We start from the raw sequence: 72,089 nt of genomic DNA, 5'->3' as shown, positions 1-72,089 counted from the left end.
GCTTAGGTTGAGGGAAGCAGCAGCAGGTAACAGGAGAGCTACCGCCACTTTTGTTTTAGATCACTCCTAAGCAAAAAATAACCCTCTCCTCGCAATCACAGCAATTGTACGCCAGAAGCATACAAAAGAATAAACTAGGTGGCATGCTTTATATGGTTCAGACATGCACATGACACTAAACTGAGGTAGTTATTTTCTAGTGGGGAGATGGGGATTCCCTCTTTTCTACTTTATCACGAGCAAGCCATGGGAGAACGTAAGCAGCAGAGGGCAAGACGCTGGCCATCAGAGATTCTCAGGGGATTTTCTGCTCTGGCTCCCCTAGCCTAGCACCATTTACTATCACTGTAAAATTATGCAGCTGGCCCTAAATCAGCGTAGATCCATGCAACCCAGAGGCACTGATGGTGCAATTCTGAGTTCCTGCAAGAGGGAACTTGTGGGCCTCACATACAGAATATGAGGCAATTTAGTTGTCTTTATGGTTCTTGCCTATAACCCTCTGCATTCAACAATCAGGAGGAAAAAATCCCTCCCCTCCACACTCCCAGCGGGCTGATGCAGGTCACACATGAATGAAGGCAGCTATTTCACACTTGGCTTGCAGAGGGCACAGTGTATATGTCTGGGGAGCAAAGAGAGGAGGGAGCAGAGAAAGGAGGAGGAGGAGGAAGGAAAACAGTGCAATGGCACCTGAATCTGTCCTTGAATCATTTACAACACTGGCTGGATCCAAATGCAATTCACTGAAGAGGCTTTGTTTCATTTTGTTTGTTTGTTTGCTCTTATATTTATAACTTGTCAAAGAAATATTGGAGCTTTTATTACTTTTTGAGGGTTTTTTGAGTTCTTAAGTCATCTTTTGTCCTCTCTTTTTGGTTCAGTGTAGTTTGAGATTGCCCAGATTAACTCCCAGTCCTAGGAAATCCCACAGGATGCCCTCCTAACACCTTTAAAGTTTTGAGGTCTCTCATTAGATACACTGGAAAGGAACAAACTAGATTCATTTAGTGATGACCACCTGAGGCACACCTGGCAAATCAAACCCAGTGTAGAGTTTGAAGAGGTGGACCTACTTCAGCTCATGCATGCTATGCAGATCTCTAGGCCAGTAAAAGCCTAAAATTTATTCCAAGATAAATTCTCAGTGGGGTTGTGATGAGGATAATTGTTCATGACTCTCAGTAAGCCCGATTATAAGCCATGACACTTGCTTACATGAAACCAGAGATGCAAAGCTGGCTGAGTGAAAACTGCCTGTTAGAGGTATTATATTTAGATACCTAGATATTTAGATTTGCAGCTCAGGTTCTTAAAACTTTCCAGAAAGAAACAGAAACACTGTTCAAGTGTTCCTGAGGGAACAAGTTTTGAATGAAATAATCTAAAAATATTTTCCACTATCACTTTTTTTTTAATTTGGAGAGGTGGGAGAACATTCTTAAAAAGTGAGCAAAGGCAGAAAATGGATGCAGATCCATAGTTTTATTACTTTTCTGCTTTGTGCTCAAATGCAGGATTTAGTATGAGCATACTCAGTCTTAGAGAAAGGTTCCCTGGGGATACAGAGCTCCTGAATGCAGCTGTTTAAGTAGGTTATGGTCACTGTCCTGAGAATTGGTCACAGAATGGTTTCTCTCACACTTTGGCACAGAAAAAATAGCTTGGGGTGGTAAAGTTATTGGCATGTATTTGGTATGGGTGGTACAAGGAATGCTGACAGGATCCATCTTACCCTCCTTGCAGAGGCTGGTAACTCTGCTTATCTCAGGCACACCCTAACTGGGACATGTATCTGTCCCTGCAATGCTGTACTTACAGCTTAATGTATCAAAGCCAGCTCACATTAATTTTAATTCCTGTGACTATGCCAAGCTGTAAATTGAGGTGGTTCATGAATCATTCATCTGGGAAGGCAGCTTCCAGAAGACAAGCAAGGCAGACGGTTGTGACAGCTGAACCTCCCCAGCTATCCCAGGTCCAACTTACCCCTCTGGGCCAGTATTCTTATTTACTCTGCCTACTGCAGTCCTGCAAAGAGAAATATTACTGGTACCTGCAGCCTGTTCAGCTTTCCTCCTCCCAGGAGCTACTCAAGAGCTCTCAGCTCAGCCATATTTGTCCCTAACCAGCTCCAGATGAAATAAAAAAGGAAAGCCGAACAGCTTCATCTGTAGCTTGCTGGTAAGAAAGCCCTGTTTGGACTGCAAGGGAGGAGACCTTGTCTCAGGTCCTCAGGCAGTAATTCAGAGAGACAGGGCACAGGCAGCTGAGTTTTCCCTGGGAAACCTAGCCAGAGTGGTATCAGAAAGAGATCATCCCAGAAGCTGGTGGGGATGGTGTCATCCCTCACTTCCTCAGTCAAAGAGCAGTGTGCAGAAGAACTAGAACACTTTTGGAGGCAGGGGAAAACTTGGGTTAAAGATGGAATGTTGTTGCCTCATTATCATGTTGTGTGGCTCACAAGCTAGCTCCTTGGCTCTGCAAAAGAGCAGTCCTGGTCTGCCTTGTAAAGATTTTAATTTAAAGAAATCCCCCTTGAGAAGTCATACCTCCTCATTTCTCTGTTTCCCAAATACAAGGCTCTCCGTCTCCCTCTGAGAGGAGGGCAGCTTCTCCCCGGGCTGCAATGCACAGTGCATGACAATTCAGGCAGGGCTCTTGGGGAGCCCTCCTACTCGCCGGGTAACTCAGCCCTTGCCTATCTCCTAATCCCTGAGAGGTAAAGCACAGACACCCACACAGCTACAGCTCTGGGAAATGCTTTCACCATCAGGGGTCCAAGTACTCATCAGTGGTATCAGGATCCAGCTCTCTGGTCTGAAGCTCAGTAGCTCAGGGTTGTCCTTGGTCTCTCATTCAAGCAAAATGTGAGGCATAGGTAGATACACAAGGAGTCCCCAAAACTGAGTGCCCGACTTCTGAATGCTAATTCGGAATCAGCTCTGTGCTGTAACAGGGGTCTTTAAAATCAGTTAACTGAAAAGCTGAGGAAAGCCTCTGAATTTACTTAATTTGCATTGTATCAGTTTTGTAAATAGCTCAGAAAGGATATAGCCAGAAATGTTTCTAAATAGCACTGGCTTTGCATAGTAATGAACAAGAAGTGAAGGAAAGGAGAAAACAATGTTCTACAGTTGTGTTATATCTCCTGCAGTTCAACCAAACAACTCCCTGGTTTGAGCTCATGAACATTTACTGTGCATATTTTTTATGGGCTTTGGGTAACTTTTCTCAGGCAAAGGATTTTATTTTCAGCACATATGGACTTCCAAATATAGTGAAACCAATTTGCTTTGAAAAGCAATATATCTGCTAAAGGGCAACTTTATTTTCCTTTAGGTAATGCACATCTTTTATGCACAGCAGAATCCTGAAATACTAAGCCCACCAATTGGGGGCAGGGAGGCACAGCATACTAAAACTAGTTAAAAACTCAGTGACATATTTTAAAATCTCAGGTGATCCTGACCTCAAACATTTTACTGCAGCTATTCCCAACTATTCAAGCTCCTGCCAGCACTTAAGCAAGAATGAGCAATCACTATTTTACTAGCTGTATGTCTATTAAACAAACAAAAAAAATGCTTATACATTTAAAGAATCATTTGTAGACATTTCACTGAGAAAACATTTGATGGTGATTAAAGACAAGCATATCTGCCAAGAGGTCTGCTTATTAAAACAGTGAGGCCTCTTCTGCCACACCTTGTGCACTCCCCCATCCATCCCTGCCTGCCCCAGACTTCAAGCTCTGCCCTCATGAAGATCTGAAGCTTGTATTTTTCTCTTGCTGCCATAATTCTGGGAGCTAAAGCCAAGACCTGAAGTGCAGAGACATCTGGGGTCCAGGTGCCATGCCCTGAGGACACCAGGAGCCAAAAACCTACAGTCTGAGAGGGAAGTTGCCAAGAGTTTGCCAGTGGAAATTACTAGCAGTGAGATCTTGCTGGCAGAGCACGATACCTAAATCTAAGTGTGGTATTTTAAGTGACAAGATGTGAACTACACGCCTAAACTCTGACTGTTAACTACTGGGAAGCCAGGTTCAAGTTCAGCTCCCAAGCCTCACCTTCTGGTACCATTTGAGACACCAAAGGGCAGCCAAGGAAACCATACAGGGCTGGCTGATGTCATGTGGAGCTTAGGGAAGACCTCAGCCTCCTGGAGGGAGGCAGGACATAGCACCACAATAATGCTGCATTTAAGCAACTGAACCTTGTCCTTTTCAGAATCAAGGGTGTTCACCTACCACAGATGGCTTGGTCAGTAGTTCTCCTGGCTCAATTAACTATATTGACAGTATGGTCCACTGACCTTAATGGCAGCATGGCCACCATGTTCTTATGTAGACAGCTACACTTTGTTGTGTTAAATTGGAACTGAATCTCATCCTAAGCATAGTAACACATCCAAATTCCTACTCACCTCTGGAGTGTAGGTGCCTCCATCCACATGGGAACAGAGTGGATCATCTCTAGAGAACGTAGGTAGACAACTGAATGAGGTCCAGTCTCCTTGAACAGCTGATGGGGCTGGTAAAGGTGCTTTTCTCCTCCAAAGCAGTTGCCATGTGCACAGCCAAGCACAGAAAGGTCATGGGACAAGAAGATCCTTACTGTAGATGAGTGTGGTAAGCACTCCCATGGGAAAAAGGATCTGGTTCCTAATCCTGAACTGTGAGGCTTGGGGTGTTTTTGAATTTGGTTGGTTTGTTCATTTAGAAGAGAAGTGGGGTAGTTGTGAACTGCAAAAATGTATCATCACTCCCTATTATTGGAAGCAGTGTCTGAATTTTTCTCCCTAAGTGACTCAGTAAATCCCAGGGCTAGAGATCTCAAGTCCCATTTGCCTGCTCTCATGCTGTGTCATTGGTATCCCTAGCTTCATTGTGCTGCAAAGGAGAAAGAAGTTTTGAAGGCTACTCCTTTCCTGGCCTCACTGCAACCTGGTCTCATGAGTCTCACAGTTACAGTGAGGAGGAAAATCTGCATGGGTCTTTGCTGTGAAAGCATGCCCATTTGAAGAGACTATCAGGATAGGGAAGACGTCTATTTGATGGTGAAGGGATTCCCCAAGCAAGAACTATCAGCAGTGCCTTAGTCTAACTGAAGACATAATATCCACTGTTATAAATACAGCACAGCATGCAAACAGGGCCCATTGGAATAATATTGCACCAAAATAATATCCTGTGGGGATATTCAAATATTTAAATTATTATATTCTGAGAACCTCTCTATAGGATCTGGAAAAGCTCCTTCTCCAAACAGTGCATCATTCTAGGCCAGAAATACAGCTTTTATAGCTGTGTCAAGTGCTGACAGAAATAGCACCCACAGCCTCCACAGTGGCTCCATGTCAGGACAGGTCCACCTGTATTGCTTCCAGTAGATTAAAAAGCTGTTAAATTTCAGCAACAGCTCTTGTCTTCCACAGCATTTGGACCTGTCCTCATTTTGGGAGAAAATGTATTTTATTATGACTCAATGGCTTCCACAATAAATCAAGTTCTATATTTTAACAAGAGGCTCAGAGTAAGTTAAGTATCAATGGATTAATGTAGTATCATGGATAATGATTTCTAGCTAACATGTGCATTTGTAATTTTATTGCATATTTTAATAAACAGTCGTCCAATTAATTTGTGAAGACGGTGTGTATTCTGAATGCGTACTTTCTGCCTTCCCTTCCCTACCCCACTTCAAAAAGCATTATCTGCTGCTGTTGTGTGGTGGTGAGCTCCTCTGCACAGGGAAGCAAGCGCTCCCCAGTTATCACAGGCTGGCATTCAGCAGCTTCGCTGATGTTTAGATAATGTCAGCCTGAAAAGGTGGCAGGCAGCATCTTGTCCAGCTTTCCCTGTGGTAAGGAAAGATAAGCATCTCCAGCTGTCAAAAACCTTCTCCTTCCTTCTGTATGCAAAACCTACGTCCCATTCGCGGCAGCTGAGAATGAGAGATATGCCCTTGGTTTAACATGCTTTGCAGTTAATCCTCTCCAAAGTGTATTTTAAAGCCAACTGCAGTAACTCAGTATATTAAGGGATTTGGTCAGTGACCATATTTTAATGACCATCAGATTGATGGTGTCCCTCTTTATTTTGTAATTCTCTTGTGACACTTATGTATGCATTGCATGTACAAGCAAAGAAGAAAGAGGGATTTTAATAAATCCAAGGGCCTGAGAGGAATGCAACCCTGGCCAGGAGTAAAATGAGCACCATTTCATCAATTTTTGTACCATTACCTATCTCAGTTTGCAGAAACAAGCTGCTTATAATTGTAAAAAAGATGCTGATGTGTGATGGTTAATATTTTAAGCACTTTACTATAAACAGCACATGATAATATAAGCTGGAGCTATTGTACTTGCCCTAGACAGTGGCCTGACACAATGTGATGATATGTGGTGTTGCAAACCTAGCAAGAAAAACCCCAGGCATAGGTACTATAAGATAAATTATTTTGATACTACAAGAAAACATTTTTAAACCTAGTTTGTGTGATTGCACTGGGTGTGCCTGTGTCTGCTTCTGAAACCTGTTGACTCAGTAGCCAATTTCAACCAACTGTAATGGGCTTCCAAGGATATCCTACTCTCGCCAGCTCTGTGAACACTGGGTGTCCAAGCAGACTTGAGAGACTTGTTTAATACCCTGACAAGGGAGGAGATGGAGATAAAAAAGAAGAGAAAACTGAAAAGGGAAAAGGTGAAAAAGTTGTCATCTTACTAGACTTCAGCTCACTTGCTGCTAGGCACAGACCTTGGCATATTTACTGCTTGCCTTGTCTTGCCCCGACACCTGGCACCTCGTAGCCCAGCCTGCACGCAGCAGCTAAAAAGCAGCAGCTGGGCTCTAAACCCTGCCAAACACAGTTATACTTAACAGCATGAACACACCTGCACCTACCACTCTGGGATTCCCTGTGCTCCACTCTGGTGCGTGGGCCTCCATGGGCTGGGGGAGAAACAAATCCACAGAAAATCAAGGAGCTGGAAGAAAGTTCATCTGACTACCCCATTTAAGAGCTGATTACTTTTAGTCACTACAATAGCTTGCCACTCATGTACCCTGAGTATTTCAGTGCAATCAGGCTGCCACCAACAGGACTCTGAGTAGGTCTCACCCCTGCCTCTCCCCAACCCTATGTTCCTGTTTGTCAGTGAGAAGGCTATAAATCCCTTGGAGCAGAGGATTGGATGGATCCAGATCTCCCACCCCCTGGTGGAGAGCTTTATTTAATTGCTGAATTATTACACAGCAGGACAAGCACCTGCTGCATTTCTGAAAGAAAAGCTGCACAACTATAGGGTAAGTTTTGCATCCTTCTTGGAGGCAGGCATTTAACATCAACTAAAAAACACTAAGGGGCAAGTTTTAATATCCACTGTCATTCATGTTCTTTACAGACTACCTTTGGTAGCTCTACTCCTGGCACTTTAGGTCCCATGGATCCTTTCTGTCAAACTTAACCCATCCAGCACACTGCACAAAGGACACATGCGCCACACTTGGATAACAGGAATTCCTCCAGCAAGTAGTGCCTGGCACTCACTGCTCCATGCTAACACAGTCCTGCTCATGAGGTAGCGATTCTGCAGTTGAAGAACAGCTCTCCCAGGCCTGCAGGTGGGAAGACACTTCTGGAAGTGGTCAAGTTCAACCCCTTGCACTCTGGATGTGTCTCACCAGGGCTGAGTCACCTCAGGCCAAAAGGGCCTGCTGGTGACACTCTGCCTAACACAGCCCAGGGTGCTGTTGGCCTTCTTCGTGGGTAGGGCACATTGCTGGCCTATGTCCATCCCGGTGTCCACCAGGATGCCCTTACCCTTCTCTTCAAAGCTGCTTCCAAATCAGTCAGCCCCTGGCATGTATTGGTGCCTGGCGTTGTTCCTTCCCAGGTGCAGGACTTGGCCCTTCCCCCTTTTGAAGTGCATGAGGTTCCTGTCAGGCCATTTTTCCAGCCTGTGAAGGTCTCTGTGGATGGCAGCACAACCCTCTGATGTGTCAGCCACTCCTACCAGTTTTGCACTGTCTGCCAAGTCCTACGCTCTCCTATAGCCAAGGTGCAGCTGTGGACTGATGCTATGCCTCAGTGGGAGCTAATTGCATTGCTTCAGCACTTCCAGCTGAAGTTGAGCCTGCCGTTTGGGGTGGTGTGGGCACTGACAGGCCAAGGCAGGCATTTAGTCTATTTATTTACTACTTTAAAAATACAGTTACAGTTCTAGACAATTTACAAATGAATACCCAAGGTCTGAAATGCCTCAGGTGTGCAAGCATGAAGATCGTGCCCTGAGCCTTTTTTATGTAGCCCACCTTAAACTGTTAATATCGGCTATGCAGCTACTTGTCTGAAACTGCATTTCAGCTGAACTGACTGCTGTGAAGGACCTGACCAGTATTTTGTTGTGAGACATGATAGATACAGCAGAAACCGCATTTATAGCAGAAACCACATTTCTACCTCCAACACAAATGCTTGCCTCCCCCATCCTTATGTTTGCTCAGGCCCAACAATAAGTCATCTGTCTTACATTGCTTTTTCTACTGGTAGCCGCCAAAAGTCAATATGAAATAAGAACAAAGTGGAAAAACCTCAGAATTCTAGAGAGAATTCTAGACTTGTGGTGCTAGAAATATGAGTGTATTTTAAGACATCTACATTTGGCTAGCAAATATATGCAACCACAAAGGAAGGTAAATGAAAATATAGTTATTTTGTTGGCATTGTGACTGTCCATTTCACCTTTCCACAAGCAATAACAGGTTTTAAAATGTTATTTACCTGAACACATAGGATTTCAAATATACTTTAACTGGAGGCAGAATAAACAGAAATAATGGCAGTTAAACAAAATTGCAAATATGTCTGGGGAGAAAGGTAGGGAGGATGCTGGATCTATAATCACACCTCTGTCAGCCTGGCTGCTCACAGCGCGGATGGCAGGACAGTGCTCTCTAGGTATAATGGAGAGCTATAAATAGCTGCATCGTTATATAACTCAGTGGCAGTCTCATTCCCTTTCTAAATATAGGCTGTGCAGCAGAGGACAGGCTGGCGATGTGTTGCTACTGATACCGATTAATAGCATGACTCACACTGCTCGGCTAATAAAAATGAAATGTGTGCCTTGGAGGTACCGCACCAGATAGGGTATATTTATAGGAGAAAAAGAAAACCAAGCCATATTAGATTTGGTTTTGTAACTGGTGGAGGAGAAACTGAAATCTAAGCGATTTCATAGTGCAGGGCAATATTACATTATGTTTCTCTAGTCATAATGATTTCAAAGAAATGTGAAGCTGTCATTAATGAAACGTTTAATGTTTTGTGTTCTGTTCATAAAAAATTGTTTATTGCCTTTGAGTAATTACAGCAAACTCATTTGGGAGGTTATAATAATCTCACATTTCCTAGGTTAACCTGGCTAGCATGCATGGGATGGGAGTTCAAAGGCGCGTCATGTTCACTAAGGGTACATATGCAGAGCTCCCACTATCAACCAGGGCTGCATGTGCAGGAGGGAGGGACAGTTTTCTGTGATGTATAAATACTCTCTGTGTAAAGAGCTTTGAGATCAATGCAGCATATTGTATCTAACATGCACTTTGGCCTTCAAACTTTAATTATCATAAATAGTGAGGCATGTATACACTTGTTCAGTCATACTGTCTGTACGCTCCCTCACACCCAGTCTGCACAATTGATATTGCCATTTCACACACAAGGATTTTACATCCACCTTTCTGTATTTCCAGTTAGGACACTGTCTCTGGTGAAGAAACCCTTGCTGATGTCTCTAGTTCATTACTTGGGGAAGGTGAATGTCTAAGCTGTGAATTTAACTTTGATGGAAAGTACTGCAGGTGAGTCCCTTCTAGCTCAGGATGCTGGTCTTTGCTTCTCAGGAGTGAGAGACTGCCTTCTGCAGTGAAAGGCAGCATCATTTTGTATCACTGTCTTCATCAATTTGTCTAGACTTTCATGTCTTTAGAAATGGTTTGGTTGTCTTCCAGGGGCCTTCTTGTGCAGTAAAGCAGCTCTCAACAGGAGAAAAGGTCCTGAATTGATGTAACATCTGTTACTAGACAGAAATTGCTTGAGGAATTGAAGAAACCCTCTCCAGCCTTTGCATCAGCCAGGGATGCAGTGAGAGGAGCTCAGTTCAGGACCCTCATTTCTCTGGAGCAGCTCCTGTTGCTGCAGCAAGGGCTTTCACACTTCCCTCGCACAGAAAGAGTGACTGCATGTGCGTGCCTCACTGCGGGTAGGGGAGCAGTGCCCCAAAGCCACCCTGCTCCCCGGCACAGTGCAGATGCAGCTTAGGGGCAACCCTTTGCCCTCCCCCTTTATCAGTATCTGGGCTGGAGAATAATTTCTGAAAACATCTGGCTAATGTTATTTACCAGGATGACTGTCTTTCTTTTGTCTAGCTCAGTATAAGACAGAAGCAAAACACCACCAACCCCTGCTACAGCAGGTACCCAAATGCTTCAGCCATTGCAGCCCCAGGGATGGTGAACTTGTCACCCAGGAGATGTCTGTTGGAGCAGCTGGGAAATTAGAGATCCCTGTGGACTTGAATGCGGTCAGGAAAGGTCCTGATGTGAAATAAGGGTGCTCGCCTCAGCAGCTCAGACATCCCTGCACCACCTTGCCGTGAGCCCCCTGGCTTCCCCACCTCCCCATCCACTGAGCAGCTGCAAAGCTCTGGCCCTTCCCTGTACCTGTGGGGAGAGACACTGCAGTCTTGGCTTTGCTTAGCCTCTAGCATGAATGTAACTCTGAGATGTTCAGTGCTTTCACACTCGTCTTCCCTGAATTAGTCTGTGTAGTACTTCACACCATTCTTTGATTTCACCTCATGAGTTAAGCTGCTCACCAAATGAGCAGACCCCCTTGGTACCTGACGCCAAGAAAGACATCAGGTCTGGCTAATGCACCAGTTTGGGATATCTCTGCACTCTGACACAGACATACCCCAGCCCAGACCCTTCTCGGTGTCCTTGGGTAAGTGAGGTAGTTCTTGCTCACCACTGAAACAAAGGTTGCTGTTGTGTGAGGCTGAGGTTTTGTAGGTGTGGAGCCACAAAAGCATTGAATGATGCAAGCTGAAAATTGAGCCTTGACTTCCTTCTCTGATGTATATTATCCACTACCTCTTCATGCTCCTGCCTTAAGGTTCAACAGAAAATTGACTATTTCCTTACAGCACCTCATGGTATTTTGATGAAGAAAATCTTGTTAGGGTAGCAAGCACCAGAGAAATGTTATGATCTTTTTTGCACAACTTCTCTGACTTTTCCTGGTCTCTTGTTTCAAGCAAGGTAGGTGTTCAATTTGCACCTCCAACACCTACAGTGTCAGTAATTCCTAATTTAAATGATTTAGCTGAGTTTCCTACCAAATAATAACATTTTTCCTTCTTTTCTCTCAGGGCGTAGAGCATTGCTCCAACTGCTTCCCTTTGACAGATTTATGGTAATAAAAAAAATAAAATAAAACCCCTTACTTTTGCTTTCAAATACAAATCTTTTGTGACAGATTAGACATGGAGGGATAACCTACCCGGCCGGAGGAGTCAGGTATTTATCTGCAGGAGTGCACAGCAATATTCAGCAGAGACTTGGTACCAGCAGCTTGATCTTGGTCATGTGAATAACCTTAAAACCTTTAAAACCCAGGAAAATGCTACAAAGATGCTCAGAGTGAACTTGCACAGAACTGACAAGCCTTATCCATCATGAAGGTTTCTGCACTGAAAGCCTCCCCTCTGCTACACAGCTCTTGCAGTCCCCACCACTTCAAAGTGCCCACGCTCAGCTGAGGCTTTGCAAAAGGTACCAACTGCCACATGCACCATGGATGACTCAGATCACCAAAGCACAACTCTTGAGGGCTTCCAAGCCCAACAACTAGTATGAACCTGAAAGCTACTATATGATGAGGAACATCCAGACCCAAAAAGGAAAGCTAGGCACTGAGAGTACCATTCTGATGAAAAGACACAGAATCATGGGATCATTTAGGTTGGAAAAGACATTTAAGATCATCAAGTCCAACCATTAGCCTAGCAAAGCCAAATCCACTACTAAGCCATGTCCCTAATTGCCACATCTACATGTCTGGCCACATCCACATATCTTTTAAATACCTCCAGGGATGGTGACTCCACCACTTCACTGAGCAGCCTGTTCCAATGCTTGACAAGCTTGTAGGTGAAGAAATCTTTCCTAATATCCAATCTATACCTCCCTTGGTGCAACTTGAGGCCATTTCCTCTTGTTCTATTGCATTTTACTTGGGAGAAGAGACCAAGCCCTACCTCACTACAACCTCCTTTCACATAGTTGTAGAGGGCTATAAAGTCTCCCCTCAGCCTTCTTTTCTCCAGGAAAAAAAACCCACCAGTTCCCTCAACTGCTCCTCCCAAGACTTGTGCTCCAGACCCTTCACCAACTTTGTTGCCCTTCTCTGGACACACTCCAACACCTCAATGTCTTTCTTGTAATGAGGGGCCCAAAACTGAACACAATATCCGAGGTGCAGCCTCACCAGTCCTGAGTACAGGGAGACAATCTGCCTCCGCACCTTCTCAGTGAAGCCACTGTGGCTAGTTTACAGTCTCTTCCCTGATTAATTATTTTAGAATGAGTAACAAATCATTAAAACCCAGGCCTTCTATTGATAATTTGTAAATGGGAGCAATGGTTCAATTCTTGGAATTGATCACTCATTACAGCCACTTACCCACGACTACACAAAAGATGACATTTGTTACTTGCATCATGTAGGTTAAAACTGCATCTAGGAAGAAAATATGCCTCCCTGTGGCATGCTGCTAAGGTAACTCATCTTTTACAAAACAGCTGCAGGACAAAAGGAAAAGAAGGAATATACTTCCTAAAAATAATATACTTGTGCCCCTGTGGAGAACAGAAAGGGCTACCTTTATTAGCTGCAAGAAAAAAAGTATAAGGTGAAGGACAGCATGGTGTTTCAAACCTTATAAGCAGGGACTTGAATTTGCTGAATCTTCAAATTTAATACACAAATAACTAGGACAAAAATGAAAAGATCTACAAAGCTAAAAAACATTTCTGACTTAATAAAAGCTAATTTTCTAAAGCTGGGAAATGAATATCCACCCTGCCCATCCCTCTCTCCTGTTGAAAGAACTGCAGAGGCCCTGCCTGTGTCCACATATGTCTGCAGGACCCCTTCAGGTGTGAAAGCCTCTCCCATCCACTCCACTGCTTTCAGCAAGACACACCATAAGATTGCCTGATCCAGAGAAGCCTAAAGCATGGAGGGGTTTAAGATGATGACCTGACAGACAATGCAATCAGACTATCCTTTCCTGTGGCACAAATCCCTGACAGTGTATCTGTTTGAGCAATGGAGTAGGAAAGCATGGAAGAAAAGCAGCCAGGGAAAACAGACAGCAGAGCTGGTTGTGAAGATGTCTGAAGGGCTCTGGAAGATTGCAGGCAATGTGACTCTTCCAAAAACACATTACCTGTGTAATGTAAGCAGGTCAAAGTGTTTTCACAAGCTCACCATCCTGCACCGTCACTCATGCTGCTGTGATGGCAACATCCCGCTCAGGGCCATTGCATCTCCCTGCATCTCCCTGCTCATGCCTCTCACCACTTCCCACCTGCCGCCTCCACATCCCTGCAGAGGGACAGGCTGCACTGATGCTTGCTCTTCATTACCCCCAATTCACACTTATTCATTTCTGCTTTCTGCCTTCTTCTTTGAATGTTGTAACACTGCAAACCCAGCGTGTCCCTCTGTAACCTGCTAGTAGAGGAAGATCCCCTCCACAGCCCCAGTTCCAGTGGGGTGGCAAATGGTGCTAAAGATGAGTGAGACTAAGTGTTGCCATGCCATTCAAAGCAATAGCTTCGAACATGGTATTTTCTTTCTGTGCTTAGAAATGGAATTTATCTTTTTCTTGGAGAAGAAAGGCCAACACCCTCCATGCTTTGCATAGTTGAAATTAATGCAGTAGTGACCATATGCTAAACTGCTCTAACCAGGCAAGCAATGTTAGAAAGGTAAAACTTGAACATTTTACCCTTCATGAGCAAAATGCCATCACAGCTCATTTGAATGTTGGAATTATTTAAAAGGTGATGTATATTAATCCAAAATTAACTCTAAATAGATGGCTCACTTAGCAGCTATATTCTGTGTTGAAGCCCTAGCTAAATCTGAAATAGGGTTTATTATAGTAATAACAAAACCAGAAGTTTTAGCCTACATTTGGTGTTTGAAGGAAATAATGCTAAAAAATTAATACACTGTAAGATGGTCCTACACTGTGCAGACTATGCCTTGAAGAGACAAGAAGAAAGGAATAGTTAGGCAAAGAATTATCAGCTTTATTATATAGCTAAGGAAGAGGCACTGAATGATTAGCTGTCTTGCTCATAATACCATAGGAAGGCAATAGCTGAGCCAACAAGACCTACTAGGGTCTAGTTATCCCAGACAATACATTCTCACTACACTGCCATAATTTCTCACTGATGTAAATGGCTTATTTTAAAAGTAGATTTTCATTGGCACCAACTTGGTTAAGTTCTCATGGCTGAATCATATATTAAAGCTGAATAACCCTTCTTCTTCTGCCACAGATGACTGTTATGGACAGCTGTGGTTTTAGGCACTCTGGCACTGCAATGTAAGAAATACATTACTTTTAGCAAAAAAAAAATAATCACTAAAGCTTCAGCACCTGAAGAGAACATTAAGAAAAGATCTTATCATTGTTAACTCTATGTGTTCTTATACTGTCAGGTGACAGGTATGTAATTCTGTACAACACTGCTGTTAGAAGCACGAGATTAAAAGCATCCATAACCTCCCTGACATACAACAGAAATATAATAACCCAAGGAACATTGTTCAAAATCCATCTGAGTCCAGGTGTCTACAGTCAGGAAAGCACACTGTAAAGAGGTTGTTGTATGTTGCATTTGTTCCTTGGTGTTTTCCCTTTGCTTAGGAATCTTCTTTCATTGATGTGGACCGGGTTCTCACTGCATGCTCCATTTAATCGAGCAAAATCCCTATGATAACAGACTGTAGCACAATAAATCTTCCTTTGTGCCAGCTGCTTTATTTACGTAGCCCTGTGCTAACATTTCTAGCACTTATGTATTTTATCAGAATATTTAATTGAAAATGTAACATTGGATTCAGGGATTACAAATAAACTAATGGTGCTTTAATTGTTTGTTTGGGTTTTTTTTTTCTAAACTGCATCCAGACTTCTAAATGATAATCTAACAAAATTGAAAGGGAGACAACAAAATGTGAATCATTAGAGTCTTATGAGCAGCTCCTAAGGAAAGGAGTGATGGCCGAACACTAAGAATAAAGCAGTGGAAGACCAAACCTGATGCTCTAGGTGGTCTGTGTTCCTATAAACCACCATAAAGGGGAAAGCAACCACATCTCTGCAGCTCCCTGGGAACTGACCCAGAAATACATGCACTCAGACATGATTCTGTGTTGCAGACAGAGTTTTTCCACCTGGAATGGCTCTCCCCGAGTTTTTCTACTCTCTAAAGCCCATCCATACAGACTCCACTAATAACTGTTGCTCTTCTGAGGACTGACAGCCAAACCATGGCTGACACCAAAGTTGGAGTTAAGAATCTCTTGCTTTTCCTTGGTGCCAGATTTTCCTCCTGTGCTTCTGCTTTTGCCCTCAATGTGCTCATAAGTTGCAGGAGCTGGATCTGCTGTTGATCCTTCACAATTGACCGACAGTGGATGGGATGTTTTCTTCTCTTCTCATAACATTTTTATTCAACCTCTACTTTCTCACATTAGCTAGCTACTTTATTTGTGAAATAAAATTAATGGCCCAGGAGCAATCTATTTCAAGGCTTACCCAGACAGCTGGTTTTGGCAGCATTTAATGTGAGCATCAGGGGTCCTGCTAAAGAGTTTTCAGCTTCTAGTCCTCACTGGGAAGAGCCGAGTCACTGTTGTCTTGTCATACATATACATTGCTCCCATGTACACTGGCAGCTAGAGACCCCAGTCAGGTAAAAAGGCAGTTCTTCATCTCAGAGAGAATACAGCTATGGATTCAGCAAAAAAGCACAAGTGATAAATTAAGCAAATCTGAAGAGGACAAAGACGAGGCAAAATGACAGCAGAACTCATCATTTCTTCCATTTTCCATTTTCGGCTCCAAAAGCTGGCTGTGACCTCTTTGTAGCACTCATCACGTTGTGAGCAGTAACTTCGGGAGGACCACTTGTGTTCAAAATATTATTCAGACAAGAAAGGGTGTAAATTTCTTGTCCTAACTTTCCCAACCAATCTATCTTTTGCAGCAGACATCTATGCTTTCACAAAATTGCTTTTTTTTCCCTCTCTTCCTCGTCATAATTGTACATAAATCTTTATCACAAAAGTTTGCAACTCTAGTGAGACCACTTTTTGCAATTTAAGGAGCTGGGAAGCACATTACATTGTTAGTCAAAAGCGCAGGAGAAAAAAGGTTTGAGATTTTTAACTTAATTTGAGCTATTCTGTGCTTGCATTGTGCAATAACGTTAAAAGTAACGTGTGGGCGGACACTGGTTTTATAGTGCATGAACCTCTTCAGGCCCTCTTCCCAACAACACTACAATAATTCGCTTACCATATGAGCTACCATGCAGAGAATGACGTCATGTTCCAAGACTGTGGAAGGAAACCAAACATAGTTAGCAACGAAATATGTTTTCTTCTGTGCATGTGTCAAGGCTTGAAGGCCAACTGATTTTTCAAAGAATTCAAAAGTAATATGTATCTCCTCAGTGTTTTGAAATCCAGGTCCACTGATAATTTTTCTTTGTAACTGTGGCAAAAAAGCTGCTTTCAGGGTTTCCAGGATGTTTTTCTTCTTTTGCAAGTCAGGTTGCTACATTATTTATAATGGGAAAAAATTATTTCTGAGGGAGTTAGGCAGCTGGAGAAAAATTAGATAGCAGCATTTCTCTATGACATAAAAAACAATCTAACCGTTCACGTTTACAGAAGGCTGGATTTTTAGATTAACAAGCACATTTGGAGAGGAAAAGAGAGGTCTTGTAGTAGGAGGGTAGTGCAGCTCCTTACAAGCAAATGCAGATGAATTAGAGACCAAAACTTCATACCAAAGCTTTTCCTCTTCAGGTTTAATATGGATTCCCCATGGCACCCGAGTCTCTGCTTTTTGTAATACACTTTAATGCTTGCGCCAAAACTGTGGTGTCCAAACCACCTATCTCTGCTAGGATAAAGCTAATGCAGATTTTCAGGCTGGAATTCCCTGCGTGGGCAGTTTGCCGTCTGCCTTTGCAGACTGCTGCCATGTTAGAGCAGACTGTCAGAGGGGAGTGTGTGTGAATTTTAATTGTAGCTAAACCAGAAAAATCACCTACTTGATCTTTCAGTTGTTGTGTGCATTGGACAAGTGCACTCTGGATTTCAGTGCCTTCTGAAAGGGTGCAGTTTCAAGGTTATACTTCGGATTATCCATTTGTTCTTAAAATTTTTTCCTCTATTCCAGCTAGGTGGCATGCCAGGGCCCATAAACCTCTTAATATTCTAGCTTTACCACACAGCTTTTACAAACAAGGTCATACAGAACAGAGGAAAAACATATAATTAATAATTATCAAGACTTGCTGCTGTGTGGGCTGCAAGTCCCTGCTCAAAAATTAGAACCAAATGATTTCAGGCTTTTAAAAAAGGTAGTTAAAATATCCAACGTGCTTAAATTAACTCCTCTGAGAGGGTACACCAGCTCCATTAGCTCCCTGCATGTATTTTGTTCCACGCTAACACGTACCACACACCTCAAATCACAGCAGCTGGGTTCCTTCCCGTTGAGTTTGCCTCACTCCCCACACTCCCTGAAATGTCTTTCCAGTTCCCCGTGCCTTGTCTCCTTCACCTCCCCTTGTGTCAATGCCAGGTGGTCTGGAACAAATGCATAGATTATTAGGCAAAGCAAGTGAAAAAGGGAAAAGGTTTCAGGCAAATAACTGCAAAAGTAAGTAGTGCAATCCAAGTCCCTTTAGGAGTACTCTGGGTTTGTTTCAGTCACTGGTAGAATGAGGGGGAACTACCAAGTGATGTAAATCCTTACCTGGGGTATTTCTGATCCCCTTGATTGAAACAGTTACATATATAGTGGCATTAGTTATCTAAGCCTGAAAGTCAGCTAGTGAATTGTTAAGGATGCAGAGATTTTAAGACTAGTAGGCACCAGTAGGTTACCTAATCTGACTTTCTGCATAATCCTGGATATTGAATTTATCCCATGTTCCTTTGGGAAATTCAGTAGTTTATTATTCTTTGAGGAATTATTTTCTAGGCAAAAATGTTGATATAACAATGTAAGACTTGTCAATTTACTCTTGAACAGAAAGAAATTAATTTGGATTTGGAAACTTGAAAACTTCAATATACTTCCCTATAAGGGACATATGGAAGGGATGGACCAATAGACTCCTAGAGAAGTGCTCCCTGGGAAGGTCTGACCTCTTCATGGAAAGAAGCTCACATGTCTCAGATTTTGCATATTCCCTCATCAAACACCATGCTTGTCCTTTGTCCAGAGACAAAGTCTGTGGTTAGTCAAATACTACTTCAAAGGCATCTACTTTCCCCTAGTAAAATAATAAATTATTGAGTCTTAACTTGTGATATAAACACTTTCACCTAGAAAATAATTGCTTCTGTTCTTCTGACAAATCATGAAAGAGAATCAGATTAAGAGCATTTATTCCATAAATAAAAAGGAAGATTGTATCCAAACATCTGTCACCAAACTGAATGTTTCTGCAACCCAAATCCATTTGTTAATTGTCCCCTCTCTGCCTGGAAAGCAGCTGTTTAAGTAATTTCTGAAGTAGCATCCCTGTCATTGACAGACATCTGTGCAGGATCAGTGATGTGCAGAAAATATTCTATTTATAGAGAGGCAATCATCCCTTTCTCTTCTTCCCTCCTTCCACCCACAGCTCTTTGCAGTGACATCAAGGGAGTCCCAATCCTGGCATTAACTTCTTTTCAGCTGAAACGCATACATAAACTCTAGTCAAGAACAACGGAGTAAAGGAAAGTGAAGATTTTTTTTTTATGCTGAGAAATACTTTTAGATACCAACAATGGAGATTTCCCAATGTTAGAAAAGGGCAGGACTTGTGGAAATAGAAAGAACAGAAAAATAGCATTTAACAAATAGTATAGCATCTATTATTTATCACAGCAGACTGTGGGTAAAAGCCCAAAATAAAATATATGACTTTGAAGATAAAACAAAAAGAGGTGGCAATTATTACAAAAATCTTGTATTTTCTTTGTGAAAATATATTTTGAAATACAGTCCTTATCTAAAATAATCTTGCTGAAAAAAATGCTTTAGTTCCTTCCAAATGCTTGGGCTTTTAGAAGAAAAAATATAGCTGTATAATGTTTCATAGCATTTTGTGAGGAGACCAGTTCTACATAATTATCTTGGCTTTCTACTGGGACGCTCCCTTTCTACCACAAATATACTGCATCATAATCTTATCACACAGCAGCTCTTGTGTTTCAGCCCCATAATAGCTGGATTTGATTGAGTACTACTTAGGAAAAGGAACAGGAAAGCTCTTGAGAAACTTTGTAATGAAACATGTACTAATTATAGTATTATTTAAGAGTGAAACATTTCAAAGTGTACTTAATTTTACAGTTTGAGGGACTATTCAAATATTAAAGATCATATATTATTCACTTATGAAGAAAATGAGTTATTACTCTAAAATGGAACATACACAGCAGGGCAGACAACTCTGTCATGACAATACTTTATCACCCACTCTCACACACAGAAGAACGAGTTGTGAATTTGAAAGCATTCTAGCTAGTAATGGTTCTGCTTCCAAAAACACGATGCTCAACAGCAGGTTTTACATGGGGAATGTTTAAGTAAAAAAACCCCAATCCTATGAAATGTCTTTAACACCAAACAAGTGACTGCACGCGTCCAATGTGAAGGGAAGTTAATTTGGTTTCTGCTAACCACTGTCTTCAGAATAGTATTTTTACTCAACTTTCTGCATTGCTTGAAATGACAAAATCCCATACTCTGGCTTTCACCTCTCTGGTCAGAATAGCAAAAGATCTTAGGATGACTTTGTGGAAATCAGGGTAGCTTAGTATAGCACAGAGGTTCTCATGGCTTTCCTGGGCCTCAGCCACGGACATTGCACAAAATGAGCTGTTCATTTCATGATTTCAATTCAGTTTATATCTGTGTTACTATGTGCAAAGTTTTCGTATGCATAGTCTATGTTAACAGCCATGACTTTCATTAGAAACACTTCTAAACAATATTAGAAATTTGCAATAATAAAGAGATATAATTGCTACTTGTAAACACCTATTCTACAAAATATTCATACTAAGGCTAGTGTTAGCAATATGTGCAATATAGGCTCCTAATTGACATTAGTATCCTCTACGATTAGCTGAAAACCCTTCTGCAGCACGGGTGGGGGGATCTGTTCGGTTTCCCTTGCTTAAGAATGATATCACAGAGCTTAAAAATACTCTTCATGGAACCAGCTTGCAATTCAAGCTACACTAAAAGACAGCACTGAAACCGATTTTTCTGTGGACTCCCTCCTTTTTATTCATGTCAGACATTTTTGTGTCTCATGCAAACAGTCAGGCTGGGTTCTACTACCACTTCTGATCAGCAAAACATTTGAACTAGGCTTACATTGCTAATTCCATCAAGATCCTACATAAACCACAAAAGAGAGTGATTCTTTTTTGCAACCCTGATAAGCCATCCCACACAGTGGCCTTTTTCTCCCAAGCTAAGAAGTGCAAGGCCCCAGTGTGACTTCTTGAATGTGATATGGGCTAAGTACCAAACAGTTTAGGCACAGCTTTGCAAAGTCTAAAGAGAAACCCTGACAAGTGCACTGTTCACAACTACTGATGCTCATGGGAGAGACAAATGTAGTCTAACCAGACAACTATGAATTTTAAAGCCCACATGGCAGAGCACATCACAGAGATGGTCCTGACTCCCAAAGTGGCACTGCCCAGCAGAGAGAATGCCCAGAAGACATCTAGCAGAGAACAGCTTGAAGCTAAACTCTTTGCTAATTTGCTTCCCTAACTTTTCTTTTTACTGAAGGTTTTTATAGCCACTGTGTTTGTCAATGCCAGATGCAGATAAAATGCAAGGCAGTCAGGATGGAGATTAGTGGAAAACTGACCAAGGGTTGCTCTTTAGATTCAGTCAAGTCCCTGCATCTTGGAGAATGACAGCTTAAATTTTTAAAATCAGTTACGTAAAACTGAGGCTGCATTCATACCTCCTGCAGCAGCAGGTGACTCTGCCCTCTGCCCTGGCCACAAATGCTCGTCTTTCTGGTAGGGAGCAGAGAGAATGTCATTTAAACGAGCTCCTTGACTGCTTGCAAAGATCTGCTCCACAGTGGGCCAAGAAAGTGCCACACCACTTCAGAAGACAACCCCACCTGCTCATGATGAAGGACAGATAGTCCAGTTTAATACATCGTCCGTGCATCTGGCTCTCTCTGGGCTTCATGTCTTTCCTCCTAGATGATGAGGCCACAGATGTATCTGAGAGCCAGGAGGTAGATAAATGAATTTGCTGTCTCCCTTTTTTTAAAGTTTGTGTCAATTTTACTTTGTTTTGCCAACAACCCCAAGAAGACCATTACTAGCTGACCTTTCTTAGAAGTGTTGTTACATGTATGGAAATAAATTACTGGAATTATCTGTTGTCTTCTGTTTTTTCTGTTCGTTTGTGGTTTGTTTAGGTTTTTGTTGTTTGTCTTTTTTTCCTGTAGCATTTTGAAATGTGAGGGCTGGAGAGAGATAAGTGATATAGGTTTGCTGGACTGACGTAAATGTAACTGGGTCACAATTTATGATGAAGCTCATTCATGGTAGATTGTATGCTCTTGAGATGCTCTATGATTTATAGCTGATGTAAATAGTAACACTTACTGTGCCATTAGCAAAGCCATTATCGCTGTTGTGAGAACTTAGGATCAATATATGTCAGCAGAGACAGAAACAGTATTGTGAGCTTGCTGATACAAATGGGTTTATGGAAAAGCATTCTAGGATGACATTTGACGCAGCCCTTCAAGAATTTTGAGAATAGCAATTTTATTAATGAAAATCCTGAAGTCAGGTAGCTATGCCCTTTGCAATTATTAGGTATATAATAACGACCATTAGCACCCAGCCTCAAGAAAAGAATTTTGCAAGTTGCAACGTATCTGTTTACTTAAAAAACTAGCCTGTAACATGATGCTGGCAGCCATTTTCTAGATAATAACCGAGAATATCTTGAGGTGTTATTTGTGATTATGAACACAAGTTCTCAGAATTAATTAATTTTATTCTGCATTTTAAAAACATGCATTTTATGGAGAAACAAAGTATTAATTAAAGCCTTCTACCAAAGAAGAGGATCAGCACCATGCACTTGGGTCAATTGAAGGTATTGGTATAGGTTAGGAGCTGAACTTCTTTCAAAGCTCTGGAGTATTCGACATTGGCGTTTTAGTCCAGCTCACTCTGGAAACAGTTATCAACCATGAAGTACTGATCCCTCTAATAAAGGGTGCTCAGATTGCTCACTTCTATTTCTGTGTGCGTGGCATTTATAAGCATGTAACTATTCAGGATTCTTCAAAAGTTTCTTAATAGCATCACAGTCACTGTGTTTGGTCCCTGCAGCAGTTCATCCCCCTGCCTCTTGCAAAACTGATTCACCTCATCAAACAAGTCCCTAAGTGTTCTTGCATTGACTCTTGCAACTAAAAGGTTGTCAGTATCCCCACACATAAATTGACTAACCAAAGCAGTTGCTCTGATGGTCATCTTTAATCCATCATCTTCTAGTTTCACACAGTGTTCCTGTTAGAGGACCAACACTACTAGAGAATCACAGAGTAATTCAGGTCAGAAGAGACCTCTGACAGTCTCCAGTTCACTTCCCAGACAAAGCAGGACCAGCTAGAGCAGCTTGCCTCAGTTGCCTCCAACCAAAGTTTGAATATTTCCTAGGATGGAGACTTCACAACCTTCCTGGGCATTTGTGCCAATGTTTGACCTCCCTTAGAGTGCAGAATTTTTTCCTATTATTTATTTACAGTTTTCCTTATAGCTGTTTCTGTCTGTTGCCTCTTAACACTGCACCTCTCTGATCGGTTTGGATCTATTATCTTCTCTACACCCTCCCATTAGATAGTTGTGGACAATACAATTTCCTCTTGACCTTGTCTTCTCCAGGCTGAAAAAAACCCCAGTTTCCAGTCTTTCCTTTATGTCATGTGCTCCAGCCCCATGATCATCTTGGTGACTGGAGTTGGCTTTGCTTCGGAAAGTTCCTATCTTTCTTGTAGTGAGGAGCCCAAAACTGGATGCAGAAATTTCAGTGCAGCCTCACAAAGTGCCCAATTGAGAGGAATAGTCACTTTCCTGGACCTGCTGGCTTCATTTTTGTTAAAACAGTGCAGGATGTGATTAGCTGCCTTTGCCACGAGGACAGACTGCTCACCCATATTCCAGTGGTATCACCCCAATCCCTAGCTCCTTTTCTGCTAATGACTTAGTCCCTGGTCCATACTGTTGCAGGGATTCTCCTTTCCCAGGTGCAGGACTTTGCACTTTCCTTTGTTGAAATTTGTGAGGGTTGTATCAATATATTGCTCCAGTCTAGCAAGATCTCCTTGAACCCAACTTGATGTCAACAGTGAACTTTCTGAGAGTGCACACTGTCCCATCATCCAGGAAATTAAAAAAAGACATGAAACCATACTGTCTCAAGTATCAATCCCTGAAGGTCATCACTAGTGACTACCAACTAGATGCACATTGATCTACTGATTACAATCCTTTAAGACCAGTAGTTCAGACAATTTTCCATTCACCTTATTGCTTATTGTCTACCTAGACAAACCATATCTCACTGATTTGTCTATCACAATATTGTGGGAAACTACACCAAAGGCTTTGCTAAAGTCAAAATATACAACATCCACTACTCTGTCCTCATTGAGAGTCATCTATCTATCTCATCACAGAAGGCAGTCAGTTTTGACAGGCACAATATGTCATTGGTAGCTCCATGGTGGCTGTTTCCAGTCACCTTTCTGACATTCAAGCACCTGGACAGGACTTCCAAGAGGTCGTGCTCCATAAATTTGTCACTGTGCCCTTTCAAACTGCTATAGAGCAGCCACATGGTGATGTTGACCCACTCCTCTGGTACTCACAGAGACATCCCATATGCTCCATCTGGCTTGTATATGTCCAACTTGCTTGAGTGCTCTCTTATTCTGTCTTCCTCTCCTCTGAGTATCGCTGCACTCCCCCAGCTCTGCAACCATGTTCAAGGGCTTAAGAGGTCTGAAGACAGTCTTCATTAGCAAAAGAGACAGAAAGGCACTGACCACCTTGGCCTTTTCCATGTCCTTTGTCCCTCAATCTCTAGCTGTACTTAGCAGCAGACTCACCGTTTCTTTAGTTTTCCTTTTGCAATTCTGTTATAGAAGCCCTTCTTGTTGTCCTTCACATCCCTTGCTAATTTCAACTCTGGCTGCTCTTCTGATATCTCTATATTTTCTTATATTACAGTAAATTAGTTAAATTCATCCCATTGATAGGAAGAAAAACTCTAAGGAAGAACTCACTGAAGCCATTTACACAAGGGAACTAGCCAAATGCATCTAAATCTTTCAAGACTTGGAAGCAGCATCCAGATGGAAAGGGATAATTTCCAGATGTCAGCTCTCCATGGAAGATTTCAAATCCTCAAAGAAAACAGCTCATAGAAAGTTCACCTTATAAGAGACATCAGAGAGAGAGAAAATTCATTATTCTGTTTTGTTATTGTGCATCTCAAATCCTTTCCCAAACTCTGACTCCTGCTCTATATTTTTTATCTCACAATGCACATTAATTATCAATTGTATTTTAACATTCTACCAGCATATTATATCTAATTTCACTTGGAAAACTTTTGGTTTTTCCCCATGAGGCATTAAGATAAGCACTTTATTAATTATGCTGCCCAGAACTGGATTCAGATGGTTGGGAGTGCTACCACTTCTGTCAAGTGTGAGACATCATTGTTTGGAAAGATGAAAGGCAGCTCCGGAAAAAAAAAATCATGGTTGAGCACACACTCAGGGAACAAAATACCGTGTTCTTCAAATCCTTGCTGCCTAAAGCCTTCCTACGAGAATCTTGGTGCAAACCAAATATTGGAAAACAATAAGAGTTATATTCCCATTTGTCTTCACAATGAAAGATGACAATGTTTCCAATATGTAAATATAAAAAACCTAGGAGAAGATAAAATGTGTTCTTGATCTTTCCTTTAAAGATTCTAGTTTGCTACCAGGCACTAATCTCCATATTTTGTGTGAAATACACTGTAGCTCATAGAGGGTTCAACACCTTCACTGCCTTCACTACCAGAAATTTGTGACATTTTCTCATGAAATACATCATGTGTGAAAATGGCTGGAAGATAAAACAGTAACTGTCAATGGAGGTGCTGCATGGACTCCTGTCTTTTTTTTCAAGTGACTTCAGCCTGAGGTTATGACTGTAAAGCTAAGAGAAGAACTGATATCAGCTATCTTGCCAAAATTATCTCCTGCTGCCTTTGATGGCAAATATTTTATCTTATTTTCTTTTTAACTTTTTGCAGTGATGCGTAAGGGAAGAGTTCCAGTGTCAATTTATTTTCCACTAAAACAAAGCACACACTGAGTCACACATTTACGCCTGCTGCTTGCTGCATTAATGCCCAGAGCCAGCCTGGCTCGTCCTTTAGGCCCTGCCTTCAGGCATACTGCTCTTTCCATGGTAGGGCCCTGAGGCAGCAGGTCTCCAATTGTATTCCAACTTAAAATGTCAAAATAGTACATCACTTTGAAGCTATCAATTTATAGATCACCTCTTGTATTGTCAATCATTCCTATGAAAGATTCTTCTGGGATGATAAGACTGTTACCTCCTTCATTTCCTACATCATGCATGTCTTTTTAGCTCTTGCAGCCTCTTCCCACATCAGCTTGAGAATCACCTTTCTGTTTCTCATTTGATGCGGTATTTTGGATGTTGGTCACTGACTGTCTGGTCACTTCAGTCAAGGCCTGGGAGCTTTGCCTGGCAAAAGAAAAAGTTTTCATCAAGGGTTCATTTTAGATCTTCCTATATTCTTGCTGCATATTTTGTCCCAAATCCCACTTAGGACCTTCTTTCTGAACCCTCTCTCCTTTTCTCCAGCTTGCAAGAACAGCTTTTAAACACTTGCTTTTGAGCATTCATGAGCTATATCATAGTTTCACACCTCTGGTGTACCACACTTAAAATTGCACTGCTTATCTGTCATGTTGACATGGAGAGCAGGGTTCTTCCTGTACTACATAATCATAGTTAGTTAATTCCTACCAGAATTATCTAAAACTTCTTTTTTAAATTTACATATATAAACCCCAACTATTTTAATGACTAAATGTTCCTTCTAAATAGTTGTATTTGTGGGTGATATGCACCGTCTGCATAAGCAGAATCAAGCAAGTCTTGGGCACTCTTCAGGTGCCCTCTGTACTCCTGGGAAATTCAACATTGATGAGGAGACATTAAGTGTTTCTGTTCTTTCATTTGAGGTCTATCCCACTGCACTCTCAACACCAAGGATATTTCACTCAATCACCCCGAGAGAAGGACCTGGACAGAGACCTGTCACCATCAGTTCCACTTGATCTACCTTTGTATCCTGAGCTGTTGCCTGATATAACACCAGTCCAACAAACTGATCTGGAAATGCTTTAAAATGAAATTTTCACACAGCAGGCATCAAATCCAGATCAACCATTTTGTAAGCCCATTTCTTCATGTGTGAAATCGTCTCTTTCCAGCTAAACTATTCCTTGTGCACTCCTCTTGTCTTGCCAGCTGGTGAGTAGTTCGGTGCTTTGGTGGTGCCATATCTGCTGTCAGTGACCCAGCTATGGTACGGGAGTTGACAGAAGGTGAAAAGCACGTCTGTGGTCTTCATGCTGATGTAGGCCTGCTTACCCAAGCTAAGCCTTCCTTTTCGGGACTCCCCTTGCTTTTGGTAGTGTAAACACTTGAACACTAACAGTTGAGCTCCGAAAAGTTTTGACATGGGAGAGGGCTAAGAAAACCCACCTAATTTTCTAAAAATACCTGTCTCTAAGTAATTTTGGTGGAAAATCTGAGTTTTCACAGGCTTAGGATGTCGTAAACAAAATTATTCCACAAAGAATAAGAAAAAGCACAACAGGAATTATTCTTTGGTTCATTGATTTTAAAGCCATAAGGGACCATTATGAATATCAAGCCTGAGCATCTGAATAAAGCAGGCTACAGAATTTTCCACATTAATTCCTCCATTAAGGCCATACTTTGTAGTTGAACAAAGAAACAGATTTTAGACTGGCATCCAGTTAGATCCATTAGCAAATGCCACTTCTTTCTCCAGTTCCCCCTAGTATATTTTTTTAATAGATACACTTGAAGTAATTTGAAATCTTTTTAAATGAATGCTCAACTTCTCATCAGAGCCAGACCATTTACATCTTCTAGAAGAGACCATTTTCAATGAAGAGCACAAGTGCCCAGACTTGGGAAGCAGGCAAAAGGGGAAGCAGGCAAAAGAAGAAGCAGGTAAAATCAGTCTTGCTGAGAAACAAAAAAAATCACATAGCCCCTCACTTCCAGCTGAACACAGGGTAACCTAGCAGAGAAGGAAATAAATTAAGGAACCATTATTACTGGCAGAAAAGACAATGCTAAACTCCAAACTAGAGTTCTCCATCTAACACAGGGACAGCTCTGAATTCAAGAAAGAAGGCACCAATTTCTCTGTGTTTATGGTCAATACTCCTACACTTATAAAAGCAGGCAGAGAGCAAGGCTGGAGCTGGGGACTCCAAGGCAGCATATGAAGTCCCACATCTCTCAAGGGTTCTGTGATCCTTTAGTTAGTGGGGTGTGCCTGAAGGCTGTTTACCCCTCTGGTGCACCACTGTGTTTGCACTGCAGTGAAAAAGTCCTGCTTGCGGGTGGTCTGTGGGAGGTACTGTGTGAGCCAGTGTGATCCAGGGCTGGAGGACAGGAGAGGAACTAAGCCTTCGACCTTCAGGTGAGATGTGCAGAAGGTGGCTGTTCAGGCAAGGAAAATACTGCTGGTGCTTTGCTTTTTGGGCCCTGACATGCACACTGTTGGGGAGAGGGTGAAAGTAGAAGCAAGATGCTTCTAAAAGCATTTAGGAAAGACAAGTGACAAATTCCCACCCTTCACACACCTTTCTTTTTCTAAGGAGTAGTGTAGTGGTTTACCCAGCCACCAGTGTCACAGGGAGGTGGCCTTTCACAGCAATGCAGCAGCATGCTCCCTCCCTTTGCTGTGCACGCATAGCCCAACTCAAAAGGTGGCACTGAAGAGACGCTTTGCAGCAGTGTAAGTACACAAGGAGCAAGACAAGAACATCAGACTCTGAAATTTAGGGGAAGACTGCAGCAGAGCTGCTAATCCCACTTGAAAGGATGGGCTCATGTCCAATTACAGGTTTTTTCCAAACCACTGGGAAAGCCATTACACTGATGGCAATCGGATTGGTGCAGTCATGGCAATCTTGAAAGCATTTGGGATATCTTTGATTAAATTATATAGCAGGCAAAGACTGAAATTCCTTCTCTAGCAAAAGCCCAGCATGGATAGTTTTTTAATTAAAATGAGCTAATATTTTTATTTCTAAAGTCACATGAAAGGATGAAAATAAAACTGAGGGATAAGAGAGAAGGAAAATACTCCTTTGTTTTCTCCTCTGGCTGATTATTACCACACTGTTTTAAAAATCCCTTTGCTTCCCTATGTAATCAGGTTGATTAAAATCCTCTAAAGAAATAAAACAGCTGCACAGACCTCCAAAATCACACTCTTTTCTACCGCTTGTGCATTATATTCTTTTCAACAGCTTTGTTTTCAAATTATTTTTTCCCTTCATTGCCTCTGAAAGCCTATTACTGGATTTATTAAAACAAAGCTGAATAAGCATGCTGAATATAGACACAGTGATTGCCTCAACACATGTTGTTCTTGCAAAGCGTACTGCGCTAGCAGGACTGAACTGACTGCAGAACAAAGGAAAACCCAGCTGAACTAATGAAAGTGTTCACTGAAGAAAGGCTCCACATTTTACCCTTCTATCACACACTGAACAGCTAAAATAATAATTATTAAGCTGAAGTCAGACCATGACATTTTGCTTCAACCCATGCCAGGAGGAGAAATGTTCCTATGTTGTCTCTAAGATGACCTGACATCTTCCCGCTGTCCCAGGCTGGGACCAGGCCGTGCTGGTACGTGCCACTGCTGCAAACTGTGCCTCCCAGTGCCTTATCCTGGCTGGGGTGGCTTAGGAAGGGGCCATGCTGCTTCCTTCCCAACTCCAGCTTGGCTTTGTATCACCTTGCTAAAGGATGGAGAGGGGATGAGAAGAAGCTGGTGGGCAGGCTGGAGGCAGAGCACGATGCACATAGGCATATTAGACATTGGCATGCTGCGCCCTGCCTCCTTGTCAGCAGGGCCAAGCTCCAGCGAGGCAGCTGCCACTGGTGACAGTAGGCCATCAGGGGCCTGGCACCTGGCCCCTGAATGACGGGGAGGAAGGAAAAAGGCATGGAACCTGGCAGCTGGTTAGGTGACGTGCCTGTGTTTGCACCAGCCCCTGAACCATGCTCATGTGAACCAAGGAGTGCCAGCTGCTAGGACACATCTCTGTCTCCAGCACCTTCTCCCTCCCCATTTCATTTAGTTTTTGGCAGGCAGCTTCTCTGATGAAGAAGGAAGTTTAACCAAACTAAGTTAAACCTGACTCTGGGAGGAGGTACATTGCACCCGCTGCTGAAGCGGGAACTGATGCTGGTGCTGCTGGTGACTCCTGTCTGGGCAAACAAAGGGTGCCCTATTTCTTACCAAGCCCTCCTTTTGCTCTACTCTCCCCGTGTTTGAGGGTTTTGTTTCTCGCTCAGATTATCCAGCCTTTTGTGTCATCTCAAAATGAAAACTACTTTGCAATTCTGAACAGTGATAAAGTAACTCTTAAAGTGTTTAAAAAGGTGAAAATGCAGTACCTGATAGATAAGAGTAAACAGAGCTGGTCCTATGTAAATGACTGAGGACAGGACAAGTTTTAAAAAGCCCAAAGGATAGAAATTCTTTTCTGACTAGAAAAAAATGTGTGTTTCAAATAGTTTTAAATTAGTAAAGTCTATGTGCATTTATCCAGACAGAGCAAAATGCTGGCCCCAGAGATGTTAATTGCTCAATGAAGTCAGTGAGGTCAGAGTTTTAGCCCAAGATTCTATTTATTTAAAAATAAATCATATTTCTGACATTTTTATATACGTTTACATAGTACAGACTTCCAGACTTCCTGTGCCTTGCCCACATATATTTATATATATATTATCTTTTATAGCAGTACTTGTACTAATTAGTTTTAAAATCTTTTAATGATTTTCAGCACTAAAGAAGAGAGTTTCTAATTTCCCTTAATCATCCTATTCAGAGGACATTCCCTATGTTTCTCTCCTCTGCAAACCACTGAAGGCCCATTCTAGCAGAACAACATGAAAGTATAGGTTTTGATTGTGTCTGATTAAGAGCAGCCCTATTCCACAAAACATACCAGTGTTTTTAAGATGCACTGGCACTGCATTATTTTGCAGCACAGACCTCTAAAGGACCCATTTTTTCCTTTAAAATTCCATGATATGGAGGTGAGTGGATTCATATGCCTGTTAAGTGTGCTCGGGGGAAAGACCAAAAAAGACGCATAAAACTAGAAGTCAGAGGCAAAATTGCAAATATTGCCCTTAAAAAGGGCAGATAACCCCTCCAGGTCCCTGGCTGATGGGGTGAGCTCTGAGCAGGTGCAGTGCTGGGACCCCCACAAAGGACCAAGCTGTAACACCCACACACACATCCCAGTGAATTACAAAGACAGATGAGTTTCCTGCACTCAGGTTTTTCTCCCAGCACAAATGATCTGGCAAGTTTGTGAACCATTCCTTTGGCCCAGTTTGGCCAAAGGAACTGCTGCATCTTCTACAAAAGCATTTTTTTAAATTGCGTATCATGGCACATATGCATGTTGCCCTAATTGTTATATTTGAGAAGATAACAATTTTTTTCCTGGTTTTACCCAAATACTTTCCTAGTGTTGAAATAAGAGGATGTGGTATCATATTTTTTTCAGATTCCTGTACTGAAATTCCTGCTACTCACATTTCAGAAGGGGAGCATGTATTCTCCATGTGAAACAACCAGCACTGTCATTGCTCAAAGCAGCGCTGGTATGTTAAATAAACTTTGTGACAGAAAAAGATTTAAAATCCCTTATGAAGCCTTTCTGCAAGCTTTGTTAAACAGGTCATTTCTTTATCAGTTCAAACAGCAGATACAGACGTGACAAAATTTTTAGACACTTTTTAAAAATCTGCATCTAAGTTCACACCCAGAGTTAATATATGCATCTGTGTATGTCTCTAACCTCATACGTAAAGCTCTTTCAGCTATGGTGCTTATGGATTATTAAAATTGTATCATTATATCTCTTTCTTTGATCACAAATTAGTGTAACACAATATCTTGATTCTCAGTAACTTCCAACTTTGATGTTATATTTAATAAAACATAATGCTGTGCTGGAGAATCCCTCGGGAATCTTTAATTTCTTTTCTTTTTAAAATATATATTACATTTTAAATGGGATTAAATTGTCTGATTAGTGAAGCAGGCTCTTGCTGTAACAGATAAAACCTGAATTCCTCAGGGCGATCTACTGCCATTGTTAAAGCATCTATCCAAGATGCGAGCAAGCTCAGAAAACCCCATGAGAGTTAAGCAAAACATTTTCCTCTTGCTGAGGCTGGTTTCATGCTCCAACCCCAACCTTTCTTTGCTTTGTTCATTTGTCTTCCTCCACGTGAACCTTTACTTTTTCCCATAGAAATGTTGGTAAGGCTGAGCTGTAAAGCAAGTGACAGAACTGATGCAGCCTTTCAAAGACGAAAATTTCCCTCCTTCCCCAAACCCAAAATCTGTGTAGAGAGTTGCCTGCACAATGTTATGGCCCTTGAGAGGCTCTGTGGCCACAGAATGTCATTCAAAATTTGTGGCAAGGCCAACTTCAGCCGTTGTCCCCACCAAGTACAATTGCTCCTCACAGGCTTCTTGGTGCCTTGAGGTGGGCCAGCACCACTGCTTATGGGAACCTGAGCTGTGTCAGGAAATGGGGCATGGCCAAAGAAGTGGGACACTTAGCCCAGAAGAGCTAAGTTGGTAATGTTTAAGGTCTTGTTATGGTCCCTGTGCTGGAATGGCCCTTGAACAAATCCTCGTTCAGGCTCGTTCAAGCACATGGTGAAGAACAGCAGCAGACCAAGCTACCTGCAGCCACACCACAGCCTGGGAAGGCAGCAAAACTGCCCCTTTGTGCTGGCTGAGAAGAGACATCGCTGAGCAGCAGTTCAAACTCAGATGCGAAGCTAGGGTTATCCTATTTAAAACATTTCTGGAAAATGCTTAAAAGCAGTCGAAAAGCAGGTGAGGCTACAAAGGGTGGGTTGAGACAGGAATGGACTGGCTCAAGAGGAGAAGAGTGAGGCCAACAGGCAGGTAGATCTGCTCCCACCCCTTCTTAGGCTCCAGTGGTTTCTGGTTAGGACAGCTCTGCTGCCTGTCCTTCTGCAAGTTCTGCAGTCTCCAGCCTTCATCTATAGTAGTTTGTCCTATGTTGATCTTAATTGCCACCCACAGATTAGTGGCACTACGTGGAGCTTAATAAACTCTGGCTGAAGATGGCTAGGTGACTCCTTGAGAGAGGAGGTCCTTCTTAGGCTGTCAAGCAGTAACAGTAGCCTTCAGAACCTGGGGCCATGTCATTTTGCTCTTTATTACTGTTTATAAAGACTATATATTACAGAAGTAACATTATAGAGTATGACAGTGAGAGGCCAAGCAGCTTTTGCCACACTGCAAACATAGAAAAATAATTAATCACTTTGGCTTTTAGTAGCTAACACAATTGTCTTTAAAACAGTCAGTCAATGTATTATGCAAGAAGAGATATTTAAAAGTACAATAGACTGATTAGTAAAATAAAAATCCACATTAAAAAGACAGACACAAAAGACCTTTTAACTCACTATAGTTCTGCCTCTTGAGTTGTCAGGCTTTAATATTTCTTTGGAGACAGACATACATAACATTGCTGTGAGATATACTTTAAAGCATTTATTTGTTGAATAGCACTCAATGAAAAGTTATACATAAACCCACCTGATTATTTTATAAATAATTCAAACATTTGGTGTCATGATAGTGTTCCTACCTAAAGAATGCTGAAGTCCCCCTCCACAGGGCACGAGGCAGAGCTTTATAATGAAACTGGGTTTTATGGTCCTTCAGCATCAAGACCCAGTCTAGACATCATTTATATACCTAAGCACACAGATGAGTAGCACAGCTGCCTTTTCAGAGAGCTACTTATGCATAAAGCTAACATTTTCACAATGCGATCAACAGAAATCCTCACAGTGTATAAGGTGGTGTTTTAGTGTTTTTGAGGAGAGGAGAGGAGTAGGGGTTGCTTCTTTATGTCTACACAGTAGAAAAATATCTCTTCAAATTTACACAGATAAAATTGTTGTGTTCATAGGTGATTCTTTCCCTCGTGGTCAGTAGAAGAGAAGATTACTGAGCTAACAGGAACATTTCACGATATGCTTAAAGGAAAAAGACAACTATGTTGATGTAATTACTAACAATTAAAAAAATTACCAATTTAAAAGCTCTGGGAAAGGATTACATATGATGAATAATCTGTTTATATAAATGAGTAATAATAATAAGTGAGCCAGATAGCAACGCAGCAAGGCACTGTTATCATAGGCCCAGAAGGCACAACATGAAAGCAAAGCAGGGCCACAGAGTCTGACAAAACAGAGGCAACAGGAAGAGCCCTCACAAACCGTCACTATAGTTTAGCTATCTTTGGTGACTTAATTTTAATAATGCATTTAGTTATCTTCTGCTTTGCTTTCCAACTGGTACCTAAATAGCTGACTCCAAAGTGAACTGTAAACCATCAGCTGTTTGGTTTGAGGTAAAAAGCAGGCAGGTGAGGCAGGCCAGGAACTTCACATGGGCATATGCTCATATGCCCATATGCCCATAGCCCAAGGCACTGAAAACCTGAGCCAACAGCAAGAATTCCCCAAAGTGGGATACTACCGATGAATATGACAGTCAGAAGCAAGGACTTCTGGTTTTCTTAGTATACACCCCATCTCAAATGCTAAACAAGGGTAGAAAATCTGGTGATCCCCTCTCTTCCTACCTTCTAGTGCCCTGCCCCCAAACCCTGCAGCTCCCTGCCATCCCTCCAGCCCAGGAACTAGTCCCCCACCTAATACAGGAGATGCCCTAGCAAGGATGAGACAGTTTTGAAGTTGTTCCTGTGCTGTTGGGAATAGGCATACCACAGTTCAAAAATCCTTGGATTAAACATGACAGATGTGAGCCTAGCAAGGGGCAGCAACAATGACATTTAAGGCAGCAAACATCAGGCATTTTAGAAGAAATCACTATCCAGTACAAAGAAACAACCCCATAAACCACAAAATGACAGAATCTGTCCCACTGGAAAACAGCCATGACAGGGGAGCTCTTGCAAATGCATCTCTGACCTGAGAAATAAAAATAGAAAACTCAAAGCTGACTGTTGTGAAATGGGCTTTTCACAGCCCAGTAATTTAGAAAGTTTAGATAAGTGTTTGAGTTGATGTCCTGATTTTTCAGAGGACAATGACCGTATTTGTACTACCTTTAATGGGGTCAGGATGTCACCCCTGAACTTTGTGCCGTTGATCCAAAGCAGCCAACATCAAGTCTACAAAGGGCTACAAAGATGATTAAGAGAGTGGAGCATCTCCCTTATGAGGAAAGGCTGAGGGAGCTGGGTCTCTTTAGTTTGCAGAAGAGGAGACTGAGGGGAGACCTCATTCATGTTTATAAATATTTAAAGGGTGAGTGTCACGAGGATGGAGCCAGGCTCTTCTTGGTGACAAACAATGATAGGACAAGGGGTAATGGGCACAAGCTGGAACACAGGAGGTTCCACTTAAATTTGAGAAGAAACTTCTTCTCAGTGAGGGTGACAGAGCACTGGAACAGGCTGCCCAGAGAGGTTGTGGAGTCTCCTTCTCTGGAGACATTCAAAACCCGCCTGGATGCCTTCCTGTGCAACCTCATCTAGGTGTTCCTGCTCCAGCAGGGGGATTGGACTAGATGATCTTTTGAGGTCCCTTCCAATCCCTAACGTTCTGTGATTCTGTGATTCTGTGAAGTCATGTCAGTGCTCATATGAACACAGGAATGAATTCAGTACAGTGCTCAATTTGCTAAGGAACTTTCCCATTAGTAGGCAAAGAGTATCACTTTGCTCAAGACCCATACCTGGCTGTTTGAGGAAAGTCTTTATGAAAATCCTGCCATGTAAACAGCTTATGTGAAAAATATCTCCAGGAAAAAAATTTAGTAGTGGCAATTCAAATGACAAACTGTAATCCATGGAACTGAGGAATTGAGCTGGCTTGAAGGAAGCAGAAGTGTTTTTCCTCTTAAGAAACTTGGACTTTTTCAGGGAAAAGTTGAACGGAAAGTCCTGGTCTCAAAACATAATATTTTGTTTCTAAGAAGTGGTAACAGTGCCTTGAGTTCAGGAGACTCTGCTTCCTTCTCTCTGGAAAGTAGCTTGAGTGTCTGTCTCCTTCCATAAATTATGTTTCCATGATGTCCCCCTTCTTGATAAAGAAACATGGGAAACTAACCCTATTTGTGAAAACTTAGCTTCTGTTGAACCTTCCTCTGTTTTGACTGTTGGACAATATTTGAGCAACCCCTGTAAAAAAAGTTTATCTTGCTAACATTTCTATACTGCTAAAATAAAATCTAAGCAAATAGAAGAATTTATATATTTTTTATATAGAGAGAGATAAGTATATACACACAGAGACATATATAGATTTGCAGTAATTAAATTAGTCTAAAGAAACTTTCTCTCCATGTGAAACAATTCCACCATGTAAAAATGAATTAAAGCACAAAGCATAAATAAATATCAGTTAAATGTGTATCTTTCTGTTGGGTAAGAAAGGGCTGTTTTGTTTTTTCCCCTCTTAGTAATAGTTATGTGTTAAAGTTTTTCTGCTGCAACAAAATATGGGGTTTTATGAATACTGTTAGAAAACCGATGAAAAACTCAACTGGCCTGCATGTATACTGTATTTAAAAGCCCCCTGCTCCTGAATTGCTCTTTTTATCCAGACAAGTCAAATGCTGTTGGTACTCTGGTTTTCAGTCACATATTCTTCTTTCCTTAAAACCACAACTCACCCTGTCCTGTCCAGAACATGAGGACAAACATGCACACTACTTGCATTCCTCTGTAAAACTAAGACACTAAGAAATCCCTAAATGTAAATTACTATCGTATTTCAGGCTTAAAAATTAATGTAGATGAAGCTACCTTCAGCACAAGGTAAAAATCACCCCCTGGGGGAAAAAATAAAACATGCCCATACTGTCAACAGGAATAAGTGCTGTAATATTTATTAGTACTGTGGTGCTGGGAATTCCCTCTGCAAGCCTCTGATTTCACCATATATTGATTTTTATCATAAACTGTTCTAAAATTAGAAAAGGCCATGATCTGACAAGTATTCTTTCTGTTTAGTCCTAGCAGATGGAAACCATGAGGTGCTTTTTCAGCTTGAAACTCTTCCAAAACCTGAGACACTAATCTGACATATTAAACTGAATTTATATAAAGTCTTGTATCTTTACATCATGCAACATCATTTATGGCATGCTGGACAGTGACAGTTTAAGTTATGAAAATGCTGTATCAGACAGCAGATCAGAGCTGCCTTTATAGCAGGTCTTATGAATTTCTTCATCCAGAAAGAATAAATGATGTGTGGGAGCATTCTGCATAGCACCCCTGCAGAACAATAGATTAAAACTGGATCTTAGCATTTACCTCTTGCTCAACTATAAATCAGGAATTAGAATTGATAATGGCAGTTATCCATCAACAGCAATGTAACTGCAGATGAGCAGGAGTAGTTTTATGGTTAAAAGGAGTTCCTTTATTATTATTATTATTAAGAATCTATCCTCTTCTATTTCAAATATTTCTAGGCTATGAATAGAGAGTGATTAGATCCATGCAGGTCATCAGCATGGATAAGGCAGATGCACTTGAAGTAACACCTCTCCAGATTGCAGAACGTTATTCTGAAACTCTTAGCAGTGGGCTTGAGCTCAGGTGCAGCAATTCATATTTCAGAACCCTCTTTACAGAAGATCTGGATGGACATCTACCACAACCGGCAGGATTCTGCCCCTCGGTTCATCGTTGTATTTGCTGGGCAATTGAAAGCCTTACGGAACTCTTCAAAGTTGCTCATGGCACCAATAACTCTGGAAAGAGAAGAGAAAAATCATCGACGTGCAGATTGTCTTCTGTTAAACACTACAGACCTGTAAGTGTTTCAGTGTGCTCACTTCAGGTTGGATTTTCAGGCTTCCCATGTCTTTTTTCCACAAATAAAAAGTTCAGGACAAGCACTCCCATTTAAAGTTAATGTGAAGACAATCTTGTTTCATTCAGTGCTTTGAGAAGCATCTTACTTTGCTAGAAACTGAACCAAAAATGATTGCATTTTGTGGATACTATGTCATTTAGAACGATCTTCTAATCTGACCCTTGGCAGCAAAGGTGGATCAGCAATAGCCTTGCACAGTGGAATTCTTCTTCTAGCAGCTGCCAAACCACTGCAGTCCAGCAGGCAGAAGCATGCAGGCACGGGGTTCTGCTGGAAGTGATATAATTTGGCTCGTGCCAGCCAGATTCTTGCAACGACACCCTCTGCCCATCCATGTACATGCACACACACATGGGGGAAGTCAGGCAGAGCCTCTTTTACTGGCCGGCTCAGCATTACACTCGTAAGCATCTCTACTCCTCTGGTAGTCTGGAAATACATTCTCTGAGGCTTCTGCCCTGATCAGCTCCCCAGCTCTCTTGCTTCCAACACAGATGGTGTGACACTGAAAGAGCAGCACATCCCTGCCTCACGCAAGCTAGACAATGTGTCTGCATCCTAGACTGGCACCTTCAGGCATAGGCGAAGAGCTCGCTCTTTGTATGCAGTTATCCTTGACTCCTGCTTTCATGTTTGTATTATTTCAAGCTGTCAGAAATTATTATTTTACCATTGCAAGATTGGGATTGTGTTGTTCACTGGTTTTGCCTATGCTTTTAAGTGTCCTGGAATTTACTAACCTGAAATTTGCAATGGTATTAAAGTAAACAGCATCCTGATTTAAAAGCAGAAAACTATCTACTGAGATATTAATTGTATGCCTTTCCACCCTCTTTGTTATGCACTAGGAAGGCATTTTTCTCCATTGCAGACAATCAGCTTCTCAGCATAACTCAGCATGGTAGAAAACATTCTTATTACACTCATTAGACTATCCAAGGGTAAGAAAATTTGCAGTCAGTTGGCACACAAATGTCTAAAGGTCAGTTTTGTAGGGAGAATTACAAAATTACATTAGGCTTCAAATAAGATATGCAGCTTTACTATAAAAACATTGCAAATACATATGTGGGGACTGGAACAGCAAGACCTGCTCATGCAGAACTGTTGCTGAAGTTGGTGGGAGTTCTGCCTGCCATGCCACGGATATCACTCTGAAGCCAGCATTCAGAAATAGTGAAGACACATGTTAATACTTAAAATCTGCCAGTTAAAAACAAATAAAACCACAATTTAGTCAGCAAAAGTTCCTTATGTATCCCTGCATGTGACTTCTCTATCCATGGTTTGATATTGCCAAACACTAACTGTGGAATCAGAGGGAGCTGAACTACAGCAGAGACACCTTGCCCAAATAAGTAATCCTGGGCTCCCTTAGCAGTCAACAGAAAGATGAACTTGCAGAAACTAATAATACAAATTTATTACTTACAGAAGGATTACATATATATATGTACTTTCAAAATGTCTATTCTTTTTTAACTGTGAAGAAGACCTGGGGTGATTAGCTCAGATACACACACCTATGCTCAGGATATGTGTTGCTCATTTCTATCATCTTTTATAGTTATTTTTTATGATTACTTTTAAAAAGTGCTGTTTTGGCTTTTTGGACCGCAAGAGCTGTCAATGTTTAAACTAGCTGTACTGCTGTTATATTCATAATGGTCTTGGGACATAAATGAAGCAAAGTTGGGGGAAAAAGTTAATATAATTTGTTAGCCAAGTTGGTACGATTTATAAGAAGAGATAAGCACCACAGTTTCCCTTCAGGTCTGAAATGGAAGTCTATTCTGAGTATCTCACATAAAAACTAAGAAAAGGTTTTGTCTGTATGTTCTAGATCCCAAATCCATCTAATCTTCTCTGGAATTTTCTTTCTTTGCTCAATTCCTTCATGAGTTTTCTTCATGAATGCTCTATCCTCAGGCTTCCCTGTGTAGTTTGTGATTTGCACCATCTCGTGGGAATGTAGCTATGTAATGATTTAGAATATATAAATATACATATAGGTAAATAAATCTGAGGACTTTAAAAGGTAGGTTATTTTACCAAAATCTTAACAAAGGTAGGAATTATAACAAAATATCTCTCTGTAGGCTGAATGTCAGCCTGACAGTCCTGTCCTCATTGTCACGAGTTATTTTCAACTGTTAGAAGGCAGGCAGATCAGCATACTGCACTAATTTTACCCTAGCCAGCTGGTGTAACAGATATTGTGAAGGTACAGTAGTGCAGGTTTCAATGCAGAGTACAGAAGTCTACCAAGACCAAGAATAGACATATGCAACGCTAGCTGATTTTAAAGTTGTGTCATCATGTTTCCACTTCCATTATTTCTTCACCCATTCTGGTTATAAGTAGCCCAAGGTGTGTTACGCATGCTGTGTGTATATCTTTAGCTTTGGCATGGCTGTGTCGAGGAAGTTTGTCAGAGTACCTATGAAGCAACTTCACAACTCCCCTGTGAAGGCAGTGTTTCTATTTTTACCTTACCAAGAGAGAACTGAGGCAAAGGGGGCTCATCATCTAAATTTATCAGTGGAGCAGGTGGGAATCCCAGCTCCCTCCTTAGCCAACAGAAAGCAGTAGTGATCTCCAGAAGGCAACTAATCCCATGTATTGGAGACACCTTCATTATGAATCAGCTTGTGGAGATAACAGCCTCCCCCCAAATACAGAAGTAGCGTAGCACTTGACTGAGGACAAACATACAATTCTTAGTTAACTAAATACAACTGACATGAACCCCAATAGAAAAAATTTGCTCTTGGTCACACAAACTCTGTGGAGAAGCAGAGAAATAAACCCTGGCTCCCTAATTCTTTTGAAGTCTTTAACCTTTCCTCCTTTTCCAGCCTTTCCTTCTTGAGGCTCAGGGGTGTCTGTGATTAGAAGAGCCTGTGCGAGGCCTTTTGAGTAAGAATACAGGCATGCTGTTACAGCTGGACTACCACAGCTCCTTCAAGCAAAGTGTTTCTTGAAGGCAACTGAAGAGTTCAATCTTGAACTGAACTTTCAGGGCATGTTTTGTTTTGCATTACCAATATAATTCAAGGTACTCACTTTAAAGCTTTTAATGAGCTCAGGCAGATTAAATCAAGGACCACCCTAATATTCATTGCTTTCTAAAGTAGAATTGCATAGGAAAAAAAGTTTTAGATTAGACACTTTAGATACTCAGGTCATGATTATGAAACATCACAGGAATCAGAATTTGTTCTGGTTCAACTGCTTTTGATGGTAGATGCAAGCCCCTCCTTTTTACAGAAAAGCATTTGTAATAGTGAAAGATAAGCTAATAAAAACAGTTCAATTTCAATCTAAGCCAAGAGCACAGTCCAATTTTGTGTTTGCTCTTAAACCCCTCTTAACTTGCTACAGTTCTGCACTTATGTGCTGCAGTGATTGATTCTGTGTGTACACTGAGTAAATACATTATTTGCACTACCTGAACTGAGGAGGGCTGTGAGCTCCAACATATATTTGCTCTCTTGCAGATTCTGGTCTAAAGGAGTTGCATCTTACCTAATAAAAGATAAAAAGCAGAAATAGGCACATTATGTGGGATGGCTTTGAAAGCAGAATGTAATTTCACTGTTCTTAAGATCCCTTTGACTTACACAATGCACAAAATGGAAAGACACCACGAACACTTATTTTGTTTCACCTTTGCTAACTTGCAGTTTTCTGTTGGTATATTCTCTTATTTTTCAAGTCCCTTAACAAATCTTGTCTTCACCCACAGTTATTCTCCACCCACTCATTCCCATCATCTAATCACAGTCACTTTTCTAATTCTTTCTCTGAGGTTCTCTATAATGGTATCTTGCTTTTTCAGCTTGTGCTGCAGCACCTGATGCCATAATAATTACCAAGCATACTTCTTGGTCTCAAAGCTATGTAATGTGCATAAAAGGTACACGTAATGATGCATATCATCTCTAGAATTGCAGCTATATTACTTGACACATTTGTTCCATGTTAGAATGTCAGTTTCTTTCGAAATTACACATTTTTCAAGTTTCCATCAGTGGTCCCCAATTCACTATTCCCAGTACAATTCTTGACTCAATTCTAACTGATCACAAAACTGAGTACAGAGAATATTTGCACAGCTGAATAACCTCTCTTACGCTTTATCCATTGCATGAAAAATCCCATTTTAGCATCCCCTGCCTTACCTAAGCCCCTGTGTTGATTGTTTCCTACCAACAAAGTCCTTTTAGCCCAGACTGCCCATAGGATATGTGGACTTCAGTGCAATTTTGTCTGGCTGGGGACAGCCCTGACCATTTAAATGAAACTGTTGAGCGTCTTGAGCTCTGTGCAAATAGTCTGAGCTCAAGGGTATCTGACATGAGCTGCTCTGACAGTGTATGTGCCTTCCGTCAGAGGGTCCACTGGAGGTATAATTCCTGCAGTGGTCATACAAGACCACAGATCTTTCCCAGGGGAAAATCTGACGCAGTGTAAAACTCAACTGAAATGGAGTCTTCATTGGTCAATATTGTCAAGCTTAAGTAGCCATAGACCCACACATTGCTTCTACACTGTCTCTTAGCACAGATGTGATTTTCAGCCAGGATTGGTTAAAAGGCAACATTAGTTGCATTTGGTCCTGTTTCTTCAGTTTTAGATTATTCATTGCTTCAACTGGTAGGCAAAGTTTTATAGCCCAACTTCTACTCCTCATATAGGGACTTTGTCCCAACTCTCTTAACCAAATAATTTCTGTTTCTCTCCCTTGTTTTACATGTTTTTCTAAAAAACTCACATCCCCTCTCAAAGTTTTACATCAGCATATATAGTGTACAGCAAACAAAGATGGAAAAAAATAAACTAAGATTTTCTTCACTGCTGCTTTTTTTCCGTGAACAACATGCTCTGTAACAAATGGTGATGCTACATTTGCAACAGGAGTCTGTGGTGGAAGCAGTCAGAAACTGCAAGCACCAGAAAACTGGAAACCTAAAATGGAAAGAGGTTAAGGAGTCAATATGTGCAAGAAGAGTCTTGCAGCAGAAGGAAGGAGCAAGAGGAAAGAAAGCTGTCATGACAACACTGTGCAAAACCAAGGATAATTTCAGCAGTTCTACCGTCATGGTTAGATAGACGAGGACAAAAAAGAGAAAGAGAAAAGAAATAATAGTCCTGGGAGAAGAAGTCTTTGCTTATACCCTGAAAAGTCTGGGTTTGGCAGGTGTAGATTGTTGAAACAAAGCAGTCTCATCTCTGCACAGTATATTATGCTGGTTAATAGATGGGGACTTGAAGCACATTTGTACTACTCACATGGGCATAACTAAGAAAGAAAAGCTGATTGTGTGTGAACTCAAGGCCTGGCAGTAAAGGCTCTTCTTTTCCTCCCCTCTTCTCTGCAATCCATCTCCTGTATGCCTGATAAGAAAGAAATACTGAGTGCCTTTCAGTGACATGAAACCCAACAACAGCTTTTTCTTTTTCTTCTTTTTTTAAATAATACCATGTTTCATATATTTTTCATCTACTTACCCTGAAAGCCTCTCGCAAACCTCCATTATCCGCAATGTTTTCTGCCAAAGTCCTCTTGCCTTTCACCTGGCAGAATGAAACAACATCAGTCATTTGACCCATTTCTGAATTTCCTTCTTGATCAACTTCAAGAAACAGAGGAAAAAATAAAACAAGGAGAAAATAACCTCAGCCAATTTCAACCATCATCTCTCTGGTTAAGAAAATTGGGTTTCAATGTGAAAACTGTCAGTAAACAATGCTACATGATGAGTTATCTTGGCTCTGGTCCTAGATCTCTGTAGCACAAAATGTAGTAGGAAAAATGCACTCAAGAATCCAGTCCCTGATCTTTGATCTGAGCATCAATAATTTTGCCCTGAAGGCTGTTTTTCTCTGGTACATGTGAGATCCAGTAGCCCCTTCTTTAAACTTTTATTTAAAAGGTTATATTTGTTTCTCTGCATAACTTTATGTACTACTGGGATGCTAAAATAACTTTTAAGTCATAACCTGAAACAGTGTAATTAAAAATAACTGTCAGAGACAGTATTGAAATTGATAGTATATTCAGCACTCTAAAAATATCTGTGAAGGAGATGCATTTTGTTTTTCCACAGTATTGATTCCAGAGCAATTCCAAGAGCAACAGCAACAAGAATATATTGTGAGAAGTAGCGTTATCTAAACTTTCTGAAAAAGACAATCTCCTGGTATTACCAAGTGCAATATCATTATGAAGAAATCTTCATTTCCGCAAGTGCAGCATTATTGCTGATCATCCAGCCTACTAGGGCCTTAAGTGTTACCAAACTGTATTTGTAAGTATGCAGTTTTGTTCTCTACTGTGCCATCAAAAAGCAAGGTAATTGAGCACAATTTTGAGCAGAGCTGTGAAGGTCAACGCTGTCCTGCAAATCCTCTGATGACATGATCTCCCATGCCACAGGGATGAGTACAGGTAGGTTGACGTCAGGACCCATCTTAGTTTTAAGATGGTAAAAGAGGGGACAATGGAGAATAAGAGGTAAAAGGACCTAGGGGGATACCCAGGTACCTGTGCACAGCCCCACTACTCCGTGCAGATGAGCACCCAGATTGGACTCAAGGCATCTTGCTTGATGCCTTGTGTCCAATGTTACACCCAGGGGTGTAACAGCAGAGAAATGGGAGCAGTAAAGGAAAGTGCACCCCTTTCCTGCCAGCCCTCCCTCCCCTCAGGAGGCTGGAGATGGAGTGGAAGAGAGGCTTTTAGGAAAAACGGTGCTGGGATACCAGCGAACATGCAGACATACCAGCTGCCTTTTTTCCTGGTCTATCTGCTCATACATTTCTCTTGCAGTGGACTTGTGAAGTAGACTGGTTTAGAGCATAAGATTAGAGTAACCTAGCAGTGGCACTTGGGTCATAGGTCATTTTAATAAGTGGAAGAAGTCCTTCCATTGATCTCGGGCAGCTCTGGGTCAGGTATCTGAGACTATGGCATGCAGACAGTTCATGACAGGGCTCAGGAACCATGATAAGCCCTTTATTTGATCAGATGACTGGATGTGATTACTGCACTCTGAAGCTATTTCTATATCCACGTTTTCTTTCATTACACTTATTTTCTGGAGATATTTTATTGTAAATCAAATGAGAAAGAAGAAGAGTAAATAGGTTTATTGATCGATGTAAAATATTCATACAGGAGTAAAAAATCTGCAGAATATAGAAATACTGATGTAAATGACAGGCAAAAAAAGAAGCTCTTTGCATGCATAGCTCTCCATACAGAAGCTATAAAATATGGCAGAAAATATCTAAATTATTCTTCTACCATCTAAAAAGTGCTTTAGGTTATCCCATGGAAATAGGAGAAAAAACCTTGCAGATGACAAGGCTGTGGGTAACAGGATCTCTCTACTAAGCCCATCCACAGACTTCAAAGGCAATAGCTAAACTAGAGGGGAAATTCAAATCTACCAAATATCAAGAGATGCTGTAGAAGATAAAGAGGATGGCCAAGTCAACGCCAGGAACATGGAAAAGGCTCAGTCACATCCTTGGGGAAGGTTTTAATGACCTTCTTGAAGTGGGATTTTTGCACTGACAGTTTTTGTCCTACAGATATTCAGGAATGAGCCTGAGAATTTTTATTTGTAAATTAGCTTATATGAAGTACTTCAAGACTGAGTTGCTTGATTTCAGACTGGACTACAATATGGCCTTGCTATCTCTGAGACTAATAAAAACAGCCTGGGGAAAGTGTTAAAATTATTGCTAAGCATTCAGTGTGACCTCTCTGTTCTTAAAAGCCAAAGATATAATTGTATTTCTCATTCTAATATGTAAGTAGAGGTGGTAGAATTGAGTAGGGGGTAGGGTATGTGTTTTATCCTGAAAATTAAGATTAAAATAATGTCCCAGCTGATATTACTGGAATTTTAGCTATTGATTTCCTAAAGTCTAGGATTTATCTTTCATTATGTACACTTACATAATGAAACAGAAATCATTTCCTTGCACTTCCTTTCTCAAGACTTTTCTGTGAGTACTGCTATCATACTCCCTTCATTTGAGATACAAATTGGGTCTATGTGCACATGTGGAAGAAATAGCAAGAGCTGAATCTGAAATAAAGTAGGGTTTAAGCATCCATTTTATAGCTGTAATAAATAACGTGCGGAATTGGTAAAAGAATCTATAAAACTTGCTATTATATTCTTCTTTTTAAAAAGAGTGGCTGCTCAGTTTTCATTACAGACCTCATCTTCAGAAGGCATTTAACGTGCTCACAGTAATTAGACCAGCCCTGCTGAGTGGCTTAGTCCTTTTTCTCTGTTTCCAATACAATGTGATGGGGAGAAGTGGTTTAACCCTGTCACCAGGCTGTGGGAAGTGGTATTTGACTGGACTAATCAAATCTGACAGACAATTTTTATCACAATTATTCACTTCAAAAAATGATTTGTTGTGAGAAATGAAATTGCTAGCCTAATACTCCAATATGTTGGGATTTATAAAAAGATAACTTAAAAAAAAACAACCCCAAAACTTCTAATGCACCACTACTTTCAACCACTGGTGTGCTACATACATGTAAGCCAGCTTTCTTCCAGTAGTAATTGCTGTATTGATTAATCATACATTTTGTTTTCTCTTTAAATTTTTCTTCAGAGTCAGTTGTCCACCAAGGGTCTAGATTTCCATTTTTGTCGTATTTCCGACCTTAAAAAAAGAAAGAATGAAAACAAATGTTTTTGTAGGAGAAAACATCATACTTTTCCAGTTTTGGAATCTATCACCGGCACAGAAATGAGAGGTGAATGTACTCATGCAAGTGTGTGTACAAAATGGATAACATCAGTGAGCAAAATCTTGACCCCACTCAAGTCAGTGGTGAAAAGCTGGTATTCTATTTATTGTCATGATTTTCACGTTCAGAAGAAATAGTAATGACTAATGAGTTCTGTAGTAAATTTTATAATTACATAGTGAAAAAGGGATATGAGCTTTCTTGTAAGTATAATTGTGAGTATTTTTCATCTTCAGCCCATATGTCTTTGATTCTGCAAACTTGATGATGACTAATTTATTCTTAATTAATTATACACTTGACCAGAAAAAAAAAAAAATCAATTTCATGGAAACTTCTGAAGTTTCCATTTTTTGCCTTGGAGCAAAACCAGAATTTTTGAACCCTATTCATGGAAGCGTACATCCCATTCCCCAGGCTGATGGTTACAACAATGGCTCATGGAAAATTCAGCCTTAGGTCCCTGCTCCATCTCGTTTGTAGGAGAGTATCTAATCTCCAGCATGTCCCCAGTCAGTCAGAGAGGAACTTAAGATTTGTTGAAGGCTCTTACCTTCCAAATACAGAAATAAATACATCTTTAGGGAATTTGTCACCTTGAACAAGACAACACACAGGGAAAAAAAAAACCAACAACAACAACAAAGAAATAAAAAGATGAAAGAAAACATCTTCAGTACTTGGTATCATGCCTACTGGCTGCTCCCTACCTCTCTTTCCTGCAGTCATAACAAAAAATCAAATCACAGAACATTGGGTCAGCACTGAAGACTAAGACCAGGCCCTCCACACTACACTGAAAGTTGGAAAAAACAGCTGGTATTCATAATCTGTTATATCCTCTGTAGCAGGGTCTCTTAACCAGGCTATGCTCAAATGGAGGTCAGCTCCAGAAGCCATGTTTATCAAATCAAACTATCCACTCAAATACATAAAATGAAAAGTTTTCTTGGAAAGCATTTTTATCAATCACTCACTCTCCCAACCGGGACTTTCTGAATCTGCAGCTGGTACTCCTTAGCAAACAAAATGTGGTTCAGACAAGCAAGATTGTATGTAAATTAAAAAAAAAAATCAACTTCATTTTTTTTCCCACATAATTCACCATTTTTAAAAAACAATATGATAAAAATCTAAAGCTTCTTTACATGCAAGTCATCTTTCTAATCTGTCAACTCTGTAAAAAAAGAAGTTATGAACATATGGACAAATACTCACCATTGCTATCAAATCCATGAGTAAACTCATGGCCAACAATTACTCCTATGGCACCATAGCTTAATGACCTGTAACACACAGAAGTAGTTTCCTCAGAAAGTGTCCACATGCATGAACATTAAAAGACAGAGGACCTCAGGAAATATTATTATTTATTTTAATGGGGGGGATTAAGGGGAAGGAGGGGAGGAATGGGATAAAAAATCATACCTGCAATCATACCTACAATTTTGCCTTAAAGTTTTTGAAAGTCGGAATGTTAAACTCTTTGTTTAGAAACAACCTTTAATAGAAAACTATAAAGAGCATTATGGTGGTTTGCTTTTCTAATCAAATCCCTTATTAGCATCACATGAGCTCCAAAATGTCTTCATCAGCTGACTGCATTGTATATATTCTGAGAACAGGACAAAGTTGTAGGTGAAATTATTCTTTTAGCAGTGTAATAAAAAAGATAGATCAAAGGCTGCAATGGGCTTCTGTAATGCCAGCTCCAATCATTCTTCACTGGTATGCAACAGACTTGCAAATTACTGACTCCAGTTTGCAAAACATTAAACAGCTCTCCCTTCACTTCTGAAAAAAGGTTGTACAATTCCCTTGCACCTGCCCAGGAATAGGACATGATCTACAGTCAGATGTAATGAACCAGAGAGATAAAATAGAAATATTTTATATTCCTGGTCGACAATTAATTATACTTTCCTTGTTATATCCAAATAAACATGCATCTGGGAGAAACAGGGATGAAAGATGGAAAGATCTAGGGCTTTTTCATATTAAATGCTGGATACCATGGGGGAAAGTGGTCTACTAAATGTATCTTTCCTTTGTTAAGTTGTTCTTTGTAATTTTAATTATTTCAGTTATTGAGATGCCATACTTCAACATAGCTTATAGTATTTCTAACACATTGTATTGAAATAGGAGAAAGGCAGAGGGTTTTGAAGTAAGATGTTATTACTGGACCTAATGATCCATAGCACACTAATTGCTCATCTCAGTCATGCTCAAAAAATATTATATCATTTAATTCCCCCTGCTCCCATGACAATTCTTCATTTTGTTTTTTTTTCTTTCCTGAAAGGTAATTTGCATGTGATAAAATCTTCTCTATTGTTTTGGGTTTTTCTTTCCCCAAGTACTATTGCAAATCTTCACTAAAAATGCTGGTTAAAATTATACATTTCAGCAACAGAAATATCATCCTTTTGTGTGACAAATTTGTATCTTGTGTAGCACACAGTGATAATTATCCATACTAAATGTAGTATATTAGACATGTTTTCCACATCCGAAGTAAAGTGGTTATACAGAATCCTTTGCAGCTGGAGAAGTATAAAAAGAATGGCACAAAATATGTAAAGAGGTCAAGAATAACCAACAAGCCCTAGTACTAAATACATTTTCTTTTTCCTCTAAGGTTCTCAGTCACCACAGGTAGCAGGGACAAAGAACAGTTTGGTGCCCAGGCATTCCTAGGGCTTTCCTCAGATCCAAAAGATGGGGTGAAGTTTGGGATGAATTTTAGGCCTTTGCTTCCGTGAGCCCCCTTCAGCCTTTTTTCCAGCTCAACATTTTTGCCAGAAATGCTCCAATCGCTGTTCATGCTCTTCACTTCTGGGCCACAGCTGGACAGAGATGGAGGGGACTAGGTGCAGCCTAACAGGTACCATATTAGAGGGGAAGTTTCTAGGACTGGGAATGCTCAGAGGACTGTAAGGAAGCTACCAACTCAGTTAGTTTGAAGTCTTTATTTCAATATATCTGGCATTGAAGACTCATAACTATGAAAGATGGGAACTGAATGGTATTCTCTTTCATGTACTGAGATGTATAACAATAACTTAGCTTCACTTTATATAAATAGATGCGGCTGATTTGTAGTGGTTATGCTGGAACTGGACACTAAAACTCCACTGAATGTTAAATATTTGCTAAATCAGAATTCTAGCAAGTGCTGATGACTTTTTGATGATTTTTATGTTCCAGTGCCATGTACTGTTTCTTTTAAGCAGACAGAAAACAGATCCAGAATATTTCAAGGACAAAAGCAATCTGTTGTCTGATATAAAACAGCTACATTTGTTTACTAAATTTCATTTTGATACGTACTCAAGCAAAACCAATTTAGCTAAGGTAACCTTTAAAGAAGAGAAATGAGCAAAGTATAATTCTTTGAAAGAACAACAATTTTATCGCTATGGCAGAAGGTCAGGGTACAGAGAAATCTCTTCAGAAAGCAAAGCTGAAAACAGGTCTGAAATAACCACAGCACACAATAAGTTCACCCTAAAAGAAAGAACTTTCTTCTATCCTCAATTACCACTTAGAAAGTCACCTGGCTCATAAGAATTCTCTTTGAATGCAAATTCATTCGTTCCTAAATTGAATGTATCTCTCTACATATATTGCCAAATTACCTGTTTACAAAGACAGACTCAGATTGGAGGATGGCAAATCCAAAATGTTTAAAAATTTTGAATTTTTTTAAACAAAGATTTATTGAGGATAGGTTTCACCAGTAACTGGCTTTATATAACTGCAAAATAACATTCAGAAACTGCTGTCAGAAACTTTTCATGGTCTTATCCTGTCCTAAAATAGAAAGTTATTGAACTGCACAACAGCAGTGATTTTTCAAAATTAAATATATGTGACCTATAATTACTCTTCCTCAGCTACAGTAGCACATGGGCCTGCTCAGGCAATCACTTATGCACATTGAGATATTTTCATGCATCTCAACTGGTACAGGCAAAAGCCCACTGTTAATCTTAGATATTAACAGAAAGTGAACAATAAACTGATAGTAAATGGTTTCTCAGGGTATTCACTTCTGTTCAGGAAGCGTTAGTTACCTGATTTACAATTCCTTTTAATACCTGCCATGAGCACACTGCTGCATCTGCATGCTATAGCATTGAAACACTTCCACTCAGGTGCACTTAATTAGCAATTCCTGTGAGAAACCAGTCATCAGTTTAAGACAACAGCAACACATACAGCTCCTAAGGGTAAGAAAAGTTACCGCACAAAGCAGCAGTTTTCAAAGTCTGGTTTCTCAATAGTAAAAGCAGAATGCTGCAGGGAAGAATACACAACACAAGGGCCAACCTTTCCCTACAGAAGGACAACGCAATATTCTGTGTACTGCCTGTTGGTGTCCTTCAGAAGTGCAGCCATCTTCTTGATGCTTTCTTCTCTGCCTGTATGTATTTCCAATACCTTTCCCTGTTAGTTCCCATTTCTGGGTGTAAGAGGTTCCCTGGTGTGCAGTACTTACCTAGGATACTCTGTTCCCCAAAAGAAAGGCTTTTGCAGTTCTCCTGCTGGGAATCCTGCAGTAGCAAAAACAGTGACAGTGAGGTCCCCAATTCAATACAGCTGAAGAACAGCCATGAGACCCATACTGAAGATGGTATGAACCAAGGGAGCACAGTCACCCCACGAGTCACGCACAGGGATCGCACAATCCCCTCTGCCTGTCACCACACAAAGAGGCTGTCAACACCTTGTAAGAAGCTGCAATTATTTTGTCCAGGTATAGACTTGCATAGTCAATTTAACACTTGTTTGTGAGCCAGCTAGAGGTAATATACAATATTTACAGTAAACTAAGTGCAAACTTTCACTTAGGATCATCCATCTAAGAAATATCATAATCTTCATAGGACATGACTGAAACACTATCATATGTGAGTTAAGGCCTGAGATAAAGTTTTCACTGAACAAGTCATGTGAATGAACTGGAGGAAGCTTCAATCCTGAATCCATACTTGATAATTATTTTACTCAAAGTCAGGATCCATTTTAAGTCAGACATGCCTGAGCATACAGCTTGTTGAAGGAGTGGCTTCTGCTTCTTGGCAGCTGTGTGAAACACCTTTGTAGTTTAATTCCACTAAAGGAAGATTAGGAAATATTTTCAGGACAAAGGAGAGTCAGAAACCACTAGAATGTAGTAACACATTTAAGAAAAACTCAGGGAACTGAAATGTATTACCCACAATAAGATTTTTTTTTTCCTTTTTAATATATCTAATTTTGAAAGTGATTCTTGGGCAAGTAGTAAAACAGAATTGTCCTCTTCTCCAGAGTTTAGTAGCACTAAATTAAGGAAGGTGTTTGTTCACTATTGCAACAGTACAAGGAATAGGTTCAGAGTTGGCAACACAGGGCATCCCTCTGCATACAATGCCTCCCTCAGGGAAGCATCAACCAGATCATCCTTGGAGGGAACAAGGGTGACAACATCCTAGACCAAGAATCTCCTTGAAATTATAACAGGAGATAGATCATCTGACAGTTTCTTATTTTATGCTGTTTTGGATCCCCCAGTTTAGGCAATTCCCTTGTGAAGACTGTTTTTTGCTTGCTTGACATATTGTACCTAAAAGAATTAGTAACAAAACTCAGCTCATAGTAGGCTGTAGAAGCAATAAATATTAATGGGATTATTTATATGCCACTGGAGTTCAAGCAAGAAAAGTACTGATCTGGAGGAGTAAGTCAGCCAGACTTCAGAGGGTTTCACATCTTAAGGAATGGATACAGGCACTGAGAATGTACTTTAAGCTAACACTTCACCATAAATTTACCCTGTAGTGCATCTTTTCATGCTTTCTCCCTCCATACAGCCCCAGAAGAGGGATATCTGATAGTTCACTGAAATGATGCAGACTAATAATGGACGAAGTAAACTAAAAACACATGAGATGACTCACCAAATCATGAGGAAATTTGGAGTTCAGAACTAAATATGAATTAAAATTCTATAGTTCAACTGCATTATTCAGTTATATTGTATGATATTTTTAACTAAGCAAGATAAGATCTAGTAAAGCCTCATTCCAAGTCAGTGTATTTACAGTTTCCAATTATTAGTTGGTTTGTTTAAAGCTATTTCAGACATGCTAGTAAATCCAGTAAGTAAACAGTGGATATAGGAGACAGCTGTGCTAAATTGTGTGATATACAAGGTACTCTGCCGATTGCTGTACAGGCAATTCTCAGATGAGTTTAAAAGCTGTAACTTGTTTTTCAAGTATCATTGAATGAATTCAGATGTAGGGTTTTAGAGGCATACAAGCAGGAAACTATCTGCCGTCAGTAAATAAAGGGTACTGAATAAGGAATTAAACATGAAGATAACTAGGTGTTGGTTAGTTATCTGAAAGCAGCACAAAAGGCAGGATACATTTGTTTAAAATGGTTCTACAAACTCTTGTTTGGACAATGGAATCACTTTCCAGTGCCTTTTGAGATGACTTTGCATGCCCTGTTTGGGCTCTAGCTGCCAGTCTTGATGGACAAGGGTCCTCTGCAAGTCCTCTCTCAGATACACCAGACATAAGGAAACATATTGGATGTTTTAGAACATCTCAGATAGGTTTGATCACCTATATGTAGGTGATTAGAATCAAACTCTGCCATAACATAGACCTGAGTCCTACACTTAATTTCAAGTTTTATCCTGTGGACAAAGAAGATAGAAAACATAAATTGTGTAAGGATACAAAATATAAATTGTGTAAGGCACAGTAATTGTTCCATGCTATGCATGAACACAAAGCTTAACTTTCCAGGGAGTAGTGAATAAATTCATTAACAGATAAAGAGAAGTGATGGTCTTAAAGCAGAGGACTCAGCAGCCTTTGGTTCAATTCTTGGCTCAGTTTCTGCTTTAACTGACAAGAGACTCTTTGCTGCTCATGAAAAAGAGAGAACCCAACATTTCCCAACCTCAGTGGGGAAACATGAGGGGCCAAGGAATACTGTGTGCTAAGGGACTAGGAAAAATGTGGAAACATCTGTTTTCACAAGAAACTTGAATCTTTGTTTTCTAAAGGAAAAAAAACAAATTCTCCAGGGGGAGAGGGAAAAAGAAGAACAAAGAAAAAAAAATTATACATTTACAGATAAAAATTTTAGGAAGAAGATGTAAAGAATGGATGTAAGGATCATGCACCTGTGGCTGTAATTAAAGGAAAGAGAATACTGGTCATTGGTAAATAGAGAAAATTGAAAATGAGGGCTCATTTAAGAACACTTAAAGCTTACTTAATAACAGGGCTCAGAAAGTGTTCAGTCCAAATCTGCTATGTTCATTAACCTCCTGGAAACTAATGGTGCACTTGAAACTACTTCATCAATAACCTTGTAATTAGTCTAGTTCTTAAGGAAAGAGAAAGTGCCCCTACACACAGCACCCTCATCCTGTCTCAGACACAGCACCATGTGCTCTTTGCTAGCACTTCCCTGGCTCCTGACAAGATAAGACTTCACCCTTGCAACTCGCAGCACCAGCAAGGTGCCAGCGTCTTTATCTGCATGCCACTTTCTAGAAAGATTATCCTTATTTGCTAATAAAAGCTGTCATCTGTAGTTTTCTCAATGGATGCTAATTTGAACGTAATTTTAAAATTCTATTTCAGATTATATCTTCTTCCTGTAATGCATAGTGAAGCTGCTCTCTGAAGAGGTTTCTTGACTTTCACTAGAGAATGGCAGTAAAAGCAAAAATGACTTAGAAGGGAACTGTGTATAAGCTTACAGGGATAATATCAACAGTAGTAAATGATCTAATACATCTATTCAAGCTTACACCTTATGAGTGTGTTGCTTATATTTGTCTCAGTTCACTGTAAATCTCCCATTCATTACTGTTCACAACCCACAAACATTACGTTTTTGATGTATTCTAAAGGCATACATATTTACACTTGGAAAGAAACTTTAATACTTCAAATGTCTAATGAGCAGTTCCCTTCTATCCTTAACATATCCAAGGGCCAGTATTTAGTGCTGTAATGAAATATAACATTTTCTTCAACAGAAATATGCTAGCATACTTTGATCATCATTTGTATCTATTTTCAGCACATATTTGTTGACTGTTTTAGAGCTCATTAAAATAGAGCAGTTTGGAAAGTGTTTTTGTGTTTCAACAGTGATAATTAAAAAGATAGTATTCATGTTGCTTAGATTAAATCAAGTGTACTTAGATACTTCTTAGAATCCAAAGGCAATGACATGTACCTCTTGTCCTAGTTAAACACCTATATTTGAACGGAAATTTACGAGCAGATGCAAAGAAAATTGGAAAATGTTCCAAACTAGGATTGAAAAATTATTAACAACCATTATAAACATGCATAGTTGTTAATCTAAGATACTTTGAATTATGGAAAAAGAGGAAATAAATAAATAGAACTCATGTAAAGAGAACAACAGGAGTAAACTTGTACAAAAATAAGAAAAATTATATGAACCTTTTTTTTTTTTAACTCTGCTCTTTGCAGCATACCTTACCTTGGTAAATCTACTAATTTCTCCTTTGGAGATATTAGCAGAATTGTTGGTCATGCAAGTTACTAATAGTTTGGTAGTGCAAATGAAATTAAGCAATAGCAAACATAAGGGTGTTTGCACTGAAGTGCACAGCAAAGTTTGCAAAACAAAATTTGTTACAATCTACTGCATATGCAAGTTTTGCTGTATCTCCCAAATCTAATAATTTTTAAAATTGTCTGGCTTCTACTCTCTCTTAATTTTCACTTTTAGTGAAGAAAGACCTTTTCTTTCAAGCCACCGAGTAGTCGAGGTGTCAAGTTAAAAAAAACTAACAGCTTGCCCTTGTATGAAGATTGCATTGACTTGTACGGAGATCACAGTGATTTCCTGTTTAATGCTTATGTCAGTGATAAAGACTACAGAGAGAAGAATTTGTAATTCTTCCATCAGGAGCATGTCAGAGACCTCTCTGTTCTGAGCACAGAAAGCAAAAGCATCTCCCTAAAGTTCAAAAGTGATCACGACCTCCAAGTTCTCTTCCACTTCTGCAGGTACCTGAAGATAGCTCCTTTTCAGAACCCAAGGTTCAAGGCACTGATGTTGCTTTTTCTCAAAACCCTTTCACAAAGTCTTCATCAAGTTAAAACTGCTGTGGTTATGTTGATAACATCACACAGTACATTTCCATTTCCAAACTGAATGGTCTTAATTTTTAGAATGATCTCTGGAACAATTATCTTCCAGTTAACATGGAAGCTGCTTTCCAGAAACAAATTCTATTATGCACTTTAAATTTCAAATTTCTCAAATTTTCCTTCTTAGTAAACTCATTTACCAAGAGCAAAAATAGATGGGCCTTGAACACACTAAAATCTGGTTTGCTCACTGAAATGCAGGGGCACTCAAGCAGATGAAAAGCCTATCTGGTTCATTCTCTTACTTCCAGCAGTGAGGTCCAGTAGTAGATGTGTAGTTTTTAGACACCTATCTGTGATTTAATTCTACTATTGTATCTTTCTACCTCCAAGCAATCAATAGCAGAGGGACCTCTCCTCCTGGACTGATTTTATATCTGTTTTGTTCAGAAAATGTTTTTGTTCTCTCTTTCAGATCATCTGTTTATACAGAGACCAGCACAGATCCTCATAACACACCCTTCCAACTATTTTGAAAATAATTTTTTCTTACCACCTTTTCTTATATCTAATAATTTATTTATTCATTTATGTATGAAAGGACCTTCTTTCTTGTCCCATGACAACTTCCAGTTAATAGCATTGGGAAAGAACCTCATCAAGACTTTTCTAAAAACTCAAATAGACTAAGAAAGCATTATTTTTTTTCCTAAAAGAAAAGTAAAAACCAAGTCACATTGACTCTTCCCCATCGTATCACATGCTTATTCATTCTCTCTTATTCATTCATGTTGTGGTCACAACCAGTTTCCTTTATATAGGGGCTAGAATGACTTTTTGTGCAGATCCCTCTGGATTCTCTTTTGAAAGAAAGGATTTAATACTTGCCATAACTATTCTTTCTGTGCTAAGGCCACTATAAATGATGAACAATACATCACAGCTGGTTGTTTGGCAATTTCTTGTCTAAGTTCTTTGGAAAATACCTGAGAGAATATTTTCTGGTCCTTATATTTGTCACATTTCATTTTCTGAATTTCTTCCACAGTACATTCTATTGATGCTAAATTTGAAACAATTCCTGAGGCTTACTTCCCATTAGAAAAAGGTCCAGGATAAGATCTTTCCATACTCTTCCAATGCAAAAAATTATATTATTTTTATGCCTCAGAGACTCTTACAGCATATTTGTAAAAAGGTTTTACTATTAGTTCTTAGAAAGTTTGTCCTCAAAGTCTTTGTTGGCTTGCTATATACTTGCTATATATAGTTTGTATGCTTGTGATGTGTGTTTTACATTTAACATGCTAGAGGTCATGCTTATTTCTTATTCTCAAAAGACTCTCTTTAGTAGAACTATCTGTTGTTTAACTGGGCCTTTAAAAAGGCCACAGTTTTTGTAGCATATCAACTGCCCCTACAGAACTTTCTGTGGACTATTACTGAAAACATAGCTGCAAAGCAGTAAGATAATAGCTGCTGAGCGTGAGATTTGCCCAGGAGATACATCACGCAATAAAAGTGTGCACTGTCTTGCATACTTCAGTCTCCCATGCTGCAGTTCTTTCCTAGCAGCATTAATGGGAAATCAGGTGCAATGTGACAAACGTTTATTAGCAGCTTCAGACCTGAGCATGTTCTTCTCACAACTCTCGTGGCCTTTTCCCCTGCAAATCACACCAGCCAGCAGTGGAAGATCATTTGTACTGTGCCTTTCTTTGAATCTTCCCTCCTGTTGCACATCATTTTTAGGGCATGATTACATTTTTACCTCTGTCTCAGGTAGGAGAGGGTTTCCTTCACCTAAATCCTTCTCCTCTTAAGAACAGTCCTAAAAGGACAGTGAGCTGCACTGTCCAAACTTCAAGGTCAGATGCCAGCAGTACAAGAAGGTCAGCAGTTACGATAGAAAATACAATTGCCTCAGCACCCACGACTGATTGGTTACATTTGACAGCTCCCTCCTTCATGGCACTGTTAGATGCAGCAAGTGTGAAATTTGACTTCAGTGACTCCAGCCTCTCATTATAGCTTTCTCTAATGTGCCATGGCAGAGAGGGTGAGAGAGCTGATCAGTGCTGGAACTTGAAAGGGCCTGGTATTAAAGAAGACATAACAGCAACAGTTCTCATTTCGCATTGACCAAGCTTCCCCTCCATTCACACAATACATCTGAAGCAGCAGTGGTGGCTGGTGCTTATTTCAGCAGAAGAAGGAAGCTGTCATGCTTCATGTGTACCTCGGCTGTGATCAGCTCAGGGAAGTCTGGCTCAAGTGCTCCCTCGGACGATCAACAAAGATGTGGCTGCTTCATGATGGCAGCCCTCTAATTAAGGCAGAGCGGTCTAGGCCTAGAATTTTAGTCGGAAGAACTGCTTATTTTTCTCACTTATTATACAAATGGGCTTACTTAGATATAAAAGAATTTGAGTTTGAAGACAAATATCGTTTGAAGGCAAATACCGTTTACAGAAATCGGTAGGAACAGATAACAGCAGACCTGGATTGCCAGTCCTCTGCTGTAACATCTTCAGTGTAATACATTAATTTTGTGCCTTTCAAAAAATAGTTTTCTGTGCCACCAAAAGAGATTCAGAGTAAAAGGAGTCACTCAGTGATTTTTGACACATCCAGCCTTGGGGACTGAGATTGTAGAAGTTATAGCAGCCACCATCCAGACATTGATGGCACAGAACAAGAATGGCTGATTTAATTTGCAAAGCTAAAAGAAGCAAAGTGTCAGGGTTAAGATAACACTCTTATCTGCAGAAATACTGGTATAGACCTTTAAAGCCATTTAGAAATGTTGTATGCAAAGTCACATTAAAGCAAGTGGGTACCAATAACCAAACTCTTCGAAAAACTCAGCTCTTTTACCTCAGATACTTCCTAACCAGGTTTTATGCTTTCTAAAAACAATCAGTAGCTAAAATTAGCAAAAGACAAGTTATGCTGTGCATACAAGAAAATTTCATCAAACTACATAGGCAAGAATTTTTAAGTTAACTACAGATACCACTCCTTGTGGTATTTCTCAAACAGGTACTTTGTAAGGAGGCTCAGAAGTCAGATACTCACTGATCTGGTTGGTAGATGCACTATAAAAAGCATTGACAGTAGTTGGGCTTGTAAACCACCTGTAGTAAGAGCAAAAGAAATCAGAGATCAGTACACTACACATCTTTATGAATAAAATGAGCAAAGATTAAAAGTTAACTCAGTGAAAGGAAGCAAAAATGTGAAAGACCTAAGATACATTAAAATTTGAGTATTTCTCCATTTCAACACATGCTACCTAGACTTTCTAGAACATTGAAATCTATTATTTAATTACTTTATTTTAAGTTCATACACTCATTGAATCGACAGGAGTGACTGTTAAAGCTTTCTATTACCTAATCTGTTTTATTTCTCAGTGACTGTTGTGCTTGTGAGGTCTGCCATGCTGGTGAACTGATGTTCACCCAACAGAGGCTGCAACACTGGTAGCAGCTGTGAAAACTCTCTTATATATCTTTCAACCACGTGTGGAGAATCTCCCTCTTGAAATTAGAGGAGAGCATTTTGAACTGACTGAAGTGGCTTCAGATGCTTTGCTGAACAACTGCTTGAACAATTAGCATGATGCCAGCAACATGGGCTGGTGCTTTCTGGGAACCTAAATTCAAAATAAACAGCTTTATGTTCTGTACCCTACACAATGAACATGGCTACCAGTGTGCTCGTGAACAAATGGACCTCTTGCAAGGCAAAACAAATTTTAAAAGGAATATTAGCATTTCTTTGCATAGAGTGGTTTCACATACATACTGGAGAGAAAAAGCTAGATTCAAATAACAAATAGGTTTTATAAATTTCCTTAGCCTAATCTCTTCTATATTGACAGTGGTTTCACCAGTGGAAAATGTCAGCTGGCTCCAGCAAGATCCAAATACCGTCAGATGAAACTGAGTTCAGTGAGCCCAAGATTTAACTTTATGAATTTATAAGGAAGAACTGAGATAAAAGAAAAGAAGTAATAAATAGAATACATTCTATCATAATAAATTAGAAGCAACTCTAGTCAATGCACAAACAGCCTGATGTCTTTAGCAATGCATTACTTGGAAGTTCTGTAAAGCCAAATGAATGCAGTATAATTGCTTTGGAAAATTTCTTTCAAAGAGAAGGGATGGTGGTTGCAAAAGAAAGAGTTAGACAAATGAACATCTATCAGAACACGGAAAATGTTTGATGTTAGTGACATTCACGTACACGTCTGTGTACGTGCTTTAAAATAGCACCATCAAATGGACGAGTTATCTGCAGATTCTGTCTGTTTTTCTGGCAACTGATGTCCTCAAGTAAACCGTGCAACAGAGGGAGAGTTTGAGAATGGCAGCATTCTGTCTTTTATCAATAAGTTTATCTGCTCCTTTCATCTTCAAAGCCGGGCAGCTTATTTTACAATGCAGCAACTAGAAAAACTAACCAATGAAAGCAAAGGGTAATGCCATGTAAATATCTTAACCATCCATCCCATTATAGGCTCTAATTGCCACAGATAACTCTCCCTGGTTTGTTTACTCTGAGATTCTGAAGGGGAGGAGCAGGGGTAGGTTGTTTTCTGGTGTTTTCTGTTTTCTCTGTAATAAAGAGATTAAATGTTAGAGGTAATGTAATGACATAATGGAAAATTGAAGAAAAAATCCTTATGGTGAGGAGATACAGAAAAAGCTAGGGGCCTTAATTAACTACATTTCCATTTCATGTTTGTTCAACAGATATCAAGTGAACTGTTTTGAAGGATGCAAGCCAGACACTTGTGCAGTGGGACCTGCTCTCAAGGCTTAGCAGCAGCTCTGGAGGACTCTATCCCTTTTTTGACATGGAGACAACCCATCTGAAAGACACCCATCTGAAATACTCAACACTTTAATTTAGATTTTACTATAAGTTTGAACAAAAACACATTGCATTGTGACTTCCATTTTGCCCTGTCGGCTTGTTCTACTTATAACAGCATTGCTGTTCTCTTGAACAGCAACTTTCAAGCATGAACAAGACTTCTGAGACAACATATCCCTCCTTTTTGCAAATCCTTTTTAGAACAAGTGTCTTACAGGGCCTCTCATTTCCAGTCACAGGATCAAGGGCCTGAGACAGACAAAATATACTTCAGAACAGACTAATGTGCTTTGCTCTTCTCCCCACCCTCTTTGCTGCTGCAGCCTCAGGTTCAAGATAGGAACCACCACAAGCAGTGGTTAAAGAGTGAAGACACTGACAAGCAGCACCTCTCTAATGGTGCAAGTTTGCACCTGTTTTTATTTGGTGCGGAGCTAACCAGTGATGTGCATACTTGTCACCACAGGAGCACCTCAATCTCCCCAAGAGCACCTGCAAATGCTGTTGCCATTTGATCTGCAGCTACCAAGGGAGAACATTACACCACTGCTGGCCATGTTGTCATACCTGTGAACTCATAGACTCATGGCTTGCAGACTAGTTGCTCATCACAACATCCCCATCCTGAGACTGCTTCTTTCTCCACGATCTGCCACTGCAATAGCAGAGCCCATCCTGTTTCCTGAGCTTAGTATGAGCCAAAGACTGATAGCAGCCTCCATTTTCTCACTGGAAAACTGAAATAAGTTCTTTCCAAGTTGCTCTTTCATAACAAGGCCTCAAGAATGACCCATATGAAGTTTTTTATGTTTTTAAGCAGCTAGGAAGTTGAGACTTAGCAGCTGTATGGAGGAGTCAGGAAGAACAAGAGTTCTCTAGTGACAAGCAGAGTATACTGCTGAATTTCATATTTGACATTTAGACACTCAACAAGGAGCATATTTACACTCCAGCATTTTATTGTATCATTCTGAGCCACTCTCAGAAAGATTTCAGAAAGCATTTTCCACAAAAGAGCAGAAATAACTGAAACTGCTTCCATTTAGACTAGCAGAACAACTTCACTTCTCATCTGTCATCCTCTTTCAGTGAGCTCCTTGAAATGACTGAACCTTCAGTGACAGACCTTAACTAATAATACATCAAATTACTATATGAAGGTCTGTAATAAATAGCTGTCACTGTTAAATTTTAAGGTGAAGCAAATTTAGAAATAGTGCTCTCAATCTTGTTTGAAGTCAGGTTGCCTGGGCATTTGTTCTAAGTCTGGTTACAATTTCAGTGCATTTGATCTATTAGCAGAAGGATAGAAAAAGGACAGGCACAACAAACTCTAAGCTCTTTCTAATTACAGACTAATTTTTTTAAAAAATCTAGAATTGTTTACACTGTTTCCACTTGCTATTAGCATGTGAAAAAGGGACAGCTTTGAATGATGTCCTGTAACATTAGCTATCAACTACTGCATCAGTCAAAACCTGCTACAATTTTCTCAGTAATATCTTCCTTTCTGAGTTAAAAGTAATGTCCTACATTGCCAGTCACGAAGAGGGGTGACTGGGAACATCTACAGTTCAGGGAAAAGCTTATTAACTTATTTAACTCTCTGTAAAGCACAAAATGAATTTGCAATTTGTTCTCTCAACTTTTTGAGTTAGAAGAAATCATTCTGGTGGAGCAGAATTTGGTGTTCAGTGTCCCAGATAAGAATTTTTTTTAAAAAATCATATAAGTAAACAAAATGAACTTATGAATGTATAACACACTTTAGCTGGTTAGAAGTGAAAGGCTGCACAAAGTTGCTAATAAAGCTGGAATCTGGAAAATCTCTTCCCAAGAAGGACTATAAAGAAAAACTTCTGAAGGGGAGGCAATCTTCAAGGTGACTTTCAAAAACGTATTTCCTCTTCTCATTGTAAGTCTTTTTCATACATTTTCCCATGTAGAAACAGAAGATTAGCCTCCCAGGCCAGGCTGCCAGCTGTCTCCCCTGGGGCTGGGCAAGAAACTGTCAGGGTAATGCTGGGCCTAGCCTTCAGTGCCACACCACTGCTTAAAATGAGGTTCAAAGACCAGAAAAAGGCTCCAGGAGGCTCCTTTCTAGCTTCTCCTCTCAAGGGCAGGTTCACCCAGCTCTCCAACAGCATCTCTCCAAAAGACAACAGCCTGCCCAGGGTCCTTCATCGTTGCTTTTCCCTTTTTTGCAGGAGCTTTTGCACTGTTCCTAATGGCATTAGCCTCAGTAACTCTCAGAGCTGCCCTCTCCTGCTGCGAACCAAGAGCCAGGGCTTACAAATGATAATATGTGGACTAGAAACTGGAATAGGTCCTGGAGAAGACCCAGGAATTTTCTCACAGTATACTTCCTCCGTGTCCACTTATATGGCTACTAGATGCCTACATCTCCAGCACTGAAAGTTCAGTGAAACATGAAGAAAGATTTGGCCAGGTCTAAAAATCTTAAAGAAGATTCTTCAAGAAGACTTCAAAGGAGAAAGATTAATAATAATGAAGTGGTATACTCAAGAAGTCCTCCAATCCCCTGCTATTTGCAAGTATGAGATAATTGTTAAGAGGTATGGATTCAATCACTGTTTAAAAGGTGTGGGTCTGTGTTTATATATACATACACATATACACACACATGTGTATGCATATTTTTATGTATGAATATATATGGCTCCATGGATGGATAAGCAGATGCCCCTAAAACCTTCATTCTCCTTAATCTCTCCCTTTCACAAGGCCATCACTTCCTCATGCCCTGTCTTTCACCTCCCTCTGCCCTACACTTGTCTAACCTGGATTATTATAATTGTCTTCATGCCTGGTACCCTTCCTCTTATGCTCCCTTTCCCAGCCTTGCCTCCTCCATGCAGCTCTCTAGCTCCAACCTGTGCTGTTTCATACATCATATTCCTCAGGTATCCCTTTCGTACATCTCTCTCCTGATACCTGAGCACTTTTGCCCTTGTTTGATAGAGCCAGTTGTGAAGATGACAGCTATTAGGATAGCAAGCTGACAACCAAAGCAGGTGTTGAGGAGAACAAGTTGCACCTCCCATAGCTTCAGTGCCCATGGGGAAGCTTGGCCCCAGGACCAGCAGAGCAGGCAGGTCCAGTATCCTGATGCATTGTCACAGCTTCTTCTTGGTAGCAGCTGGGCCAGGTATGCCCCCCCATCCATGCTCTGAGTGATGCATTCTCTGTCTCTAAATAAAAATGCTATGCTAAAAGCTACTGAATGAGGGAAAAGAAGAAATGAAGCAAACATAAACAAAACCCAAGGGTAATTCTCTATTAGCACAGCAGCAGGCTTCAGTGTAGTCCAAAGATCTGTGGAGTTCTATGAAATACAAAAGCTTAAAAGAAAACCAACCCAAAGACAGAAAAAAGAAAAATAAAAGAGAAAGAAAAAAAAGAAATAAAAGCATCAGACAGCAATAGAGTCCGATAGTTAAAACATGACAAGGACTGATATTTTTAAGGACAGATTTAACATGTCTCAGACTGGTGGGTGGAAGTAATTGGTTTATTATAATAAATTTTTTAAAAATTACTGGAGGTGGTAAGGACTCTCTGAGCCTTGGTACCCCTCAGATAACACAGCAAAAGTGGACAGTGTAAAGGGCATTACTTTCAGAGCCCTTCTATATTGCTGAGCAGGTGCAAAGGCAGAATAATTACTGAATTCAGTTGTTTGGAGCCCCAACATAAGAAGGGCATGGAGCTGTTGGAGCGAGTCCAAAGGAGGGCCATGAAGATGATAAAAGGGCTGGAGCACCTCTCCTCTGAAGACAGGCTGAGAGAGTCGGGGCTGTTCAGTCTGGAGAAGAGAGGGCTCCAGGCAGCCTTCCAGTAGCTGAAGGGGGCCTACAGGAAAGCTGGGGAGGGACTTTTAACAAGGGCATGAAGTGATAGGACAAGCGGTAGTGGTTTCAAACTGAAAGAGATTAAATTTAGATTAGACATTAAGAAGAAATTCTTTACTTTGGGAGTAGTGAGATGCTGGAACAGGTTGCCCAGAGAAGTTACAGATGTCCCCTCCCTGGAAGTGTTCAAGGCCAGGTTGGATGGGGCTTTGAGTAGCCTGGTCTATTGGGAGGTGTCCCTGTCCATGACAGAGGGGTTGGACCAGATGGTCCCTTCCAACCTAAACCATCCTGTGATTCTATGATTCTACGTTCTCCCAGAAGGAATAACTACAACCGAGGGCTCAGCTGAGGTTTACTCCCAGCCCCACAGAAGGCAGAGCATATAGCTGTGCTGACAACAGAAACAGATCGAAAGTCAAATTGGGTTTCCCCAGGACAGTATGTGCTCCATGGGATGACAAGTAAAGCAAGACAAAGGTGACAAGGGAGCTGCTGTTAAGTAGTCCTTGAAATAAGACAGTAAAGACAAGCATGAGAAAGTATTCAATCTTGTAGTGGGCAACCAGGTAAAACCTTCATTTTTTTAGGCATACCCACTTGATGTGACAGTTCTCAGATTACAGCCTTTGAGGTGTACAGTCAGGGATTACTTGCAATTAATTTTCTTACTGGGGAGATTTCCCATCATGCCAAGAATCTACATGGTCTGCATTAGAGGTGCCACAACACTGCTCACGAGCTCATGAGAAGGAAAGATCACCATTGCTATAGAGAGGCAAGTGTTATTTCATTGCTCTCATGGAAACTGTTGGTCTGAAGAGAACATAGAGTCACATAATCTACCTGCCTCGGGGACGACACAGAGCCACACCTGGAACCAGGTGCAGTTCAGTTTTGGTAGCAATTTCTGGATCCCTAAGGAAACACCACCACAGGAGCTAAGAAGCAACACCAATTTAAAAGTCTCTGTGTAGGAGGAGTCATTTTTAAGTAGTATGATTACACTAATTAAGTTCTGTTTAGATTTTAATTTGCATTTTAAGGATTTGATTACCCACCAGTAAGAAAAGAGACTGATTCTCTCATGTATTTGATAACAGTATGTGACACAATCTGCACTCTCAGGTTTACAAATAAATAAAAATAACATATGTAAATTAAATTATGTCTTATTCCATATCATTGCTATCAACAGCAGGTAACTTACAACGCTGATTGCTATTACTATTAATAATGTTATCTCTTACTAATGGTTCAATTCTTAGAAAATGTATTTCATAAATCCCTGCTGTACCATTCCAAATTCTTACTGTGACCAAGAGACATAATCCATTTTTAATTGAGATCCAATTACCCCTTTTTATATTAAATTTAAAGATTAAGCTGAAAGCATGTGCAGCAAAACAGGGATACCTCCCTAGGACTCACCCAAAAAATCAATTCACAGGAGTTTTTGAATAACTAGGGGGTTTGCCCATAGGCTTTTTGTATCATAATACATTGCTGAGTATATAATTCTATTAAAACATAAATTGCATAAATCAAATAATGTAAATGAAAATATTGTTAGAAGATTATGTAAATTTGCCTTTTGTCTACTCACTCTGTTTTTGGAACTTCTTTTCTAAGCCAGTAGAAATCAGATTGGGCTGCATATTTGCGAGTTTGCAACACATTGCCAAAATAATCACTTTCTGTAAACTTCAGCTGTATAGATAAAGCAGAGACATTTTAAAAGCATGTCCAAGGAAACAAAAGCTGACATAAAACAATAAGAACTTTTCTTTTTAACAAGATAATAACCTATTTTTTTAGCCATTATGAAAGGAAGTAAAATTTTCACGTTTGGTAGGAAGAATAAATATTTTGTGAGCTTTGTTAAAAAGCAGTGGCTGAACAGATCTACACAAGGGACATTAGAAAAGCTCTTCTCTGTGCAGAGAGGAGCTGAGGAAATCAGAAGTACCCAATGATGAATTGTAAACTGCACATTTCTATGGCTGTTATTAAGACAGCCTCTTTTTCAGAAGGAAATAGGTCTACTTTTATTTTTTAAAGTGCATTTTTAAACTACCTTCAAAAAATGAAACAAAGCCCCTTTTTTCAGTTCTTTTTGTATTTTATTACAAATTCTTCATACTCTGTGCCCTCTGAGAGTTCTGCCATTGCTTTTTTAGTGGTTCACACATTAAGTGTTTACAGACACAGGGCTCCATGCTTCCACAATCTAATAGCGACCCTGCTTCCTGTCCACCTCCCCCCACCACCACACACCACTAAACATGCAAGAAAAAGGGATATTAATAGTTTATAAACCCAGTTTGTATCCCTGTCACCAGTTTCAAGTAATCCTAGGACTTGTGAGGAAGTTGCACTTCAGATGCAAGATATGATTTTGCAACCATGATTAACAAGTGTTCTTCACTAGACGCTATGAATTATCTGGGCAAATAATTCCATGTGCTGAGTGACAAAGTTGGTTACATCCTTCATCTCATTACACTGTCTTTCACAGCACCATCTTGCCCTACTCTCCAGGAGCAAGGACTAGGCTGATAGAGTTAATTCTTCTAAGTATTCTCAATAAATTATACCTCTTTTTTGTGTTCTTCCATGTTCTGTGGCAAAGAAGACTATCACTCTTGTATGTTACCAGTTCAGGATTGAACTTGCAATTCTACTTTGCCTGTGACTTTCAGTAATACGATTCATCACATGCATGCCACAGTTACCCCTTTGGAAAATGGAAAATATAAATAATTTTTTAAAAAAATATATATATAATTCATCATCTTCATTCCTGCCTTAGTTAGGCTGAACAGATACTGGGTCAGGAGGGAGTCCCCCCAGAGTATCCTTGTTCAGCAACCAGCACTATCTACAGCTAACCAGGCCTCTGTCTAACCAGGCCTATACTATCACTAAGACCTCTAAGCATGATTATAAGCAACAATCATGACTAAAATTTACAACCTGGATAGAAGGGGAAAGCCTATATAGGGCATCATAAATTGTGATATTTTGATGAAAAATGCGTTAGTATTTCTGAAGTCCATTATTTTGAGGAGAAATACTTTTTTTTGTTTGTTTCATTTTTACATCTAAATGCAAAATTTATGTCAGTGCATGTTTAACCTTTATAATGCTTAACAGCAGGAAGGTTCTTTGCACCCAGGCACATTTTACTCCCAGCAGGCCTTGTGGTCATCTCACTTAGACACACCAGCATTGACAACATGAGAGCTAGCATACTTAATTTAATATCTAAAAATAACCAGGCAAGCAGAACTCCATATGTGTGCCAAACAAAAGAAGAGCTTTGATTTTAGACAGCAGAGAAACAGAGCAAAGAATGGCTGTAATATGTAAAAGAAGAAAGCTGCAAGTCTGACACTTACTGTTTTGATGTCTTCGTTAATATATGTGTCATTCATTATAAACTGAGGGTAACCCACTTTTGCCATAACTGCTTTTGCCTTTGAAAAAGGAAAAAAGGAAAAAAGTGTTGGCAGATACAACTATTTCTCAGCATATTGAACTCCTTTTCCCAATTCTTTTTCTGCTTTGTATTACTATGCCTCCCTGAAGGCATCCTAATTAAACTTCAAACCAACTCGCCTACCAGGTAAACTTGGTACTGCTATGAGCTTCGCATCACAACGTGGAGGGTCCGGGTTCTGTTGTCAGATTATCACAGTGGGTCTGTTGTCACCTGCAGAGCTTTTGCAGGCTTACGGCAATGTGTTTGAGTGCAAAATATTAACAGCTCGTATTTCCCACTGGTTTTTGCGTTAATCAGATGGTCAAATGCCTGTTTTTACAATGTTTTCTGAAAGACAACTGGAAATGACCTGTTTTGCTATGACACAGTAGCTGGTACACATCCAACTGTTAAAATAGATTAGATACAGAGATATGAACCTGGGTGTCAGCAATGGCAGTGTGTCCTGTTTCCACTGAGGGTCACTTCCATTTGCACCTGAGGAGGGGTGCAAACTTTTCTGAAGGACACTGTACTCTCCTAAAACCACATGGCTATCCTTTGTTTTGCTCTCCACTTTCATCCCTCTACTTTGCAGTTTTTAATCTTTTTGTAACATCAGTAAAGGTGCTAAAAGAAGACACTTCACTTTTCTTTGACTTCTATTGTTTTCCTCTTTCACTCATTACTTGGTCCCAGTGTTTATGCGCACTCTGTATAAATGCTCTGGTGTTACGTGCTAGTAGCTCTTGATGAGTATTCCCACTTTGTAAACCATGGCGTAAGTATGTAAATGGCCTTAGTAATGTCCTCACAGAAACACCAGCAGGCCATCCTGCCACCCAGAATCTCTATGGAAACAACGTGCTTCCAGAAGAAAACCAGAAGGATATAAAAGGATAAGGCGACATATGACGAAATGAAATAAGACAAGTCCACAGACTAAATAAAAGCCATGACAGACTAGGGTAGCACAAAGCTTTCACTTTGTATTTTTTTAAGATTATGAATGTAATGTCTCCTTAAGTCTCTTGAATTCCCTCTATCCCTCAAAAAACACTCTTCTAGAAATTTGTTCTTCAAATTCAAACGTCTAAATTCAAATGAATATTGCAAGATATGAAGTGCAATAAATGGACTGGCCTTTAAACCAACTGCAGCCACAGCAACCCCGAAGTCTTCTTTCTGTGAATGCAGCCCAGACCTCTTTAGGGTCCACCAACTTCCATTTCCCTCTTGCTGCATCGGGTGGCTGTGCAGGGGAAGATTCTCCTTCCTTCACAATGAAACCCTCACTCCCTTCTCCCCCCTCCAGTCTCTCAATACAGCTGGGCCTCCTGTAGCACCAAAAATTAGAAATGTCTATTCCATGACTGTAAGAAGGAAGCTGATGGAGGACTGCCTCGTTTCAACCAAAATTGTTTTGTCTCCTCTTTTATTTTTCAAGAAGAAAAACCTCTTTGTTTCTTCAAACTCCTTCAACTTCTCCATCTCATTTCCAACCCAAAGTCATAATCTTCCATTTGTGGCATCACAATTAATTGCAGTTGAGATAATTAAGATGTCACAAATGGAAGATTACAACTTCAGGTAGGAAATTAGCAGCAGGAGCAGATGAACTCTTAAGGAAGAAAGATCCCATTGTCATGCAAATATCCCAAGTGATTAAGAAAACAATGGAAGACAAATGCTGAACAGGAAATATGAAATGAGCCAAATTAACCCTCAACAGAATGTTTTCTCAGTTTTCCAGAAGATAGAGCAGCCTTTCAAGATATTTTGAAATGCTTGGGGCGAAGAAGTACATAATATGGGGAGGGAGTCCAATTCATCTGCAAGTTTGTATATAATCATGGGAGTCTATTTTTATTCCTGGTGATGTTATCAGGTCCAGCTGACTGAATTTTGCAAGGATCTGGAAAATTTCTGTTTTCCAATTCAAATGTTTAAATCCTACTTGTTATACTAGTCTTGAGAAAGCAAAGAATAAAACTCATCAATTTCAGTTTTTACTAAGTTAGGTGCTTAAACAAGTTCAGTGAATCTCATATGTTCTGCACGTGTTCCAGGGTAATCATCTGTATTACTTACAGTAGCCTCTGTGTTGAAGCTACTTAATTGAGCCCCTTAGCATTTTAATTAAACAGATTTAGTTTAAAAGATAATTTATATGATGAAGAATAACCCCCTTAAAAATAATTTATAGTTTAACTTGCAAAAAATCAACAGTGGCTTTTAAAGAAAAAGTAAGAATTAACTGTGTCAGTACATTGCCATTTCACAAATGATTTAGTCAGCATAATGACGATCAAAAATTGTTGATTGTGTCTTGGCATATAAAAGAATGTTTCTGGCTTTGAGCTACATTGTATCCTTTAAAAATGCTCAATTTCTAGACTGTCTTCCAAATAAAAGCAAATAAATTCACGCCTTGCTGGCTGTAAATGTAGAGGACTGTGAAGCCTGCCTAGATCTGGCAGCACTTCTTTGCTGCCCTCAGATACATGGGTTTGGCCCCACACCTTAACCAAACATCTCAAAGGGTGAGGATGATTCCTCTGGGCTCCTCAATAACAGGTCTGGCATAGGTTGACCTAAATATAATACATAATCTTATAATGTCATAGATAATCATATAATTAGTATTTAACATTAATTTTCTATTTTAGTGACACTTAAATCCTTTAGTCTTGTCATGGCCCTGCTGCATTAGAAAAGGAAGACGGGAAGAGTTCTCCCAACCAGATTACCTCAGGACAGCTGAGGTCACTTGTCAGGTCACATATACTCTTGCTTTGTGTCTTTGACAATTGGTGTGTGTGTCTTTGAGCTTAAGATTTCCATTTATGAGGAAAAAAGAGTCAGGTACTACTGATATATTTTGTTATAAAGCCTACATAAAACCTCAGTAAATAACAGAGTTTGTCTTAAAGAGTTTTTTTGAAAGTAAACTCAAAAAGTAATGCTGCTCCTCGTACTGTGACATTTTATCAATGGCTAAAGCCATCTCTATTTTGTAAGAGATATATTTATAAGGGAAAAATGTTATTTTATTGCATTTGCTACTTACAAGTTTTTGCCACAGTATGTGTTTCAGAACTCTGAGCAAAACACACAGGCAACTATATACTCTGTAATGAACTCTAAGGTAGACATTACTAGCACTGTGTAGACCTTAATACCACTGTAAGTCCAGCGCCTTCTTAAATGTTCCACCAGTTATGTAGGTACACATTTTTTACTACACCACCAAGTTAATTTGTTATTAGAAAATGTAGGTACATGCTTAAACACCATTACAAAGCTTCTGGATCATCTGAAACATAAAATGAACAACATCCTTTAGGAGCCTTTTTGAGAACTTCTAGAGCAAGAGCTGATGGAGAGCAAACTGGTACAAGGTTGTCATATGTGATCCACATCTCATTATACAGCTTCTCCCAGAAGAGGATTGAGTCTCAAATTAGTCCTAATGGTATGTATGTTGCGGCCAAAAATTTAGAGGTGTGCCATGCTCCCCTAAAACCCTACTGAGCTAGTGGCCCAGGGCCACCTTATGCTCCACTGTGTAGCACATACTGGTATGGGAGGAAAAGAGGATTAGGCTTGCTTGACTGGAAGGGTGAAGTGCATCTCTCTTTTTGAAGGGCTGCCCACAACAATCTGACTCCAGCCCCTGATGAGATCTAGGCCCATATAGCTCATGCAGACACTTAGGGCAGGAAGCGTGGGTGGCAGGCCAGAAGGCTGTGACACACCGATATCTTCCCTGACATCAACAGCAAAGAACAAGTGGCTCCTGGGGCAGGGGACTATTTCCTACAGCCAAAGCAAAAACCGTGAGAGGACATAGGAAACCCTCTGAAGTCCTTGGGAATTCCTTCAACTGGGATTCGTCCCAGGGGCTTTGCATCAGCTCCAACCCATTCATCTAAGCCCAGCATGCAGCCCAATTTATTTACATGACAGGCGAGTTAGAAAGCATTGTATTAAGAGCAGATTTCTAAATTTGCATGTCAGAAGTCTCTTGCTTCCTAGGCTATCTTTTCTCTTCACTTGAGTAATATTTAACAGCAGTTCAAAGAGTCCTAATTCATACAGCACAAGAAAGTGGAAAACTCTTCAATGATAGGC

General features: G+C 40.2%; 1 protein-coding gene across 1 annotated transcript; it reads right to left on the bottom strand.

The window, feature by feature from the left end:
- Window positions 1-37,544: 37,544 nt before the first annotated feature.
- On the bottom strand, window positions 37,545-67,992 carry LOC104538566 (metalloendopeptidase homolog PEX-like; the record flags this gene model as incomplete). Its single annotated transcript, XM_010181811.1, has 10 exons — window positions 37,545-37,647; window positions 41,224-41,300; window positions 43,068-43,172; window positions 43,287-43,352; window positions 46,345-46,475; window positions 47,782-47,849; window positions 51,068-51,122; window positions 58,791-58,849; window positions 66,078-66,181; window positions 67,873-67,992. Coding segments are annotated over 10 exons (888 nt in total), but the record flags the coding sequence as incomplete, so codon positions are not given.
- Between the last annotated feature and the right edge of the window lie 4,097 nt (window positions 67,993-72,089).

This window comes from Mesitornis unicolor, unplaced genomic scaffold, assembly GCF_000695765.1.
Source record: "Mesitornis unicolor isolate BGI_N332 unplaced genomic scaffold, ASM69576v1 scaffold11403, whole genome shotgun sequence".
Lineage (NCBI taxonomy): Eukaryota > Metazoa > Chordata > Aves > Mesitornithiformes > Mesitornithidae > Mesitornis > Mesitornis unicolor.
The sequence above is the reverse complement of the archived record's forward strand: the minus strand, read 5'-3'. Positions and strand labels throughout refer to the sequence as shown.